The sequence below is a fragment of the Petromyzon marinus genome, unplaced genomic scaffold (assembly GCF_048934315.1).
Source record: "Petromyzon marinus isolate PM22_M1 ecotype Great Lakes invasive population unplaced genomic scaffold, UKy_Petmar_22M1.pri1.0 PM_G_Scaffold_70, whole genome shotgun sequence".
Lineage (NCBI taxonomy): Eukaryota > Metazoa > Chordata > Hyperoartia > Petromyzontiformes > Petromyzontidae > Petromyzon > Petromyzon marinus.
This window is the reverse complement of record NW_027423025.1, coordinates 679,125-751,213: the sequence shown is the minus strand read 5'-3', so window position 1 is coordinate 751,213 and position 72,089 is coordinate 679,125. Positions and strand designations below refer to the sequence as shown.

At 47.8% G+C, this 72,089-nt stretch overlaps 3 protein-coding genes across 7 annotated transcripts; 1 reads left to right on the top strand and 2 right to left on the bottom strand.

Annotated features, from left to right (window-relative positions):
- Positions 1-17,245: 17,245 nt before the first annotated feature.
- On the bottom strand, positions 17,246-31,806 carry LOC142920270 (uncharacterized). Its single transcript, XM_076062787.1, has 3 exons — positions 31,685-31,806; positions 22,560-23,777; positions 17,246-17,251 (listed from the first exon to the last, which is right to left on the bottom strand). The coding sequence occupies exons 1-3, from the start codon at positions 31,733-31,735 to the stop codon at positions 17,246-17,248; spliced, it is 1,275 nt and encodes a 424-aa protein (XP_075918902.1). The 5' UTR covers positions 31,736-31,806.
- A 9,212-nt stretch (positions 31,807-41,018) lies between these two features.
- Positions 41,019-49,335, bottom strand: LOC142920263 (putative RNA-binding protein 46). The gene is made up of 2 exons (XM_076062777.1): positions 49,062-49,335; positions 41,019-43,124 (listed from the first exon to the last, which is right to left on the bottom strand). The coding sequence occupies exon 2, from the start codon at positions 42,960-42,962 to the stop codon at positions 41,781-41,783; it is 1,182 nt and encodes a 393-aa protein (XP_075918892.1). The 5' UTR covers positions 42,963-43,124; positions 49,062-49,335; the 3' UTR covers positions 41,019-41,780.
- Positions 49,336-51,475: 2,140 nt separating this feature from the next.
- On the top strand, positions 51,476-64,419 carry LOC142920262 (MAD2L1-binding protein-like). 5 transcript variants are annotated; one of them, XM_076062773.1, is made up of 4 exons: positions 55,640-55,680; positions 57,062-57,155; positions 58,552-58,864; positions 61,559-64,419. In XM_076062773.1, exons 3-4 carry the CDS (start codon positions 58,712-58,714, stop codon positions 62,072-62,074), a joined length of 669 nt encoding a protein of 222 aa, XP_075918888.1. In that variant the 5' UTR covers positions 55,640-55,680; positions 57,062-57,155; positions 58,552-58,711; the 3' UTR covers positions 62,075-64,419. The 5 variants fall into 5 exon arrangements, with proteins under 5 accessions (XP_075918891.1, XP_075918887.1, XP_075918888.1 ...); XM_076062775.1 differs by having other exon boundaries at positions 57,062-57,159; XM_076062774.1 differs by having other exon boundaries at positions 55,644-55,680; positions 57,067-57,155.
- Positions 64,420-72,089: the final 7,670 nt, after the last annotated feature.

Genomic DNA, 72,089 nt, shown 5'->3' with positions numbered 1-72,089 from the left:
CATTGAACCATCATGTCTCCTTTTAATTAAGACATCCAGAAAGGGTAGTTTGCCATCTTTTTCGACCTCCATGGTAAATCTGATGGCTGGGTGTATGGAATTGATGTGGTCGCGGAATTGGTCTAGAGCAGGCTGGCCATGTGGCCAGATGACAAAGGTTTCATCAACGTACCTCTTCCATAAGGTCGGGCGTAGAGTGGCAGTCTGGATGGCGTCAGTTTCAAATTTTTCCATGAATACGTTGGCTACAACCGGAGATAGGGGGGAGCCCATTGGGGTGCCCTCAGTTTGTTTGTAGAAAGTTCCATTCCAGGTGAAGTATGTGTTGGTTAAGCAATGTCTCACCAGGGGGGGTACATCAGTATGCAGTCCTTGATGAACCAGGTCTTCAATGATAGCGATGGTATCAGGTACCGGGACTTTGGTGAACAAGGACACCACATCAAAACTGACAAGCAGGTCATTTGGGGACAGGGAAATGTCTTTGATTGTCGATACCAGGTGAGTAGAATTTAGTACCGCAGAGGTGGTTTTTCCAGTGAAAGGTCGCAGTATATCAGCCAGAAAACGTGCCAGTTTGTAGGTGGGGGAGCTGATAGTAGAGACGATGGTACGAAGGGGTGTATCTTCTTTGTGTATCTTTGGAAGGCCATATAATCTTGGTGGTCTGGCAGCAGAGGGTTTCAACAAGAACTGTTTGTTCTCATCAATTAATGCTGTTGAATCAGAGATAATTTTGTTCGTTTTGGTGACCAGGCTGTTGGTGGGATCTCTTTTTATTTTTGTATAGCTGCCATCGTTGAGTAGTTCTTGAATTTTGTTGTTATATTCTGTTTTGTCCATGATGACAGTGGCATTGCCTTTGTCGGCTGAGAGAACGACAATATCATCCCTCTTTTTTAATTGAGATAATTCAAAACGTTCGTCTTTGCTGATGTTGCTAGGTGGCAACTTAGCGTTTTTGAGGGTTGCAGCGATTTCAGATCTTGCTACGTCTGCAGAGATGTGACTCAAGCCCTTGAGTGCAACGTCGACATGGGCAATGATATCATTAACCGGTAAGTGTCTCGGTGTGACAGCAAAGTTTAGACCTTTAGCTAAAACGGATTTCAGACCATCAGAAATGGAACTGTTACTGCGATTAATTACGACTTTGTTGACGTCTATCTTTTCGGTGTGTGGATCCGATTTTTTGCTGGAGAGGTGATTGAATTTGGAAATCAAATTGTCCCTACATTTGTTCGACATAGTGGCAGCCGAAGAGGTAGTCATATTGTCTACATGTTCCCAATCCGATGTAGACATTGTTGCTGTCAATTTTAAGTGTGATTTGTAGAGTGTCTTGTCTAACTGATCGAGTTCGGTGCGTGTAAGTCTGATTTTTTCCGAGATAAGAGCGAAGCTAGTTCTAGCTAGAATTCGTTTTGCATTGAGAGAAGTTGCAACAGCAGAGGTTAGTGTAAATGCGGTTGGTATTACCTTAGAGTCGCGGCATCTCTTCAGAAAGGTGAGAGACTCGATTAGTTGAGCCTTCTTATCCCGAAGTCTGTTGAATGATCTTAAGGATGTGTGGAATCCCTCCCTGTAGAGGCGGTTAAATTTCGATTTAAAGCTTTCGTGACTGCAATGATTCATCTTCTTTGGTTCTTTCGGTAAAGTCACGTAGAATGAGAATAAAATAATAAATTGATAAAATAAAATAACAATAATATTCTCACGACGTTTCGGCCACAACACAAGCGGCCTTCATCAGGTGAAGGGAGCGAGACTGTCTAGTAGGACAGCGCTGGAGTGAGAGAGCCACGTTCAGATCACGGCTTTTAAGCTGTGTGAGAGGAACAAAGAGCCTTGACGAAGGAATTAGCATAAAATTTAGCATTGAAAAGGCTGAATGATTAGCTTGTGACTGGTCACAGAAATAGCTATGTTAAAAGTTAAAGCATACACCTCCGCAGAGGCACCCATTGTTAAAAGGAATTAGCATAGAATTTAGCATTGAAATAGCTAAATTAAGGCATTCGCTTGTAACTGCTACAGAAATAGTTACGTTGAAGTCAGAGCATACACATTCACCGGGGCACTTAGTACAAATCAAAACAGGAGAATTTAGCATTGAAATAACTAGGCGAATTTAGCATTGAAATAACTGGGTGATTTGCTGGTGACTGGTCACAGAAATGACTACATATCTGAGCTATTCACAGTACTATATAGTGAACCAATAAAAACTAAAATATAAATTACCTTCATGTTATCAATAAACTCTATATTCTCCAATCAGCTAAGCTACCAACCATAAGTCGTTATATATCACAATGCTATATGGCGAAAAAATGGGTGGATTCTTACCCTCAAATTTCCATACCACGGATAGCTACGGGCCCCGTTCAGACGGACGAGTTCGTCCATGGTCGGAACAGAGGAGGGGGAGAGAGACAGCTGCGAAGCCCTAGTATACTCCATGTTGTAAACCATACCATTAACCGTGGTGTGAGATGTATTAAGAGGCAATGCTGGCGAAAGAGCTGCGGTCTGAAGGTCATCGTAAAATTACAATTAATTAAGAACAGAAATGATTTAACACATCTTTCAAGCACAGAGACAATTTCAACCGAGAAGATGGATTCAGGCTTAGTAACCACTGGTTACTAATTTGAGGGTAAGAATCCACCCATTTTTTCGCCATATAGCATTGTGATATATAACGACTTATGGTTGGTAGCTTAGCTGATTGGAGAATATAGAGTTTATTGATAACATGAAGGTAATTTATATTTTAGTTTTTATTGGTTCACTATATAGTACTGTGAATAGCTCAGATATGTAGTCATTTCTGTGACCAGTCACCAGCAAATCACCCAGTTATTTCAATGCTAAATTCGCCTAGTTATTTAAATGCTAAATTCTCCTGTTTTGATTGGTACTAAGTGCCCCGGTGAATGTGTATGCTCTGACTTCAACGTAACTATTTCTGTAGCAGTTACAAGCGAATGCCTTAATTTAGCTATTTCAATGCTAAATTCTATGCTAATTCCTTTTAACAATGGGTGCCTCTGCGGAGGTGTATGCTTTAACTTTTAACATAGCTATTTCTGTGACCAGTTACAAGCTAATCATTCAGCCTTTTCAATGCTAAATTTTATGCTAATTCCTTCGTCAAGGCTCTTTGTTCCTCTCACACAGCTTAAAAGCCATGATCTGAACGTGGCTCTCTCACTCCAGCGCTGTCCTACCAGACAGTCTCGCTCCCTTCACCTGATGAAGGCCGCTTGTGTTGTGGCCGAAACGTCGTGAGAATATTATTGTGTTATTTTATTTTATCAATTTATTATTTTATTCTCATTCTACGTGACCTTTCCAGATAATGTCTGGAATTAACCACAATTTTGACCGTGACACCAACATGCAATGACCTGTGCGTTGTGAATGACACAATACTCTGTTTGACATCCGCCGTGAAGCAGAACAGCGCATATTGTGGTGAATGTTACTGGGGTAGCCAGGTGTGCCTGTCGGATTTGAACTTTGAACCTCTGCAACAAATAGAGAATGCGCTACCATATTCCTGGTTCTTCCGGTAAAGTCACGTAGATAGAAAACAAAATAAACAAAATAAAAGATTAAAAAATAATAATAATACAAATAACAAATAAAAATAATAAATTAAAAAAAAATTGATGGGATGATGCCATGGGTTGACTGACTCAGATGACTGGCCAATGCACCGCCTTTGCCCCCCACTACACACACACAGTGTGTACGTGTGTACACACTGTGTGTATACACACGTACACACACTGTGTGTGTGTGTGTGTACACACACACACACACTGTGTGTGTAAGTACACACACAGTGTGTGTACGTACACACTGTGTGTACGTGTGTACACACTGTGTACGTATACACACGTACACACACTGTGTGTGTGTGTGTACACACACACACACACTGTGTGTGTGTAAGTACACACAGTGTGTGTACGTACACACACACAGTGTACGTACACACACAGTGTGTACACACACACACTGTATACACAATAATGTCCACGTTGTTGTTGCTGAGTTCAAGCACCCAAGGGAGGGGGCAATGGAAAATGAATCTAAATCAACTTAAACTCCATCCCCATGACCTCATCGGCATGAAGTGCCAGCAGGAGGTGTACCTCGCTAGTTACGTCATGTCACCAAAGTATTCACACTCCTCCAACCCCGTCCACAGCGCTCTTGAGCGTGACGTCACCTCCGCTTGGGTCACTGCCGATATCAATCCAATGGGAATCCTTATTTGGGCATAGCTACGCCCAGTGACTGGCGGTTCATTAACATAATGCATTCGTTGAAGCCATCTGATTCAGCAGCCACGCCCCATCCCTCGACATTTGGGCCAGTGTACATTAACATGTTACCTGCTTACACGCGTGACGTCGCGAGGTAACAGGAGGCTGCCGATCCGCGCTTGCACTGAAATCCGAGGTGAGAAATTCTCGTGGTGGTGGTGGTTGTTGTTGTTTACCAAGGTAGAGCCTCTCTCTCGTAGGGATGTCAGTTGAGTAGCAGCGAGCATGGGAATCGCTGTCCAGGTTGGAACTTTACAACGCGGGGCCTAGCCATGCGGGGCCTTGCCTCCTGCCCTCGCCTGATTGCGTTCACTTTAATTATCTCGCTTAAGTTTAATTTGTCTTCACCCGGCTCGCCACTTTGTAACTTTGTTTTATTGTAAATATTCACGTAGTTTTTATTTTCTTTTGTTAGCAGGCCAAGCCCGCTTGAGCTGCTATACCGCTCTTGTTATCAGAAGCGACCTGCCCACAACAACACAAGGTGAGGCTTTGTCAACGTGTGTGAATGTTTTGACTTAAAACTTTGGTGACTGCAGGAATTAAAATTCTTGGTTCTTTCGGTAAAGTCACATAGATAGAAAATTAAATGAAAATATTTTTTTTTTAAATAAAGCAAAAAACCCACGACGTTTCGATCGCAACACAAGTGGTCTTTATCTTATTGAATTTAATCTGTTATTTTTATTTTCTATCTACGTGACTTTACTGAAAGAACCAACAATACGTGCGTCAATGTCTATCGGTCAAAGTCGCTAAGCGCGTGCCGCTGTTGACTCTGAATGTGTGGAGGGGAACACCTTCACCACGGAGAGAGAGAGACAGAGACACGGATAGCCTCGGCTATGTTGATTGATCCTCGATTCATTACTTGATGGAGTGAGGAAGAATTAATGCTGAGCAGATGAAGGTGGCCAGGCATGGTTCTGGTCACACCACCACCTGTTTACCCATGGCAGTGTGTGACAGTGTCAAATTTGTGTTTGCAGTAAAGTCTATTAACTCTGTTGAACACGAGGATATATAAAAACAATAGTTTATTTTTGTTTTCCTCTGGAACTCTTTATACGAATGGAAACATGAAGTTAACACAGCACACACATTCCGCTGAAGTTGGAACTGTTCATCCCCAGCATTCAAGGACATCTGAGCCTGGATTCACACCTGAGTTGCGATTGAACGTTAATTAATGCATTTCTGCATAACAGAAATAGTATTGTTTTCAACACCCTTTGCTATGTCAGTTGAATTTAGCTTTCCTAAATATTCCTTTTATAGTCAGCCGAAATTGTGTGGGTTAATATTAATTTTGAAGATATGAAGGCTTCTAGGCATATTAATGACATTTCCCCTCTCACTGTGTGCCATAGCAGCCCGTGGAGAGAAACCCTTCAGGTGCACTCTGTGCGGGAAGGCGTTAATCAAATCTGATAAATTTGGAAAACTTTTTCACTACATCATGAATATATTAATAAGTTTAGACGTGTAAGTCACGTGTGCATTCCTCTGTGCCTGACGTGTAGATGGTGTGGATATTCTTTTTTTCTGTCTGCAGCTGATGCTTCCTCTGCAGAATTGGTCTGATGGAGCAAAGGCACTCAGCGCAGCTCGGTACGACAAGTCAACAATGCGACCAGCGTGCATACAGCATGGACCGGACTGGAAATTTGACACGGCACCAGAGAAGTCACACAGAAGAGAAACCCTTCAAATGTACTGTGTGTGGGAAGGCGTTTGCACGGTCATCTGCTCTTAAAAAACACCAGAGAACACACACAGGAGAGAAACCCTCCAAGTGTACTCTGTGTGGCAAGGCATTTTCAGATCTATGTCATCTTGTAATACACCAGAGAACACACACAGGAGAGAAACCCTTCAAGTGCAGTGTCTGCGGGAATGCGTTTTCAGATTCATATAATCTTGTAACACACCAGAGAACACACACAGGAGAGAAACCCTTCAGGTGCAGTGTTTGTGGGAAGGCGTTTGCACATTCATCAAATCTTAAAGTACACCAGAGAACACACACGGGAGAGAAACCCTTCAAGTGCACTCTGTGCGGGAAGGCGTTTGCACAGTCACCACATCTTAAAGTACACCAGAGAACACACACAGGAGAGAAACCCTTCAAGTGCAGTGTGTGCGTGAAGGCGTTTGCACATTCATCTGCTCTTGTAACACACCAGAGAACACACACGGGAGAGAAACCCTTCAGGTGCACGATGTGCGGGATGGCGTTTACACAGTCATCAACTTTTCGAAGACACCAGAGAACACAAAAGCATCGGAAGGTCCACAAGGAGCGGAGTCGGAGTCTGAAATCAGCTTGTGAAAGTCAACGTGCCGCAATGATCCCATCCCTCATGAAACAAGAACCGGACGAAAATCTCTGCTTGGACACTTTTAAAGGTATAAAGGTGAAATATGAAGAGGTGATGGTGAAATGTGAAGAAGTGATGAGCGAAGAAGTGAAGGTAAAAAGTGAAGATGAAGATTCAACTCCAAAATGGGACCTTCACATCGTAAAGCAGGAGGAGAATTCTGACTGTGAATCAGAGTGAGGCAACTCCCAGCAGTTTGTGGAAGTGGAGGTGTGGGTGGACTTGCTCCTAGACAATACAAAGTCAAGTGGAGACCCGGTAGATGTGTAAGCCAGAGACGATGTCACTACAATAGATGCACCTTTGTCACAGGCCTTTAATGACAAGAACGTGAATTTGGACACTCAATTCCTATGTTCAACCTGCAGAGTAAGGGCGGCCAGTCTTTGTGGACCCGTGGGTTGGGGAGATCTCTGACCAGGAGCGAGAGCCAAGAAGCCCCCAAGCATTCACTATGTTATAATAATTGCTTTTACACGGCGCTCACTTAATGGCCTCGGCAACTCGGAGTTTCGTGTCTCGTCTGAAACACTCGAAGAGCATCCCCAAGTAGCAGCTGCCCCTGTGTGGCACAGGGTGGTGGCCCTGCACCGGCCTGCATTTATTATTATTTCCGCCTGAGGACGACCGCTTGTGTTACGATCGAAACGTCGTGATCTATTATTATTTTTTCTGCCTATGTGACTTTACTGAAAGAACCAAAGAGTATGTGAACAAGAGGCTGTCAGTAGGGGGCGATGATTGATGTTTCATCTCAGTTTTGTAATTTGTCGCTAATGTTTAGAATTCGCCAGCATGCAATGGCCTACTCGTTTTGAATGACACTACAATAGTATGTTTTACATCCACTTTTAAGCAGACCGTGCGTATTTTTAAAATAGCTTCTTTTTAATACGATGTAACCTGATGCAGGATATTTCACTGCAGTAATTAAATTTTGTTAATATGCCTGTCAATAATTAAGAATGAATACTTGTCTGATTGTGCGTGTACATGTAACATTTTGTCTATGAGGGTCAAACATTGATTAAGTGTTCAAATCTAGATTGATTAAGTGATGTTAGGACAAAGTGTGTGTGTGTTTGGAAGTAACCTGTACAGATAACTCGGGTGAGACACATTCCATGTGATACAGGTCAAAGTGTACTTTTGTGTTTCACGAAGCGTCTGCCTCTGAAGCAACTCATTGTCTTTGAAATAGGGAGCACGCTCGGATCATTCATCAGTTACAAAGCATACCGCTTGAAAGTTACACGTATAGGAGGAGGTACATTCTCTACAACACGAATTGTAGTTTTGTCTTACGTGTTGACTTAGATTTTGTCTAACTAGGACTGGAAATGCACCTTGCTGATTGACGTCTGGATGTTCGTACCTATCGGTTGAAGCAAACCCCACTGCTGTTGTTGAGACGCTGTGCACCAATAAGGGTCCAACACATTGACGGCCTTCAGGCCAGGAAAGTCACAACATTTACGGCACACGAAGGACGCATTCACGCCAGCGCCCGTGCTCCGTTTTGAATTTTTAAAATGAAACATCTTTGAATCGTGTTGTGTTTTGAATTAGATGATTGTTATTTCTTCATTAAAAGCTTAAAAGTTCATTTTACACCCGGAAGGCTTCGTTGAAAAGGATATTTCGCGTGAATTTTCTCTCGTCGTTAAGTAGACGATGGCCTTGCCGGGGGTTCGGTTCGATGCGGACTTTCACCTGTTTGGGATTGCAAGATCAAGATAAGGCGACACGGAGCTGCTGGCCGTCTGCAGATCGATTCCAACGTAATCGAGCGTCTGTCCCTGCGCCTCCGTCGTTGGTACAGGGGGTGCGTTTCTCCGTTGTGGAGTTTCTCGATAATGTTTGGAATTACCCCAATTTTGACCGTGAGACCAACATGCAATGACCTGTGCGTTGTGAATGACACAACGTTATGTTTTACATCTGCCGTTTAGCAGACTGCATATTGTGGTGAATGTTGCTGTGGTAGCCAGGTGTGCCTGTCGGATTTTAACCTTGAACCTCTGCAATAAATAATGTGCTACCACATTATTGGTTCTTTCGGTAAAGTCACGTAAATAGAAAACAAAAATAAAGAAAAAAATTAGTTTATTATTTAAATCGTCATTTTATTTTTTTCTTCAATGTAACATTTTTTTTAATTTACGTGACTTGACAGAAAGAACCAAGAACGTTAATTCCTGCGGTCGCGAACGTTTTGAGTCAAAATAGAATGCGCCACCACTCGGCTCGCCTCAATCTGCGTGGAGGCGTGGGGGTGGGGGTCAGCCTGAGAGAGTTTCTCACCGGCGCAGAACTTCCACGCAGAGGCTCCACGCAGCTTCGTGCGGAGCAACAGGCCAGGCAGCTCCCACACAGCGTGGTGCAGCTCGTTAACATTTATAGTCTTGCTTCTTTCGGTAAAGTCACGTAGATATAAAATAACAAAAACAAGAAAATTGGAAAATAAATTGATGAAAAGATGCCCATTGGTCGACTGAGATGACTGTGCCACACACAATGTACACACACACACAGTGTATACACACAGTGTACATACACACACAGTGCACACGCACAGTGTACACACACACACTGACCCAGGCAGAGGTGTGTGTACACTGTGTGTGTGTGTGTACACTGTGTGTGTGCACTGTGTGTGTACACTGTGTGTGTGTACACTGTGTGTGTACACTGTGTGTGTGTACACAGTGTACACGCACAGTGCACACACACAGTGTACACACACACACACACAGTGTACACACACAGTGCACAACACACAGGGTACACACACAGTGTACACACACACAGTGTACACACACACAATGTACATACGCAGTGTACACACACACAGTGCACACAGTGCACACACACAGTGTACACACACACAGTGTGTACGTGTACACACACAGTGTACACACACTGTACACACACACAGTGTACACACACACAGTGCACACACACACAGTGTACACACACACAGTGTGTACACGTACACACAGTGTGTGTGTACGTGTACACGCACACAGTGTACACACACAGTGTACACACACACAGTGTACACACACAGTGCACACACACAGTGTACACACACACACACGGTGTACACACACAGTGCACAACACACAGGGTACACACACAGTGTACACACACACAGTGTACACACACACAATGTACATACGCAGTGTACACACACACAGTGCACACAGTGCACACACACAGTGTACACACACACAGTGTGTACGTGTACACACACAGTGTACACACACTGTACACACACACAGTGTACACACACACACAGTGCACACACACACAGTGTACACACACACAGTGTGTACACGTACACACAGTGTGTACGTGTACACGCACACAGTGTACACACACAGTGTACACACACACAGTGTACGTGTACACACACACAGTGTACACACACACAGTGTGTTCACACAGTGCACACACACGCAGTGTACACACACACAGTGTGTACGTGTACACACAGTGTACACACACAGAGCGTGACGTCACCTCTGCCTGGGTCAACTTCCGTTATCTGTTCAAGTACAATCCTTATTTGGGCAAAGCTACGCCCGGTGACTGGCGGTTCATTAACATAATGTGTTCGTGAAGGCCGTCGCGAGTTTATTGCGACGAGTTCAGCACCCACGCCCCATCCCTCCACGTATGGGCCGGGCTCATTAACATAATTTATTTAAATTAAGACCCGCTCGTTGCGGGAGGGGAGTGTCTTGTACCACGCAAGTGACGTCACCTGCTGCCGCGTGCTGTCACGAGGTAAAATCTGCCGCTCCACGCGTGAACTGAAATCCGAGGTGAGAAATTATCATCGTTGTGGTGGTTGTGGTGGTGGTTGTTGTGGTGGTTGTTGTTGTTTACAGAGGTAGAGCCTCTCTCTCTCAGGGATGTCAGTTGAGTAGCAGCGAGCATGGGAATCGATGTCCAGGTTGGAACTTTACAACGCGGGGCCTAGCCACGCGTGGCCTTGCCTCCTGCCCTCGCCTGATTGCGTTTGCTTCAATTCTCTCGCTTAGTTGAGCAATCTTTGTAAGAAAGTAATCTACCAGGCTATGCGTTTATTGTGTGTTGACCGACTCTCTGTGTTGCATTGCATTATATTTCAAAAATGTGCTCAGTTTGTTTGATTAAAAGACTTTATATTTTTTACATTGTGTACAGTATGGAACATACCCACATGCCAAATTTCAAGTGTGTGGCACGTTGGGAAGTATGCTAAACATTTCGAACAGACACGTATCCACACATTTCCCTTTCATATTTATAGATAAATCAGCATTTTGCGACCCCCACTGCCACCGTGTGGCTGATTATTACGTGCCAGGGACTCTATGAGAGGACAACAGTCCGAGTCCATAATTGGCAATAAGTAACGGCAAAGCAGTTACAAGCGACTCACAGAATTTTGCGCAGTTGAGTATACAGTACACGACTTCCCTGAAGGCAAACACCTTCAGCGAGCACAATGCCGATCACACGCGTCGAATAAAAAGCAAGGGACAAGTCATTACGTACTAACAACTCCTTACTAACAACTCCTTACTTACTAACAACTCCTTACTAACAACTATCATTTCATTGCTGGAGGGGTTGCCCCCCCCTACCTGAAAATCCTGGCTCCGCCTCTGAGTCTGTGACAGTGTCAAGTTTGTGTTTGCAGTAAAGTCTATTAACTCTATTGAGCACGGAGGTTATATCAAAACAGTAGTTTAGGTTTGTTTTCCTCTGCAACTCTTTATAAGAATGGAGTCAGGAAGTTAACACAGCACACACGTGCAGCTTAAGTCGGATCTGTTCATCCCAGCATTCAAGGACATCTGTGCCTGGCTTCACACCTCTAAGTTGCGATTGAACATTAATTCATGCATTTCTGCGTAACACAAATAGTATTATTTTAAACACCCTTTGCTACGTCAGCTGAATTTAGCTTTCATAAATATTCCTTTTGAAGCCAGACAGCTGAAATTGTGTGCTCGGAGTTTTTGGTGAACATTCATTTTGAAGATACGAGGGCTTCCAGGCATGTTTATGACAATTTGCCCTCTCATTGTGTGCAATAACAGCCCGTGTGATGAATTTGGGACACTTTTGCACTATATCATAAATGTGAATAAGTATAGACGTGTAAGTCACGTGTTACTGTGTATATATGCTTTCCTCTGTGCATCGATACTGACGTGTAGATGGTGTGGAGATTATTTTTTTCTGTCTGCAGCTGACGCTTCCTCTGACGCTTCCTCTGCAGAATTGGTCTGATGGAGCAAATGCGCTCGGCGCAGCTCGGTAGGACAAGGCTCCAATGCGACCAGTGTGCATACAGCACGGATCGGACTGGAGATTTCACACAGCACGAGAGAACTCACACAGGAGAGAAACCCTTCAAGTGCAGTGTGTGTGGGAAGGCGTTTGCACATTCATCTACTCTTGTAATACACCAGAGAACACACACGGGAGATAAACCCTTCAAGTGCAGTGTGTGTGGGAAGACGTTTGCACATTCATCTGCTCTTGTAATACACCAGAGAACACACACGGGAGAGAAACCCTTCAAGTGCAGTGTGTGTGGGAAGGCGTTTGCACATTCATCTGCTCTTGTAATACACCAGAGAACACACACGGGAGACAAACCCTTCAAGTGCACTGTGTGTGGGAAGGCGTTTGCACAGTCATCTAATCTTGTAGAACACCAGAGAACACACACGGGAGAGAAACCCTTCAAGTGCAGTGTGTGTGGAAAGGTGTTTGCATATTCATCTGCACTTATAATACACCAGAGAACACACGCGGGAGAGAAACCCTTCAAGTGCAGTGTGTGCGTGAAGGCGTTTGCACGTTCATCTCTTCTTGTAGAACACCTGAGAACTCACACAGGAGAGAAACCCTTCAAGTGCAGTGTGTGTGGGAAGGCATTTGCAGATTCATCAAATCTTCAAGTACACCAGAGAACACACACGGGAGAGAAACCCTTCAGGTGCACTCCGGGATAACGTTTGCACAGCAACCACATCTTCAAGTACACCAGAGAACACAGCAGCATCAGAAGATCCACAAGGAGTGGAGTCTGAAATCGGCTTGTGAAAGTCAAAGTGCCACCATGAGCCCATCCCTCATGAAACACGAACCGGAAGAAAATCCCAGCTTGGACACTTTTAAAGTTATCGAGGTGAAATATGAAGAGGTGATGGTGAAGAGGGAAGAAGTGATGGTGAAGAGGGAATAAGTGATGGTGAAATGTGAAGATGAAGATTCAACTCCAAAATGGGACCTTCACATTGATGGAGGCAACGTGAAGCAGGAGGAGAATTCTGACTGTGAGGCAGAGCGAGGCAACGCCCAGCAGTTTGTGGAAGTGGAGGTGTGGGTGGACTTCCTCCGAGACAATACAAAGTCAAGTGGAGAACCGGTAGATGTGTAAGCCAGAGACGATGTCGCTACAATAGATGCACCTTTGTCACAGGCCTTTAATGACAAGAATGTGAAGTTGAACACTCATTTCCTAGGTTCAACCTGCAGAGTAAGAGCGGCCAGTCTTTGTGGACCTGTGGGTTGGGTCAATCTCTCACCAGGAGCGAGAGCCAATAAGCTCCCAAGCATTCACGATGTTCTCATGATAATTGCTTTTACGCTTTGCTCGCTTAATCGCCTCGGCAACTCGGATTTTTGTGTCGTACCTCGTCTGAAACACTCAAAGAGCATCCCCAAGTAGCAGCTGCCCCTGTGTGGTACAAGGTGGTGGCCCTGCACTGGTCTGCATGTGGACAAGAGCCTGTCAGTAGGGGACGATGATTGATGTGTCATCTCAGTTGTGTAGTTTGTAGGCAATCTTGATTCGAAGCTTTCGTGACTGCAGGAATCCACACATAACAGATCACGGCGTTTAGATTGCAACACGAACAATCGTCATCAGGTGGGACAACCACAGCAAGAGAAACTGCTGAAGTAGTAGGCGCCTACTCCAACAGTTTCTTCTTCTTGCTGCTGTGCTTGTCCCACCTGATGACGATTGCTTGTGTTGTCATCGAAACGCCGTGATCTATTATTTGTAGGCAATGTTTAGAATTTGTTACATTTTGACCCAGGCGCCAGCATACAACGGCCTACTCGTTTTGAATGACACAACAATAGTACGGTGTACATACACTGTTAAGCAGACGGTACGTGTTTGTAAAATAACTTCTTGTTAATACGATGTAATGTGATGCAGTCAATTTCGCTGCAGTAATTCAATGTTAATATTCCCGTCAATGATTTAGAATGAATACCGTGTCTGATTGTGCGCGTGCATGTAACATTTTGTATGAGGAACAAACATTGAATAAGTGATGTTAGGACAAAATGTGTGTGTGTGTTTGGAAGTAACCTGTAAAGAGAACTCGGGTGAGACCCGTTGTTCTTGTGATACAGGTCAAAGGGTACTTTTGTGTTTCACGAAGCGTCTGCCTCTGGAGCAACTCATTATCTTTGAAATAGGGAGCACGCTCGGATCATTCATCAGTTACAAGGCATACCACTTAAAAGTTACACGTATAGGAGGAGGTACATTCTCTACAACACGAATTGTAGTTTTGTCTTACGTGTTGATGTAGATTTTGTCTAACTGGGACTAGAAATGCTCCTTGCTGATTCACGTCTGGATGTTCGTAACCATCGGTTGAAGCAAACCCCACTGCTGTTGTTGAGACGCTGTGCACCAATAATGGTCCAACACATTGACGGCCTTCAGGCCAGGAAAGTCACAACATTTGCACACGATGGACGCATTCACGCAAGCACCCCATGCTCCATTTTGAAGTTTTAAAATGAAACATCTTTGAATTGTGTTGTGTTTTGACTTCGATGATTTTATTTCCTCATTAAAAGATTATTTCATATTACATCCGGAAGGCTTCGTTGAGAAGGACATTTCGTGTGAATTTTCTCTCATTAAGTAGATGGCCTTGCCGGGGGTTCGGTTCAATGCGGACACAAACAGTGTACACACAGAGTGTACACACACAGTGTACACACACATTGTGTACACACACACACAGTGTACATACACACATTGTGTACACACACACAGTGTACACACAGTGTACATACACATTGTGTACACACACACAGTGTACACACACACAGTGTACACACACAGTGTATATACAGTATATACACAGTGTACACAAACAGGGTACACACTGTCTATATACACAGTGTACTCACACACAGTGATACAGTGACACAGCGACACACAGTGACACACACAGTGTATACACAGTGTACATACAGTGTACACACACAGTGCACACACACAGTGTACACACAATGTATACACAATAATGTCCACGTTGTTGTAGCTGAGCTCACACACCAAAGGGAGGGAGCAATGGAAAATGAATCTAAATTAACTTAAACTCCAACTCTGTGACGTCACCACTCTGCATTACCTCATCGGCGTGAAACGCCAGGGGGAGGTGTACCTCGCTAGTGACATCATGTCACCAACGTATTCACCGCTCCCCCGTCCACCGCGCTCTTGCACATGATGTCACCTCCGCTTGGGTCACTGCCGATATCGTTCCAGTGCCAATCCTTATTTGGGCAAAGCTACGCCCAGTGACTAGCGGCTCATTAACATAATGTGTATCGTTAAAGCCGTCGCGAGTTTATTGCGACGGGTTCTGCACTCACGACATTTGGGCGCAACATTAACATAATTTATACATTCTCTAATTTATTTATTTACGGAGCCGCTCATTGTGGGAGGAGCGTGCCTCGTATCCCGGAAGTGACGTCACGTCACCTGCTGCTGCGTGACGTCACGAGGTAACAGGCACTGAAATCTGAGGTGAAAAATTCTCATTGCGATTGTGGTTGTTGTGGTGGTGGTTGTGGTTGTTTACCAAGGTAGAGCCTCGCTCTCTCTCGTAGGGATGTCAGTTGAGTAGCAGCGAGCATGGGAATCGATGTCCAGGTTGGAACTTTACAACGCGGGGCCTAGCCACGCGGGGCCTTGCCTCCTGCCCTCGCCTGATTGCATTCACTTTAATTATCTCGCTTAAGTTTAATTTGTCTTCACCCGGCTCGCCACTTTGTAACTTTGTTTTATTGTAAATATTCACGCAGTTTTTATTTTATTTTGTTAGCAGGCCAAGCCCGCTTGAACTGCTATACCGCTCTTGTTATCAGAAGCGACCTGCCCACAACAACACAAGGTGAGGCTTTGTCAACGTGTGTGAATGTTTTGACTTAAAACTTTGGTGACTGCAGGAATTAATATTCTTGGTTCTTTCGGTAAAGTCACGTAGATAGAAAATTAAATGAAAATAACAAAAAAATGTAAATAAAGCAAAAAAACTCACGTCGTTTTGATCGCAACACAAGTAGTCTTTATTTAATGTAATTATTTATCTGTTATTGTTATTTTCTATCTACGTAACTTTACAGAAATCAACAAGAATACGTGTGTCAATGTCTATCGGTCAAAGACGCTAAACGGAGTGACACACAAACTCCAAATATACAGCAGGCGTCAGGGTTGGGATCGAACCCACGACTTCCTGTATATCAGGTGAGGTAGTTAACATCTCACCACGGAGAGAGACACGCAAACTCCAGTTAGCCTCAGCTATGTTCGTTGATCCTCAATTAATTACTTGGTGGAATGAGGAAGCATTCATGCCAAGCAGATGAAGGTGGCCAGGCGTGATTCTAGACACGCCACCGCCTGTTTACTCAGTGACAGTGTCAAGTTTGTGTTTGCAGTAACGTCTATTAACTCTGTTGAACACGGAGTTTATATCATAACAATAGTTTACTTTTGTTTTCCTCTGGAACTCTTTATAAGAATGGAAACAGGAAGTTAACACAGCACACACATGCAGCTGAAGTCGGATCTGTTCATCCCTGCATTCAAGGACATCTGAACCTGGATTCACACAATCTAAGTTGCGTTTGAACATTAATTTATGCATTTCTGCATAACACAAATAGTTTTGTTTTCAAAACCCTTTGCTATGTCAGATGAATTTAGCTCTCATAAATATTCCTTTTGTAGCCAGACATTGTGTGCCATAACAGCCCTGTGATGAATTTGGGAAACGTTTTTTCTACATCCTGAATATATGAATAAGTATAGACGTGTAAGTCACATTTGACTATATATGCATTCCTCTGTGCCTCGATACTGTCGTGTAGATGGTGTGGATATTATTTTTTTCTGTCTGCAGCTGACGCTTCCTCTGACGCTTCCTCCGCAGAATTGGTCTGATGGAGCAAATGCACTCAGCGCAGCTCGGTAGGACAAGGCTCCAATGCGACCGGTGTGCATACAGCACGGATCGTACTGGAGATTTCACACGGCACGAGAGAACTCACACAGGAGAGAAACCCTTCAAGTGCAGTGTGTGCGTGAAGGCGTTTGCACGTTCATCTCTTCTTGTAGAACACCAGAGAACACACACGGGAGAGAAACCCTTCAAGTGCAGTGTGTGTGGGAATGCGTTTGCAGATGCATTATATCTTCAAGTACACCAGAGAACACACACGGGAGAGAAACCCTTCAGGTGCACTCCGTGCCTTCAGGTGCACTCCGTGCGGGATAGCGTTTGCACAGCAACAACATCTTCAAGTACACCAGAAAACACAAAAGCATCAGAAGATCCACAAGGAGTGCAGTCTGAAATCAGCTTGTGAAAGTCAAAGTGCCGCAATAAGCCCATCCCTCATGAAACACGAACCGGAAGAAAATAACAGCTTGGACACTTTTAAAGGTATAGAGGTGAAATATGAAGAGGTGATGGTGAAGAGGGAAGAAGTGATGGTGAAGAGCGAAGAAGTGAAGGTGAAATGTGAAGAAGTGATGGTGAAGAGCGAAGAAGTGAAGGTGAAATATGAAGAAGTGATGGTGAAGAGGGAAGAAGTGAAGGTGAAATGTGAAGATGAAGATTCAACTCCAAAATGGGACCTTCACATCGATGGAGGCAACGTGAAGCAGGAGGAGAATTCTGACTGTGAGGCAGAGCGAGGCAACTCCCAGCAGTTTGTGGAAGTGGAGGTGTGGGTGGACTTCCTCCGAGACAATCCAAAGTCAAGTGGAGACCCGGTAGATGTGTAAGCCAGAGACGATGTCGCTCCAATAGATGCACCTTTGTCACAGGCCTTTGATGACAAGAATGTGAAGTTGAACACTCAGCTCCTAGGTTCAACCTGCAGAGTAAGAGCAGCCAGTTTTTGTGGACCTGTGGGTTGGGTCAATCTCTCACCAGGTGCGAGAGCCAATAAGCTCCCAAGCATTCACGATGTTATAATAATTGGATTTACACGGTACTTGCTTAACCGCCTCAGCAACTCGGAGTTTAGTGTCTCGTCTGAAACACTCGAAGAGCATCCCCAAGTAGCAGCTGCCCCTGTGTGGCACAAGGTGGTGGCCCTGCACCGGCCTGCATGTGGACAAGAGCCTGTCAGTAGGGGGCGATGATTGATGCGTCATCTCAGTTGTGTAGTTTGTAGGCAATCTTGATTCGAAGCTTTTGTGACTGCAGGAATCCACACTCGTTATTTCGGTAAAGTCATCACGTGGGTAGAAACATATCAGATCACGGCGTTTAGATCACAACACAAGCAATCATCATCAGGTGGGACAACCACAACAAGAAGACGCTGAAGTAGGCGCCTACTTCAGCAGTTTTGTCTTCTTGCTGCTGTGGTTGTCCCACCTGATGACGATTGCTTGTGTTGCGATCTAAACTCCGTGATCTATTATTTGTAGGTAATGTTTATAATTTGCTACATTTTGACCCAGACGCCAGCATGCAACGGCCTACTCGTTTTGAATGACACTACAATAGTACGTTGTACATACACTATTAAGCAGGCGGTGCGTATTTTTAAAATAGCTTGTTAATACGATGTAACCTGATGCAGTATATTTCACTGCAGTAATTCAATTTTGTTCATATGCCTGTCAATAATTACGAATGAATACTTGTCTGTGCATATTTTAAATGTTATTCTTTTATAAGGTGATGTTGACACATAACCGGCATGCCATAAATAGGAAATTAACTCTGCTTATTCGAATCAATGTATTCATATATGTTGATGAACCGTTTCAAGCAGATTTTGTCTCTAACGGCGACTACAGGGACCACGTGATTGTTTAAAAATGTCTTTGATTATAACTATAATTGCCTACAATTCGTCATGTGTAGCTTATTTAGTCTATAATTTATTCACTACCCAAAATGGATTTACTTGAAAACATAGAGCTGAGATTTGTAAGCAATGTCTTTTTTATTTATACGTTTGAAAAAAAATATTTTCACAAATTGAACTTGTTCAGATACAAGGTGAATTCACAAGGTTTTGTAAAAAATCCAATATTTCAGAATTTTGCCTTATGGGAGAATATTTTTTAAAATGTTGGTAAAAATAAAGATTCAGAAATATATATTGTGCCGTGTCTACAATGTTACTGTAAAGTGGAATGGGTTAAAAAAATTGATGGTTCAAGGAGCCACTCCGTCTATGGGAAAGCTACCCATACGGATGCTTACCTGAAACCGGATTCCCACCACCATCCATCCCAGAAGAATTCCCTCATCAAGACTCTGCACCATAGAGCCCAATGCATATCCGACCAGGAACACATAGCCAGTGAACTCAAGCACGTACACCACGCTCTTAAGGCTAATGGTTACTCCGACTACAATCCGCAAAGCTATCACTCCAACCGTGAAGAAGGACCCTCTTGAGGAGCCTTTCAAAACCATCACTTTGCCCTACATTGCGGGGATCACAAAAAAGATCTCCAAAATCTTGAATAAACACAAGATCCAGGTCCGATTCAACACATTACATAAAATCCGTGATCTGGTTCCGTCTGTAAAAGATGTGATTCCGGACATACAGTACCCTGGTGTCTATAAACTAAGTTGCCTCTGTGGTAGTAGTTACATTGGAGAAACCAAACGACGTCTCGGACCTCATTCGTGAACACAAAGCAGACCCGAAACACGGTAGGACCAACACCTCAGCCGTGGCAGATCACTGTTATAATTCAGTAGGCTCACATGACATTGACTTTTCCAAGACAGAGGTTCTTTGTAAGCCATCTGGCTACCATGAGAGATTCGTTCATGAGGCTATCCACATATACAAACACAGAGACAATTTCAACCGGGAAGATGGATTCTGGCTTAGCAATCATTGGAAAGATTTGATAAACCATTTCGGGTCTTAATTGATTGTTCACGCTTACGGTGGCTTTCAGACAGCATACATTATTTTGGTCTCCCCCCTCCTCTATTCCGAACATAGATGGACTCGTCCTTCTGAACAAACTACCAAATCGCTCTCCGTGGTGCTAACGTTAAAAAAACCCACTTTTTTCTAAATTTCTTGTTGTGGATTTCACACCTGACGACGATTGCTCGCGTTGCAGTTGAAACGTCATGATAATTTTATTGTTTTATATTTTTATTCTTTTATTGTTTCCCTTCTACGTGGTGGTGACTTTACCGAAAGAACCAAGAACATGAATTCCTCGCAGTCACGAAAGCTTTAAATCAACATTTATTTTTACTTCGTTAACATCTTTCACTTTCGCACGCCGCTAATTTTTCGCGACAAGAGGTTTCATTACCACAGGTGACACGTGCAGTGGGTCCAAGACGAGGCGAGACGGTTCGCTGGAGGCAACACGTTTATTCAACAAGGGAACCACAGCACAGAGGGGTGACGACCCCTCACAGCCGATAACCTCAGAAGGCAGTCCCTCCACACTACGGTGCCCTTACTCTGGTTCTAGCGCTAACCCTACACTGGTTATGTCTGAACCCGACCCTAGCCAGGGTCACTGGGCTCTTCGCTTCAGGGTCTTCAGGGTCTTCAGGGTAGCGCTCAGAGACTTCTTCAGAGCTTCAGGTGGACGAGGACCGCCAAACCCGTTCAGGGGTCCGGCTTTTATCCCCGTTCCAGGGTCTCTCTGCTCCTGGCCAAGCCTTCTGGAACTCTCTAGGGGGCCCTGGAACATCCCCCAGCCCCCCCCCCCCCCTGGGGTCTGGGGGCCCTGTTCGTCACACCTGGTCTGTACACCACCCCCTGTTGACGCATGTCCACTATTTCAGGTCAGGTCCCGTGGTAATACGCATACAGCCCAACAATGGCGCTACATCATCCCCCCCCCCCCCCCCCCCCGTAGCATCCAGCCGTCTGCTACGTTCACAGGAAGCCCTAGACGCATGCACGAATATGCTCAAGGTGCCATGTCATACGTTCGAGCATATGGATGTCCCCGACTTATTTATTACCTTTACATGTAATCCAACTTGGCCTGAGATAAAACAAAAATAATAATAACTTTCATTCGGCCAGACACCCAGCCGTCGATACGACTTCACAGCCAGGGTGTTCAGACAAAAGCAAGTCAAATTCATCGAGAGCATTCACTGAGAGTCGTGTTTTTTGGAGAAACAAGATGCTGGATGTACTCAACTGAGTGGCAGAAACGATGACTTCCACATCATAGGGGTTTCCCCTTTTTTTGTGGCAACAAAACTGAAACCTTTTGGCGTCCTCTGGTCGAGCACCAATTGGGTCGAGGCTCTCAAGAAAGCCGTCCCTTGGTGTGGAACAAGCGGTTTCAAGGACAATGCCACATATATATTATCATAGTGCGTGTTTTTTGTTTGCATTTTGACTGCAGGTATTGTGGTTAATGCTGTAATATGAATCCTTGTAAAAAGGTTTCAGTTTTGTTGCCAGAAAAAAGGGGAAAAACCCCTATTATTATATTTTGATACTGCCAAAGGAGGTCTAATGATGTAGATGACTTCCCCACGCTCATATTTTAATCTGGCTGAAAGAAAAAAAATCATCCAATCCAAATCGATGTTATATCTGTCGAGTTTCCAAATCCAGAGGAAGACCCACCACCCAGCCCCACCTCACCACCCTACACCTCACCACCCAGCCCCTCCTCACCACCCTACACCTCATCTGCTCTTCCTCACCACCCTACACCTCACCACCCAGCCCCTCCTCACCACCCTACACCTCACCACCCAGTCCCTCCTCACCACCCTACACCTCATCTGCTCCTCCTCACCCTGCATCTCCCCTCCAGCTGGTGTATCTCAGCCATGATGTCGTCTATCTGCTTGAGAATCCGGCACTCCTCCACCCTCTTGAGACTCGCCACCCTCTCCTCCTCCTCCTCCTCCTCGTCGCCCGACTTGCAGTCGCCATCATCGGTTGCACTGCGTGATCTCCGTAGTCCCCTCCTCTTCTTCTTCTTCCTCCTCCTCGTCTTCCTCTCCTCCTCCTCGTTCTCCTCCTCCTCGTTGTCCGCCGCCTCCTCCTCGTCTCGTGCTCTGTCGACGCTCGGCTGCAGGCGGCTGGCGCGAAACTTCAGCAGCAGCCTGCGGACGCCCCCCGTAGACTCCACCACCTCCTCCTCCTCGTTCCTCCGCTCCTTCACCTCGTCACCCTCCACCACCACCTCCCCCTCCTCCTCGTCGTCCGTCCGCTCCTTCACCTCGTCACCCTCCACCACCACCTCCCCCTCCTCCTCCTCCTCGTCCCTCCGCTCCTTCGCCTCGTCACCCTCCACCACCACCTCCTCCTCCTCCTCCTCGTCCCTCCGCTCCTTCACCTTGTTACCCTCCACCACCTCCCCCTCCTCCTCCTCGTCGTCCCTCCGCTCCTTCACCTCGTCATCCACCACCACCTCCTCCTCCTCGTCCCTCCGCTCCTTCGCCTCGTCACCCTCCACCACCACCTTCTCCTCATCCCTCCGCTCCTTCACCTCGCCATCCTCCACCACCACCTCCCCCTCCTCCTCCTCATCGTCCCTCCGCTCCTTCACCTCGTCACCCTCCACCACCACCTCCTCCTCCTCGTCGTCCCTCCGCTCCTTCGCCTCGTCCCCCTCCACCACCTCCTCCGGCGATGACGATGATGAAGACGACGACAACGACGATGCGTGCGAGAACGACCAACAGCTGGACGACGACGGCGACGCTCTCTGCTGCCGGTATTGTTGCTGAATTTGTTTCCGTCGCTGCCGCTGCTTCTCCAGGGCGCGACCCCGGCGCCTCTCGGTGGGCGGCGGCGGCTCAGCCAGCGGCCGCGTCATCAGCGAGGAGAAGTGGAACGTCGCCCCACGCGGGGCCGAGCGCCGCTTGCCCGCGACCGCCGGCGCCGGTGGCGGCGGCAGAAGAGGAGCCGGCGGCGACGGAGGAGGCGGAGGAGGCGGAGGAGGCGGAGGAGCGCGGCAGGTAGAGGAGCCCGGGCAGGGATCGGGATTCGGTCCCGCCGGGCAATCCGCCGCCGCCGCCTCCCGCCGCTTGCTTAGCGGCAACCGCCCGGCCAAAACCTCCTCCTCCTCCTCTTCCTCCTCCGCCTTCATCGCCGCCTCGGCCTCCTCTTCCCCTCCTTCTCCTCTCGCTCCACCTCCTCCTCCTCCGCCCCTCCTGCTGCTCGCCCTCCTGCCCACGCCCTGCCACCAAAAGTCGAAGTGTCTCTTCCACGCCGCACGCGGTCCAAACGCGGCCTCCCTGCGTCTCTCCGCCTCCTCCTCCTCCGCCTCCTCCTCGCCCGCTGCCTCGTCAGCGCCAAGCGCCGGCCCCGACTCTCCGCCGCCGTCTCCGCGCTCCGGGGCGACCCTCGGGCCGATTCCCGGCGTCGGCGTCGTCCGGGCGCCGCCGCTGCCGCCGCCGCCGCCGCGGGAGCTCTCCCGGGGGGGCGCCGCCGCCGGAGTCTCCCGGCGGCGGCGCCCCCCCTCGAGAGCCCGGAACGTCACGGGGCGACAAAGACGACGGCCGCGGCGGGGAGGCCCCGGCGCGGGCCCCGGCCCCCCGGCGTCGTCGCCGAGCGGGCGAGCGACCTTGGAGGGCGCCGCGTGGGACTCGGCTCCTCCTCCGGCGTCGTCCGCGGAGCGCTTGGGCACCCGGATGGGCCAGGAGGAGCGAGCCCTCGCGGAGGGGGCGGCCGTGGCCGTGGCCGGGGCCGGGGCCCGGGCCGGGGGAGGCCGTCTGGGAGGCCGCTGGTGAGGGGGGAGGGCCGGAGGAGAGGGAGGAGACGCGGGATCAGATTCCAGCATTCAGCACGCAAACGTCCTGGTAGTGGTGGTGGTATTGGTGGTAGCGGTGGTGGTCAGTGATTGTAGTGATGTTGGTAATGGTGGTGGTGATGGTAGTGATGGTAGTGTACGGTAGTAGTGGTGGTGGTGGTATTGGTGGTGGTAGTGATGGTAGTGTATGGTAGTAGTGGTGGTGGTAATGGTGGAAGTGGCGGTAGAAGTGGTGGTGGTGATGGTGCTAGTGGTGGTGGTAGTAGTGGTGGTGTAATGGTGGTGGTAGCGTTGCTGGTAGTAGTGGTGGTAATGGTGGTGGTGGTAGTGATGGTAGTGTATGGTAGTAGTGGTGGTAATGGTGGAAGTGGTGGAAGTGGTAGTGCTGGTGATGGTGCTAGTGGTGGTGGTAGTAGTGGTGGTGTAATGGTGGTGGTAGTGTTGGTGGTAGTAGTGGTGATAATGGTGGTGGTGTCCGGCAAAACAACCCCCTACCTCCTTGTGGTGCCGGACGGGCAACGCTGCTGTGGGCAGTGCCGGGGGGGAGGGCCAATTCGGATTGGCCTTTCCCCTCATGGCGTTTGTAACCACCACAGTGGCTAAGTGGGGGCTCTGGACAGGTGTGAGGGGCTGGTAACCCCTCCACCTCCAATTAATTACCACTAAACCACGACCACAACATTTTATAAATAAGCTTGTGCCGGAGGCCCCGGGGGGACAGGCGTCTATGACGTCTCCTGGCCAAACCCCATTTGGCAGAGCCAGGAGACTGAATCCTTCCCCTCGGGGCTCCTCCAAAAACAACAAAAAATCACTACGTGTGGCCACGTGGAATGTTCGAATGCTCACTGCGGAGGAGAGGCTGCCACTCCTCTGTCAAGAGCTGGACCGGTACCGCCTGGATCTCTGTGGTAATAAGGAGGTCCTGTGGACCGGCTCTGGCTCCTGCCACCATGAGGGGTGGACAGTCCTCTATACGGGGCAGGAGACTGCCAAACAACAGGGTGTGGCTCTTTTTCTGAATAAAAGAATGAAGGGCTGTGGGAGCGTGGTGATGAGGTGTGGGAAGCTGTAAGCTCCAGGCTACTTTGGGCTCGCCTTCCCATCAACCACAGGCGAGGAGTGGTGGTCATGGTAACTTATGCCCCCACCAAAGACGAACATCCGTGGAGGGATGCAAGCAAGGCCAATGAGTCAAATGCCTTCTATGACCTCCTGTCACAGGTGCTGGCTAAAGTGGCCCCTCGGGATAGAGTCATCTTGTTGGGTGACTTCAATGCCCGAGTTGGTCATGATGCTGGCACCTGGTCTGGAGTAATTGGAAGGCATCGGGCAGATCAGCTCAATAACAACGGCAGGAGGCTGCTAAATTTTTGTGCAGCCCATGGGCTTGTAATTACCAACACACTGTTCCGGCATCGGCGCATCCACACCACATCATGGATGCATGCCGGGTCCAAGCAAGAACATCTGCTGGACTACATAGTGACGGAACAGCGAATGCGATCCCATGTCCTTGACACCAGGACCGACCGTGGAGCTGATCTGCCCACTGACCATCGACTTGTCATCTGTAAGATGCACCTGCAATTCTTCCACTCCGGTGGTGGGTGTACACCCAGGACCCCATTCAAACCCTTAGTGGCATGGTCTCAGCTAGCTGATGAAAGTTACAAACGAGAATTTCATCATCGCTTGCGGCTGGAATTGGCATTGTCTCCCACTCCTCTTGATGTCGAGGGGAAATGGGCGAGGTTTAGGACTGTAGCTCATGTAGTTGCAATGGCTGCTTTGGGTACACGGTCCAGACCTCCCCAAAGACCCTGGCTGACAAGAGGAGGTGTTCAAGCTGGCTGAGAAAAATCGACAGGCCCACTCTCATCGGCTACAGCGTCCCACGTCGGAGAAAGAGGAGGCTTACCGCAGCCTTCGCTCGGAGGTTCGGGGAGCAGTGAGGCGCTGCAAGGATGGGTGGTGGTCGCGGGTTGCTGAGGAGATGGAGTCTGCCTCAGTGGCCTGCGATCACAAATCTCTATTTAACTCCATCAAAAAAGTAACCTGCAGCGCCACACCTATTACCGTCATTAGGGGAAAGAACTGTGATCCAATATCCGACCCCCAGGAACAGGTTTGCAGATTTTCTGAGCATTCCTGAGGTCCTGGGAAAGGGGAAATCCCTCAGCCAGGAAAACGTGGGACAAAGTGGGGATGACCCTGCTGAGGCTGCGGTGCCTCAAATATTGGAGGAAGTCACCCGCTTTGATTGGCTCGCTGAGGTGCCATCCGTTGAGGACAGCAAGTTGGCACAGTAGGGGGCACAGGTGGTGCATCAGCCAGTCGTCTCAGTCAGTCGACCCGTGGCACCTGGGTCTGCCCCGTGACCTCCTGCCAGCGGACGTTCGACATTTCACGTGGCCTCAAGGTGCACATGGCCTGGCACAAGCGTCGTGGTGACGTCACCGCCACTTGGTGGCGAACTGCGGTTGTTGTTGACAGTGGAGCTGCTGGTAGTATATTTGGAGTGTGAGTGTCTCTCGCCTCGTGGTCACGTGGATTTGTTTCCGGTTCCTCCGGTTTCCCCCCCTCCAGATTTAGAATTAACATCACGCATTTAAAATATTTAACTGCAATACATTTCCACACGATGAAGTCACTTTGTGTTGAGCTTTCATTTGTGATGGGCAGGTCGCTTGTGAAAAAAAGCTACATAGCTCAGTGGGCCTTACCTTGTACAATAAAATAGAAAAACTAGTTTATAGTTTAAGAAGAGAGATGAGTTGGATCTGTCACGTGGGTTATTTAAATAAAAAAAGGTTATTCGTTTCATCAGGTCATGTGCACAGATTACAAAAACATTTGGAGGGAAAAAAAACATGCTGGCCGTTATGTGACTTCACCGAAAAAGCCAAAGAGTACGTTATGGTCAAGTTTTATAAAACATTTTTTTTAGGATATTTGCTCTTAATGTGCTTACTTTCCCCCAGCACATTCACTGCATTGTCTTGGTGAATGCGAGGCATCGCGTGGTCATAACCCACCAGGATATTTCCCCCTTACGCGTCAAGAGATTGACATTCTCAATGGAAATCATTTCAGGTATTCACTGAAAGTGTCAGAGATGAATGTTCAGGATAAAACTGAACATTCGTGCTAAAGATTGGTGCCATATTGTACGATTATAATTGTGCAAAATGCAACCAGAACACAATTAGCACGGTTAGCTACGTACCGCTACAGTCTACACTATAGACTGTCAGTACACTCACTCAGCTTAATAACCATTGCTACAGTCAACATTAATGACTGTCAGTACACTCACCATACTTAATAACCAGGCTACAGTCTACATTATAGACTGTCAGTACACTCACCATACTTAATAACCAGGCTACAGTCTACATTATAGACTGTCAGTACACTCACCCAGCTGAATAACCAGGCTACAGTCTACATTATAGACTGTCAGTAAACTCACCATACTTAATAACCGTTACTACAGTCTACATTATAGACTGTCAGTACACTCACCATACTTAATAACCATTACTACAGTCTACATTATAGACTGTCAGTACACTCACCATACTTAATAACCAGGCTACAGTCTACATTATAGACTGTCAGTACACTCACCCAGCTGAATAACCAGGCTACAGTCTACATTATAGACTGTCAGTAAACTCACCATACTTAATAACCATTACTACAGTCTACATTATAGACTGTCAGTACACTCACCATACTTAATAACCGTTACTACAGTCTACATTATAGACTGTCAGTACACTCACCCAGCTGAATAACCAGGCTACAGTCTACATTATAGACTGTCAGTAAACTCACCATACTTAATAACCAATGCTACAGTCTACATTATAGACTGTCAGTACACTCACCATACTTAATAACCGTTACTACAGTCTACATTATAGACTGTCAGTACACTCACCATACTTAATAACCAGGCTACAGTCTACATTATAGACTGTCAGTACACTCACCCAGCTGAATAACCAGGCTACAGTCTACATTATAGACTGTCAGTAAACTCACCATACTTAATAACCAATGCTACAGTCTACATTAAAGACTGTCAGTACACTCACCATACTTAATAACCGTTACTACAGTCTACATTATAGACTGTCAGTACACTCACCATACTTAATAACCATTACTACAGTCTACATTATAAATTGTCAGTACACTCACCATACTTAATCACCATTACTACAGTCTACATTATAGACTGCCAGTACACTCACCATACTTAATAACCATTACTACAGTCTACATTATAGACTGTCAGTACACTCACCATACTTAATAACCAGGCTACAGTCTACATTATAGACTGTCAGTACACTCACCCAGCTGAATAACCAGGCTACAGTCTACATTATAGACTGTCAGTAAACTCACCATACTTAATAACCAATGCTACAGTCTACATTATAGACTGTCAGTACACTCACCATACTTAATAACCGTTACTACAGTCTACATTATAGACTGTCAGTACACTCACCATACTTAATAACCATTACTACAGTCTACATTATAGACTGTCAGTACACTCACCATACTTAATAACCGTTACTACAGTCTACATTATAGACTGTCAGTACACTCACCCAGCTGAATAACCAGGCTACAGTCTACATTATAGACTGTCAGTAAACTCACCATACTTAATAACCAATGCTACAGTCTACATTAAAGACTGTCAATACACTCACCATACTTAATAACCGTTACTACAGTCTACATTATAGACTGTCAGTACACTCACCATACTTAATAACCATTACTACAGTCTACATTATAAACTGTCAGTACACTCACCATACTTAATAACCATTACTACAGTCTACATTATAGACTGCCAGTACACTCACCATACTTAATAACCATTACTACAGTCTACATTATAGACTGTCAGTACACTCACCATACTTAATAACCAGGCTACAGTCTACATTATAGACTGTCAGTACACTCACCCAGCTGAATAACCAGGCTACAGTCTACATTATAGACTGTCAGTAAACTCACCATACTTAATAACCAATGCTACAGTCTACATTATAGACTGTCAGTACACTCACCATACTTAATAACCGTTACTACAGTCTACATTATAAACTGCCAGTACACTCACCATACTTAATAACCATTACTACAGTCTACATTATAGACTGTCAGTACACTCACCATACTTAATAACCATTACTACAGTCTACATTATAGACTGTCAGTACACTCACCATACTTAATAACCATTACTACAGTCTACATTATAGACTGTCAGTACACTCACCATACTTAATAACCATTACTACAGTCTACATTATAGACTGCCAGTACACTCACCATACTTAATAACCATTACTACAGTCTACATTATAGACTGTCAGTACACTCACCATACTTAATAACCAGGCTACAGTCTACATTATAGACTGTCAGTACACTCACCCAGCTGAATAACCAGGCTACAGTCTACATTATAGACTGTCAGTAAACTCACCATACTTAATAACCAATGCTACAGTCTACATTATAGACTGTCAGTACACTCACCATACTTAATAACCGTTACTACAGTCTACATTATAGACTGCCAGTACACTCACCATACTTAATAACCATTACTACAGTCTACATTATAGACTGTCAGTACACTCACCATACTTAATAACCAGGCTACAGTCTACATTATAGACTGTCAGTACACTCACCCAGCTGAATAACCAGGCTACAGTCTACATTATAGACTGTCAGTAAACTCACCATACTTAATAACCAATGCTACAGTCTACATTATAGACTGTCAGTACACTCACCATACTTAATAACCGTTACTACAGTCTACATTATAGACTGTCAGTACACTCACCATACTTAATAACCATTACTACAGTCTACATTATAGACTGTCAGTACACTCACCATACTTAATAACCATTACTACAGTCTACATTATAGACTGCCAGTACACTCACCATACTTAATAACCATTACTACAGTCTACATTATAGACTGTCAGTACACTCACCATACTTAATAACCAGGCTACAGTCTACATTATAGACTGTCAGTACACTCACCCAGCTGAATAACCATTACTACAGTCGACATTATAGACTGTCAGTACACTCACCATACTTAATAACCAGGCTACAGTCTACATTATAGACTGTCAGTACACTCACCCAGCTGAATAACCAGGCTACAGTCTACATTATAGACTGTCAGTAAACTCACCATACTTAATAACCAATGCTACAGTCTACATTATAGACTGTCAGTACACTCACCATACTTAATAACCGTTACTACAGTCTACATTATAGACTGTCAGTACACTCACCATACTTAATAACCAGGCTACAGTCTACATTATAGACTGTCAGTACACTCACCATACTTAATAACCAGGCTACAGTCTACATTATAGACTGTCAGTACACTCACCATACCTAATAACCATTACTACAGTCTACACTATAGACTGTCAGTACACTCACCCAGCTGAATAACCAGGCTACAGTCTACATTATAGACTGTCAGGACACTCACCATACTTAATAACCAATGCTACAGTCTACATTATAGACTGTCAGTACACTCACCATACTTAATAACCGTTACTACAGTCTACATTATAGACTGTCAGTACACTCACCATACTTAATAACCATTACTACAGTCTACATTATAGACTGTCAGTACACTCACCATACTTAATAACCATTACTACAGTCTACATTATAGACTGTCAGTACACTCACCCAGCTGAATAACCATTACTACAGTCGACATTATAGACTGTCAGTACACTCACCATACTTAATAACCATTACTACAGTCTACATTATAGACTGTCAGTACACTCACCATACTTAATAACCGTTACTACAGTCTACATTATAGACTGTCAGTACACTCACCATACTTAATAACCGTTACTACAGTCTACATTATAGACTGTCAGTACACTCACCATACTTAATAACCATTACTACAGTCTACATTATAAACTGTCAGTACACTCACCATACTTAATAACCATTACTACAGTCTACATTATAGACTGCCAGTACACTCACCATACTTAATAACCATTACTACAGTCTACATTATAGACTGTCAGTACACTCACCATACTTAATAACCATTACTACAGTCTACATTATAGACTGTCAGTACACTCACCATACTTAATAACCATTACTACAGTCTACATTATAGACTGCCAGTACACTCACCATACTTAATAACCATTACTACAGTCTACATTATAGACTGTCAGTACACTCACCATACTTAATAACCAGGCTACAGTCTACATTATAGACTGTCAGTACACTCACCATACTTAATAACCATTACTACAGTCTACATTATAGACTGCCAGTACACTCACCATACTTAATAACCATTACTACAGTCTACATTATAGACTGTCAGTACACTCACCATACTTAATAACCAGGCTACAGTCTACATTATAGACTGTCAGTACACTCACCATACTTAATAACCATTACTACAGTCTACATTATAGACTGCCAGTAAACTCACCATACTTAATAACCAGGCTACAGTCTACATTATAGACTGTCAGTACACTCACCATACTTAATAACCATTGCTACAGTCTACATTATAGACTGTCAGTACACTCACCATACTTAATAACCAGGCTACATTATTATTCACAAATTAAATCGTTTGTATTTTGTCAATGGCCATAGCCTCAGCACTGCCCCATAGACTCAGCACTGTCCCATAGACTCAGCACTGCCCATAAATTCAACAGTGCATATTTAAACTATCTGCGAATCACGGGCTGGACATTTGAGGCCACTTTTTACCTCACGTTTTCCCTCACGAGAGGCGATCTCGCACCCCTGGGGGGTCGTCATCGTCGTCTATTTCTGCTCCAAAATAAATAAAAATTCAAAACCGCACCTCACGACTCTCAAAACGTCGCCTGGCCGAGGGAAAGGAGTCACAAAACATTTGGCGGGAAAAAAATTATCGCGTCACGTGGGTAGGGAGGACTCAAACCTGATTGGCTCCAAGGCGTAGCGAGGAGGGCGAGACGCCAAAATAATTTAGCGGGAAATTTTTTATCGTGTCACGTGGGTAGGAGGGAACCAAACCTGATTGGCTCCAAGGCGGGGGTGGGGAGGAGCCAAAACAAATTTGGCGGGAAAAAAACTCCAGCGTCACGTGGGTAAGTTTAGTTACTTGTAGGAACAACCACAAAGCACACAGATGTAGTTTTATATCACTCCCATTGTTTCCCTCCACGATGTCTCCTTTAAGCAATAAATGACTCGCAGGGTGAAAAGAAAACAGTCATCTCGACGAATACTGGCACATCTTATGCCCCTCACGAGGCAAACTATTCACAAATTAAATCGTTTTTATTTTGTCAATGACCATAGCCTCAGCACTGCCCCATAGACTCAGCAGTGTCCCATAGACTCAGCACTGTCCCATAGACTCAGCACTGTCCCATAGACTCAGCACTGCCCCATAGACTCAACACTGCCCCATAGACTCAGCACTGTCCCATAGACTCAGCACTGCCCCATAGACTCAGCACTGCCCATAGATTCAACACTGTCCCATAAACCCAACACTGCACATAGATTCAACAGTGCATATTTAAACTATCTGCGAATCACGGGCTGGACATTTGAGGCCACTTTTTACCTCACGTTTTCCCTCACGAGAGGCGATCTCGCACCCCTGGGGGGTCGTCATCGTCGTTAATTTCTGCTACGAAATAAAAACAAATTCAAATCCGCACCTCACGACTCTCAAAATGGCGCCTGGCCGACGAGGAGTCTCAAAAATTTGGCGGGAAAAAAAAATCCCGGGTCACGTGGCTAGGGAGGAATCAAATCTGATTGGCTCCAAGTCGCCGCTTGGACCAATCAGAGAGCTCCAAGCGCCTCGCCTCACAGCAGCTCCGCTCCTGCACTGATAGATCACTGCAGAAGGTCTCTCGTCTATAGTTGAATAGTGTAATAGTGTGTGTGTGTATCTGTGTGTATGTGTGAGTCCGGCAAAACAACCCCCTACCTCCTCGCGGTGCCGGACGGGCAACTCTGTCGTGGACAGTGCTGTGGGGGGAGTTCCAATTTTGATTGGCTCCTCCCCTCATGGCATATGTGTCCACCACAGGGGCTAAACGGGGGCTCTGGACGGGTGCGAGGGGCTGGTAACCCCTCCACCTTCAATTAATTACCACAAAACCACGAATTAAAGTGAAATATGTAACAACTAAGCTTGTGCCGGAGGCCCCGGGGGGCCAGGCGTCTATGACGTCTCCTGGCCAAACCCCAATTGGCGGAGCCAGGAGATTGAATACCTACCCTCGGGGCTACTCCAGAAACAACGAAAAGCCACTACGGGTGGCCACGTGGAATGTTCGAACGCTCACTGCAGAGGAGAGGCTGCCACTCCTCTGCCGGGAGCTGGACCGGTACCGCCTGGATCTCTGTGGCATTCAGGAGGTCCGGTGGACCGGTTCTGGCTCCTGCCACCATGAGGGGTGGACAGTCCTCTACTCGGGGCAGCAGACTGCCAAACAACAGGGTGTGGGTCTTCTTTTGAATAAAAGAATGAAGGGGGCGTGGGAGCGTGGCGGTGAGGTGTGGGAAGCTGTAAGCCCCAGGCTACTTTGGGCTCGCCTTCCCATCAACCGGAGGCGAGGAATGGTGGTCGTGGTTACTTATGCCCCCACCGAAGATGAACATCCGTGGAGGGATGCAGGCAAAGCCGATGAGTCAGATGCCTTCTATGACCTCCTGTCACAGGTGCTGGCTAAAGTGGCCCCTCGGGATAGAGTCATCATGTTGGGTGACTTCAATGCCCGAGTTGGTCATGATACTGGCACCTGGTCTGGAGTGATTGGAGGGCATGGGCCAGATCAGCTCAATAACAACGGTAGGAGGCTGCTAGATTTTTGTGCAGCCCATGGGCTTGTAATTACCAACACGCTGTTCCGGCATCGGCGCATCCACACAACATCATGGATGCATGCCGGGTCCAAGCAAGAACATCTGCTGGACTACATAGTGACGGACCAGCGAATGCGAGCCCATGTCCTTGACACCAGGACCTACCGTGGAGCTGATCTGCCCTCTGACCATCGACTAGTCATCTGTAAGATGCGCCTGCCATTCTTCCACTCCGGTGGTGGGTGTACACCCAGGACCCCATTCCAACCTAAAGTGGCCTGGTCTCAGTTATCTGATGAAAGTTGCAAGCGAGAATTTCATCATCGCTTGCGGCTGGGATTGGCATCGTCCCCGACTCCTCCTGATGTCGAGGGTAAATGGGCGAGGTTTAGGACTGTGACTCATGCAGCTGCAATGGCTGCTTTGGGTACGCGGTCCAGACCTCCCCAGACACCCTGGATGACAGAGGAGTTGTTCAGGATGGTTGAGAAAAAGCGACAGGCCCACTGTCATCGGCTACAGAATCCCACGTCAGAGAATGAGGAGGCTTACCGCAGCCTTCGCTCGGAGGTTCGGAGAGCCGTGAGGCGCTGCAAGGATGGGTGGTGGTCGCGGGTTGCTGAGGAGATGGAGTCTGCCTCAGTGGCCCGTGATCACAAATCGCTATTTAACTCCATCAAAAAAGTAACCTGCAGCGCCACACCTATTACCATCATTAGGGGAAAAAAACGGTGATCCAATTTCCGACCCCCAGGAACAGGTTCGCAGATTTGCTGAGCATTTCTGTGAGGTCCTGGGGGAGGGAAAATCCCACAGCCAGGAAAACATCGTGGCACAAAGTGAGGATGACCCTGCTGAGGCTGCGGTGCCTCAAATATTGGATGAAGTCACCCCCTGTGAGTGGCTGGCTGAGGTGCCATCTGCTGAGGAAGTATTGAAGGCGATCCGGAGTCTGAGACCAGGAAAGGCAGCGGGCAGAGATGATCTCCCAAGCGAAATGCTGAGGGAGGGTGGCGTTTGTGCACAGACTGCCCTATATGACATCATAACAACAGTCTGGACCACTGGACGGGTTCCGCAGGATTGGAAGGATGCCCTGGTGGTCCCCCTTTTTAAGAAGGGGGACCGCACAGACTGTAACAACTACAGGGGCATCTCACTCCTCAGTGTGCCGGGAAAGGTCCTGGCAAGGATTATTCAGCATCGCCTTGCCAGGCACGCTGAGGAGAGGCTTGCGGAGCCCCAATGCGGTTTCAGGAAAGGGCGGTCCTGCACAGATGCCATATTTTCTGTCCGTCTGCTACAGCAGAGGTGTAGGGAATTCCAACAAGACCTACATCTCTGCTTTATTGACCTGGTCAAGGCCTATGATACCATCAGTAGGCCTGGGCTCTGGGTCGTTCTTCGTGCTTTTGGAGTACCTGACCCTCTGCTCACGATCATTAAGGACCTTCATGATGGTGAGCGGGCCCGGGTAAAACTACGTGGCCGGGAGTCAGAGCCATTCCCTGTACACCTTGGGGTGCGACAGGGATGTCCTCTGGCTCCCACATTATTTAACATCTATTTTGACCACGTAGTTCGTGAAGCCTTCAATAGCTGTACCGGGGGAATCTCCATATGGTACAGATATAATGGGAGGCTAATCGATGCCCGGGTGCGGTCAAGGGATGGCTCCCTATTGCTCAACCACGTTATGTATGCTGATGACTTGGTAATAGCGGCTCAGTCAGAGGAGGAGTTGGAGACGCTGCTGCTGAGACTGGAGCGTGCCACTAAGAGGTGGGGCCTTACCATCAGCCCCACCAAAACTAAGCACCTGCCTGGGTATTTTGTACCATCGGACACTCCACCCCCACAACTCCCAATCGGTGATGGGGCAGTTGTGGAGAGAGTGGAGAGTTTCCCATACCTGGGCAGTGTGCTTATGACTGGCTCCAGTTTAACAGCAGAGGTCTCACTCCGAATCAGTCGAGCGGCAATATCTTTTCATCGGTTGCGTAACGCTGTGTGGAAGCTACCTGGTCTGTCGCTCCGCACTAAGCTTCAGGTCTTCTCGGCCACGGTCATTCCCTCCCTTCTCTACGCTTGCGAAACGTGGACCCCCCTAATGGAACATCTTCGCCGGTTAGAAACATTTAGGCTGACCTGCCTACGATCCATCCTGGGTTTAACCAGACTGGATTGTGTGAGGAGCTCACAAATCCTTGAAAGATCTGGGCAGGGTCCCATCGGTGAGCTCCTCCGGCAGGCAAGGCTGCGATGGCTGGGTCATGTAGCCCGCATGCCCAGCCACCGCATGCCGAAACAGCTTTTGTTTGGCCGGATTGAGGGGGCTAAGCGGGCGCGGCACGGGCTAGAGAAGAGATGGAGTGATGTGGTACAGGAGGACGTGGAGCTGAGTGGACTTGCCGATGACTGGTACCAGCGGTGTCAAGATCGGCCTCTGTGGAGGAGGCTCGTGAAGGATGCTACTGGGCAGTTGGAGGCAGTCGCCCTCCAACAACAACGGAGGGCGGAGGAGCGACGCTCACAACAGCGAGCGGAGCGCCGGGTGGCTAAAGCACAGCAGGTTGGCACAGTAGGGGGCACAGGTGGTGCATCAGCCAGTCATCTCAGTCAGTCGACCCGTGGCACCTGGGTCTGCCCCGTGACCTCCTGCCAGCGGGCGTTCGACACTTCACGTGGCCTCAGGGTGCACATAGCCTGGCACAAGCGTCGTGGTGACGTCACCGCCACTTAGTGGCGAATGGCGGTTGTTGTTGTTGTTGTATGTGTGTGTATGTGTGTGTATGTGTATTTATCTGTGTGTGTGTATCTGTGTGTATGTGTGTATGTATCTGTGTGTGATGTGTGTGTGTATATGTGTGTGTATCTGTATTATGTGGGGAGCGATAGTGTAGCGGTTAGCGCGCTGCGCTATGAACCTGGCGACCCGGGTTCGATTCCCGCTCACGGCCAACACCAGTGACGATTATCTGAACCGGTCCCGGGCCTCCCCTAGGTCGACTCAGCCTCAAATGAGTACCTGGTGCGGTGTGTAAACATTGCCACTAGGGAGACAAAGGCGGTCGGGCGTGGTGCTGGCCACCCACCCCCTCGTGTACCGTTCCGGCCTTCATAGGTGCTCGCTAACAGCACTTGCCCCTACAGTCTGTTAAGGCTATATGGGGGATCTTTGTCTTTGTATCTGTATTGTGTGTATCTGTGTGTATGTGTGTATCTCATGTGTGTCTTGTGTGTGTGTGATGTCTGTGTGTGTCTTGTGTGTGATGTCTGTGTGTGTCTTGTGTGTGATGTCTGTGTGTGTGTCTTGTGTGTGATGTCTGTGTGTGATGTCTGTGTGTGATGTCTGTGTGTGATGTCTGTGTGTGTGTCTTGTGTGTGTGTGTGATGGCTGTGTGTGATGGCTGTGTGTGATGGCTGTGTGTGATGTCTGTGTGTGATGTCTGTGTGTGGTGTCTGTGTGTCTTGTGTGTGTGATGTCTGTGTGTGATGTCTGTGTGTGTCTTGTGTGTGTGTGTGTGATGTCTGTGTGTGATGTCTGTGTGTGATGTCTGTGTGTGTGTGTGATGTCTGTGTGTGTCTTGTGTGTGTGATGTCTGTGTGTGTGATGTCTGTGTGTGATGTCTGTGTGTGTGTGATGTCTGTGTGTGTGATGTCTGTGTGTGATGTCTGTGTGTGTGTCTTGTGTGTGTGTGTCTTGTGTGTGTGTGATGTCTGTGTGTGTGTGATGTCTGTGTGTGTGATGTCTGTGTGAGTGTCTTGTGTGTGTGATGTCTGTGTGTGATGTCTGTGTGTGTCTTGTGTGTGTGTGATGTCTGTGTGTGTGTGATGTCTGTGTGTGTGATGTCTGTGTGTGTGTGTGATGTCTGTGTGATGTCTGTGTGTGTCTTGTGTGTGTGTGATGTCTGTGTGTGTGTCTCTGTGTGTGTGTATCTCTGTTTGATGTGTGTGATGTGTGTGTGTCTGTGTGTCTCGTGTGTGTGTCTGTGTGTGTGTGATGTGTGTGTCTTTGTGTGTGTCTCTGTGTGTGTGTCTCTGGGTGTGTGTCTCTGTTTGGTTGATGTGTGTGTGTCTCTGTGTGTAATGTGTGTGTCTTTGTGTGTCTCTGTGTGTGTCTCTGTGTGTCTCTGTGTGTCTCTGTGTGTGTCTCTGTGTGTGATGTGTGTCTCTGTGTGTGGTGTGTGTGTCTCTGTGTGTGTGTCTCCGTGTGTGTACGTGTGTGCCTCCGTGTGAGTCTCTGTGTGTGCGTCTCTGTGTGTGATGTGTGTGTTGTGTGTGTATGTGGGGAGCGGTAGTGTAGTGGTTAGCGCTACGCCGCGCTACGAACCGGGCGGCCTGAGTTCTATACCCCTTCCACAGCCGGCGACGATTATCTGAATCGGTCCTGGGCCTCCCCTAGGTCGATTCAGCCTCAAATGAGTACCTGGTGTAGTGGTGTGTAGTAAACATCACCACTGGGGGAGACAAAGGCGGTCGGGCGTGGTGTTGGCCACCCACCCCCTCGTGTGCCGTGCCGGCCCTTATAGGTGCTGCTACTCGCTTACAGCACTTGCCCCTACAGTCTGTACGGGGGGTCTTTGTGTGTGTGTGATGTCTGTGTGTGTGTCATGTGTGTGTGTCTTGTGTGTGTGTGTGATGTCTGTGTGTGTGTGATGTCTGTGTGTGATGTCTGTGTGTGTGTCATGTGTGTGTGTGATGTCTGTGTGTGTCATGTGTGTGTGTGTGATGTCTGTGTGTGATGTCTGTGTGTGTGATGTCTGTGTGTGTGTCAAGTGTGTGTGTCTTGTGTGTGTGATGTCTGTGTGTGTGATGTCTGTGTGTGTGTGTGTGTGTCTTGTGTGTGTGATGTCTGTGTGTGTCTTGTGTGTGGTGTCTTGTGTGTGTGTGTGATGTCTGTGTGTGTGTGTGTGATGTGTGTGTGTATGATGTCTGTGTGTGTGTCTTGTGTGTGTGTGATGTCTGTGTGTGTCTTGTGTGTGGTGTCTTGTGTGTGTGTGATGTCTGTGTGTGTGTGTGTGATGTCTGTGTGTCTTCTGTGTGGTGTTTTGTGTGATGTCTGTGTGTATCTTGTGTGTGTGTGATGTCTGTGTGTGTGTCTTGTGTGATTTCTGTGTGTGTCTTGTGTGGTGTGTGTGTGATGTCTGTGTGTGATATCTGTGTGTCTTGTGTGTGTGTGATGTCTCTGTGTATCTTGTGTGTGTGTGTGATGTCTGCGTGTGTCTTGTGTGTGTGTGATGTCTGTGTGTGTGTCTTGTGTGTGATGTGTGTGTGTGTGATGTCTGTGTGTGATGCCTGTGTGTCTTGTGTGTGTGTGATGTCTGTGTGTATCTTGTGTGTGTGTGTGATGTCTGCGTGTGTCTTGTGTGTGTGTGATGTCTGTCTGTGTGTGATGCCTGTGTGTGTCTTGTGTGTGTGTGTGATGTCTGCGTGTGTCTTGTGTGTGTGTGTGTGATGTCTGCGTGTGTCTTGTGTGTGTGATGTCTGTGTGTGTGTTGTGTGTGTGTGTTGTCTGTGTGTGTGTGATGTCTCTGTGTGTCTTGTGTGTGTGTGTCTTGTGTGTGTGTGTGTGTTGTCTGTGTGTGTGTCTTGTGTGTGTGTGTGATGTCTGTGTGTGATGTCTGTGTGTGTAATGTGTGTGTGTGATGTCTGTGTGTGTGTCTTGTGTGTGTGTGATGTCTGTGTGTGTGTCTAGGCCACTACTCAACAACGAGTGGAGCACCGGGTGGCTAAAGCACAGCAGGTTGGCACAGTAGGGGGCACAGGTGGTGCATCAGCCAGTCATCTCAGTCATCTCAGTCAGTCGACCTGTGGCACCTGGGTCTGCCCCGTGACCTCCTGCCAGCGGGCGTTCGACACTTCACGTGGCCTCAGGGTGTACATAGCCTGGCACAAGCGTCGTGGTGACGTCACCGCCACTTAGTGGCGAATGGCGGTTGTTGTCTGTCTCGGCGTGTGTGTGTCTGTATCGGTGTGTCTGTGTCTCTGCATGTGTGTCTGTCTCTGCGTGTGTGTATGTCTCTGCGTGTGTGTCTGTCTCTGCGTGTGTGTCTATGTGTCTCTGTGTGTGTCTGTGTGTCTGTCTCTGCGTGTGTGTCTGTGGTTGCGTGTGTGTCTATGTCTCTACGTGTGTCTATGTGTCTCTGTGTCTATGTGTCTCTGTGTGTGTGTCTATGTGTCTCTGCGTGTGCGTCTGTGTGTCTGTCTCTGCGTGTGTGTCTATGTCTCTGCGTGTGTGTCTGTGTCTCTGCATGTGTGTCTGTCTCTGCATGTGTGTGTCACTGTGTTTGTGTGACTGCCAAGTTGTCCTTATTTTCGTTGCCTTCTGATACGCCCAGCAGAGACACTCGCCGCACACACTCACCGTGCCGCGCACACACAAAGATCCCCCATATAGCCTTAACAGACTGTAGTGGCAAGTGCTGTTAGCGAGCTCCTATAAGGCCAGCACGGTACACGAGGGGGTGGGTGGCCAGCGCCACGCCCGGCCGCCTTTGTCTCCCTAGTGGCGATGTTTACTACACACCGCACCAGGTACTCATTTGAGGCGGAGTCGACCTAGGGGAGGCCCTGGACCGGTACAGAGAATCGTCACCGGTGTTGGATGTGAGTGGGAATCGAACTTGGGTCGCCAGGATCGTGGTGCAGCGTAGCGCTAACCGCTACCCTTCAGCTCTCCACACACGTCGTCGGTCACACACAGAACCGCAGAGGAGGGCAAGAAGGATCCCAAGCGTGCGACACTCAGAACCACAAGTGGCAGAGACTCGGCCGAGAGAGTGGAGAGAGAGAGTGGAGAGAGAGTGGAGAGAGAGTGGAGAGAGAGAGAGAGAGTGGAGAGAGTGAGAGTGGAGAGAGTAGAGAGAGTGGAGAGAGTGGAGAGTGAGAGTGGAGAGAGAGTGGAGAGAGAGTGGAGAGAGAGAGTGGAGAGAGTGGAGAGAGAGAGTGGAGAGAGAGTGGAGAGAGAGAGTGGAGAGAGAGAGTGGAGAGAGAGAGTGGAGAGAGAGAGTGGAGAGAGAGTGGAGAGAGAGTGGAGAGAGAGAGAGTGGAGAGAGAGAGTGGAGAAAGTGAGAGTGGAGAGAGAGAGTAGAGAGAGAGAGTGGAGAGAGAGTGGAGAGAGAGTGGAGAGAGAGTGGAGAGTGAGAGTGGAGAGAGAGAGTGGAGAGTGGAGAGAGAGAGAGTGGAGAGAGAGAGTGGAGAGAGAGAGAGTGGAGAGAGAGTGGAGAGAGACTTTTCGGGACTTTATTTCCACTAAAACATTAACAACAGAAACATTACCGGAAAAAAACACCTAAACTGAAAATCAATAAAACATCAAACTCTTAACAGCTGTATGTGTACTCTTTGGTTCTATTCGGTAAAGTCACCACGTAGGTAAAAAAATAAAACAACAAAAATCACGACGTTTCGGCCACAACACAAGTAGCCTTCTTCAGGTGAAGGAACAGAACTAAAATACAAATGGCACCGGGATAGAGGCCGTGGAAACGAGGCGGTGCACGGACATCTCCGTGTGCAGCAAAGTTGTTCAAGGGTTTTTCTATTTGATAAACAATCAAATGTTCTGACATCAGAATGCGACGTGAACAAAATATATTTTTCTCCCGTGCATTTTCATAAACGAAATGGCGTCGACATGTCAAAAAACCTGAATTAGTTTTTTTTCTTCAAGGATTCTGTTGTCGGTTTTCATTGAAGTGTAATGACAGGGTGACACCTGCTGACATGACAGGGTGACACCTGCTGACATCACAGGGTGACACCTGCTGACATCACACGGTGACACCTGCTGACATCACAGGGTGACACCTGCTGACTTGACAGGGTGACACCTGCTGGCTTGGCAAGGGCTTCAGGGGTACGGCCACAGAGGTAACAACCAATCAGGGAAGGAGGCACATCTGGGGCAAGGGCAACAGGTGGGGCTAGCCGAGTTACTCCGGTAACCTGCTCGAAGGGTTCCACGAGAGGGCGTGGCTGGAGGCGGGGCCTAGCCACGCCTCTGGCCACGCCCTCTCGTGAAACCTGCTCCAAGGTTCCACGAGAGGGCGTGGCCGGAGGCGGGGCCTAGCCACGCCTCTGGCCACGCCCTCTCAGGTAACCTGCTCGAAGGTTCCACGAGAGGTGGGGAATTCGCATTGCTGAGGATGTTGTAGGCGAGCTGACACGCCACCTCCCGTGCTCCCTCCTCGCTGGAGCTCAGAAATTCGGGGAAGATGCCGGCGCCTTCTCCCACCCCGGGAATCGACATCTTATAGAGGAGGCCCACGGGTATCCCGGGCTCCGAGTAAGCGTGCAGCTCGAAGATTGGGTAGCTGACGCCGGCGGTCCGGCACAGCATCCGCAGCCGCACCTCCCACGACAGCATGGCCGCCTCCGGCAGCGCCTCGAGAGCAATGGGCATGGGCCGCAGGTGGAGAGGTACCCACCACAGCTGCATGCGTGCCCCCCAGCCCCCAAATTGGCTTTGTGCGGCTTTGCCGGTGCCCGTGCACTCCGGCTGCAGCAGGTCTGGCACCGCCGCCTCCATCTCCACCGCCGCGGCCGCAGCCACCCGTTCCGGGATGGCCCAGTCCACCTTGATGGTCCGGCCCCATAGCTGCAAGTTGATTCGAAGGAGCTTCCGCCGGGCCATGGCGGCCGCGCGATGGCTCCCGTACTCGATGAACGCGTAGCCTCGGTTGAGGGTTTTGTCCCAGCGACAGACGCTCATCTTGACGTCCACCACGCCCTCCGTGGCACCGCTCATCGCCATCATCACCTCCGCTCGCTTCTTGTCCTTTGGCAGCCCCCCAATTAAGAGGCAGCGATTGTCCACGCTGAAGTGGACTCCAATGCGGCATCCTGGACGGATCTCGAATTTATCGAGTTTCTTGACGGCATCCGTGGCTTGGGCGCGCGTGGCGTAGGTAGCGAACGCGTAGCCGCGGTTCTCTCCGCTAAACTCCATCATGAGGCAGAGCTGGTAGAGATTCCCCACCATCTCCAGCACGGGCACCAGCTCATCCTCGTAGAGGTCGCGCGGGATCCTCCCCAGAAACACCTCACAGCCACGGGCGGGATGGGGCCCCTGCCAGTCGGGCGGTGGTCCGATCTTCCTCTGTCCGTTCTCCTGGACGATGTTGTAACCTGTGCGCAACATGAGGTCCGGCAGGACCTTCATACAGGCCATGCCGAGCACCGGTGGTTTGGCTGCTACGGTGGTGCTGGGGCAGCAGCTTGGGGCCCGGTGGAGCCCTTGACACTCCGCGCGGTCGCCTCGTGCCGACAAAGCCACGGGGGGAATCAGCTCCTGAAGAGCCAAATCCCCGGCAGGAACTCGCTCGGCCCAAACCTACAGGCCAGCAGTGAAGAGAGGAAGAGAGAGAGTGGAGACGGATGGAGAAAGAGAGACGCGTTTGTTCGGTCCATGGGCCTAAATGTGACGTTAGCGTAGCCTGTGCAGTATGCATACAGCGCTTTTGTCAATCCACTGCTGGATGAAGCCCTCCCCCACATTGCGCAGAGGAAACAAGAAACACAAACTCACACGGTTCCCGGCATGCGTTTGTTTGTCCTCGGAAATGTTCACCGAGCGATGATTTTGCGTTTCGAGCGGCGCTCATGAGGCGGCGTTTGACTTCGCGCGGTGAACTTCGCCCGTGATGACGTCACTGGGCACGACAGGAGAGGTCGCCACTGACTTTTAGCGCCAGTTTTTTCCCCCCCATCCAATAGTCCATGAGATGCTTCAAAATGAGACCGTTTTGCCGGTATCAAAGTATGACAAAATAAGAATAGATTTGATCCTTTTTTGGCAATAAAACGGGTGTTTAGATGTTCAAACACCAAACAGAAACCTTCTTCAATGAATCCTAAGATCTGTTTTATTGCCAGAAAGGATACAACCTATTCTTATTTTTTCATAGCCCATGAGATGTCTCCTTTGTCGGTACCACGTGAGGTGGCCTAAATTGAGCAGTTTCAATTTCTCTACGTGGCCAGTGATAAACAAATGCAATGAGTGAGACTATCAAGTAATTTACTTTCATTTTCCATCCAAATAAATGGGTACGACTGAAGTCTTGCTACCTTAGGTGATACCGAGTTCTGCTCTGGACCATGCGTGGGCCGTGTAATCAATTGTGGCCAGTTTTCAAAATTGTTAGGTCCCTAACAGCAACAGAGCTGTTGTGCTACAATTGTGTTCATATTGGATCATCTTTACAACACAGCAGACATGCAGACAGATCTAATGCTTAATGCTTTCAACCCTCATTGTTGAAATGTGAGTTTACTTGCAAATGGAATCACAGTCCCAAATCATGACCGCAGAATGGTTGGAGTGAGTTGTTGGGGAGGGTGGTGGGTCGGGGGTTGAATTGCCATCATCAAAGCAGCACACGCCCCTCACCTTATGAACCACACAGAGTAATCATGCGAGCCAGACGTTGTATAGAAATGAGTATTGTTGTTAGTGTAGCGTTCACCAAAACGATCCGGCATATGTTTTATTTGGTCACGCCATTCATATCTAGATATTCATTTTGCATGTGTTTCAGAGTGGGCCGATTCATCTTTGATCGGTAGCTTTGCAACTGTTGTGACATTGCCTACACAATTAACTCTGCGGTGGCGAATAGCGCGAGTGGTGTGTGTGTGATTATTATACATGACGACAGTGGTGTAGCTTGTACAGAATAAGTTAACACGATTTTTAATTTAGAGAGCATCTGCATGCAACCAAATCTCACGACGCTATACCACAACAGACGCGTGCACCTAACCGGTAACAACGAGGCGTGATATTTGTCCGGTATTTTAAGAGAGAGACGGCCATAGGCAGAGAAGAGGAGGAAATGTATTTAGCTTGGACTTGGACAGATGGTTGAGGGAAGTAAGTTCCAGATCTTGGAGGCAGCAAGAGGAGAAGGCGAGGCAAATGACGAATCGAGGGTTGACCTCTACACAAGGAGAAGGTCAACTCGCCGCTTCGATCAGAAAGCTTCGGCTCCTGCAGCGCAGAGCGCACGGAGGCGGTGCCTGGTGTAAGAGGGGAGATGAGGCTTGCACGTTGGAACCGGCGACAGTTGAATCCACATTCAGAGACATTCAATTTGTGTACAGGATGCATTACGCGAGAGCCCGGAGTGCAGCGGAGGGGGGCGAGGCTGATTCATTCGGCCTCAGAGGAACGCCGTGAGCCTCAACCGGTCCGTCATCAGCCTCAGCCGTGGTCTATCCGCTGCGGGGTGAAGGGCACCCCCCTCGTGAGTCGCTCACGGTACTGCAAGGGCCACGTTACACTTCGCTCCTGCGTCATGAAGCGATCCCGTAGCTCCGTCTCTACACGAGTTGGGCCAGACGTGGGCAAAGGACGGCCCGTTGGGCTTCTTAATTTGGCCTGCCGAACTTGTCCATATATTATTATTGTTGTTGTTGTTAAATTAAATTTGACCTTTCTCCTGTAATGCCCCCGTTTCCCAGATTAGATGGCGCACTTTGACCGGGAGTGCGGTAATTGTTTTGGGCGCAGGCCTCAGACGTTTTCGTGATGTCTGATCAGTCACGTTATGACACGTTTTTGAATGGTTCATGTTCGTGCAATTTGTTAAAATTGCCTTGCAAATAAACGCTTTGCTACCTTTTAAAGGCCAATTCCTTTCAAGTAAAGATTTTTGACACCGTCATTTATATTAGTTCACACAAACGCTCCATCCACCACCATCACCACCAACATCACCACCACCACCACCACCAGCATCACCACCACCATCACCACCACCAGCATCACCACCACCACCACCATCACCACCACCAACAGCACCATCACCACCACCAACATCACCACCACCACCACCAACATCACCACCACAAACATCACCATCACCAACATCACTACCACCACCAACAGCACCATCACCACCACCAACATCACCATCACCACCACCAACATCACCACCACCAACATCACCACCACCAACATCACCACCACCAACATCACCACCACCACCAACATCACCACCACTAACATCCCCACCACCAACATCACCACCACCACCAACATCACCACCAACATCACCACCACCAATATCACCACCAACATCCCCACCACCACCAACATCACCACCACCATCACCACCACCAATATCACCACCACCAACATCACCACCAACATCCCCACCACCACCAACATCACCACCAACATCACCACCACCAACATCACCACCACCAACACCACCACCACCAACATCCCCACCACCACCAACATCACCACCAACATCACCACCACCATCACCACCACCAACATCACCACCAACATCCCCACCACCACCAACATCACCACCAACATCACCACCACCAACATCACCACCAACATCACCACCACCACCAACATCACCACCACCACCAACACCACCACCACCAACATCACCACCACCATCACCACCACCAACATCACCGCCAACATCCCCACCACCACCAACATCACCACCACCAACATCACCACCAACATCACCACCACCACCACCACCAACATCACCACCACCACCAACACCACCACCAACATCACCACCACCATCACCACCACCAACATCACCACCAACATCACCATCACCACCAACATCACCACCACCAACATCACCACCAACATCACCACCACCACCAACATCACCACCACCAACAGCACCATCACCACCACCAACATCACCACCACTAACATCCCCACCACCACCAACATCACCACCACCACCACCAACATCACCACCAACATCACCACCACCATCACCACCACCAACATCACCACCACCATCACCAATATCACCACCACCAACATCACCACCAACATCCCCACCACCACCAACATCACCACCAACATCACCACCACCAACATCACCACCGTCACCACCACCACCAACATCACCACCACCACCAACACCACCACCACCAACATCACCACAAACATCACCATCACCAACATCACCACCACCACCACCAACAGCGCCATCACCACCACCAACATCACCATCACCACCACCAACATCACCACCACCAACAGCACCATCACCACCACCAACATCACCACCAACATCACCACCACCAACATCACCACCACCACCAACATCACCACCACAAACATCACCATCACCAACATCACCACCACCACCAACAGCACCATCACCACCACCAACATCACCATCACCACCACCAACATCACCACCACCACCAACATCACCACCACTAACATCCCCACCACCACCATCACCACCAACATCACCACCACCACCAACATCACCACCACAAACATCACCATCACCAACATCACCACCACCACCAACAGCACCATCACCACCACCAACATCCCCACCACCACCAACATCACCACCAACATCACCACCACCAACATCACCACCACCACCAACATCACCACCACCAACACCACCACCACCAACATCACCACCACCATCACCACCACCAACATCACCGCCAACATCCCCACCACCACCAACATCACCACCACCAACATCACCACCAACATCACCACCACCACCACCAACATCACCACCACCACCAACACCACCACCAACATCACCACCACCATCACCACCACCAACATCACCACCAACATCACCATCACCACCAACATCACCACCACCAACATCACCACCAACATCACCACCACCACCAACATCACCACCACCAACAGCACCATCACCACCACCAACATCACCACCACTAACATCCCCACCACCACCAACATCACCACCACCACCAACATCACCACCAACATCACCACCACCATCACCACCACCAACATCCCCACCACCACCAACATCACCACCACCATCACCAATATCACCACCACCAACATCACCACCAACATCCCCACCACCACCAACATCACCACCAACATCACCACCACCAACATCACCACCGTCACCACCACCACCAACATCACCACCACCACCAACACCACCACCACCAACATCACCACAAACATCACCATCACCAACATCACCACCACCACCACCAACAGCGCCATCACCACCACCAACATCACCATCACCACCACCAACATCACCACCACCAACAGCACCATCACCACCACCAACATCACCACCACCAACATCACCACCACCACCAACATCACCACCACAAACATCACCATCACCAACATCACCACCACCACCAACAGCACCATCACCACCACCAACAGCACCATCACCACCACCAACATCACCACCACCAACATCACCACCACCACCACCACCAACATCACCACCAACATCCCCACCACCACCAACATTACCATCACCACCACCAACATCACCACCAACATCCCCACCACCACCAACATCACCACCACCATCACCACCACCAACATCACCCCCACCAACATCACCACCAACATCCCCACCACCACCAACATCACCACCAACATCACCACCAACATCACCACCACCACCACCAACATCACCACCACCACCACCAACATCACCACCAACATCACCACCAACATCACCACCACCATCACCACCACCAACATCACCACCAACATCATCACCATCACCACCACCAACATCACCACCAACATCACCACCATCACCACCACCATCATCACCACCACCAACATCACCACCATCACCACCACCACCAACATCACCACCACCACCACCACCAACATCACCACCACAAACATCACCACCACCATCACCACCACCAACATCACCACCATCACCACCACCAACATCACCACCACCACCACCATCATCACCACAAACATCACCACCACCATCACCACCACCAACATCACCACCACCACCACCATCATCACCACCAACATCATCACCACCACCATCACCACCACCAACATCACCACCAACACCACCAACATCACCACCACCAACATCATCACCACCACCAACATCACCACCACCATCACCACCAACATCACCACCATCACCACCACCACCATCACCACCACCACCATCATCACCACCAACATCATCACCACCACCATCACCACCATCAAAGACAAACTAGAGAGATGCCCCCCCCCCCCCACCGTACGAGCCCTGGAACGAGACCCTTGGGGGGCGAGCCGCTGTTCAGTCTCCAGCAGCAGCAGCAGCCGCCGCGTGGCGCACGATGGGGTGACCAAGCGCCTGAGCGCGCGGCCGCCTTTGTCTCCCCAGCGAGCCCCAGGCGGCCAACATCGCCACCCTGGGCCGGGTGAGCAATCTAGCCGAGACCGGCGACACTCCCGGGGACCAGGCCTCACTACGGCACTTACCGGCGCAAAGCTCCGTAGGTGTCTGGGGGAGGGGTCTTGATGAGGTTACACATGAAACTATTTCCTAGTGCGGTGGTGGAAGAGGAGGTCGCTTATGTCTGACGTTCCGTGTCGCTGCCACGGACGGGTGACTTGCGCGCGTGCCTGTGATCACGTCAGAGGCCTTATCTTGACGCTTTCAGAAAACGTAGCGCGGATAGGCGATCACGTGGGGGCGAGCGAGGCTCAGATTCCGTAGATCTGATAAGCACTGCCCGTAGACTCAGCACTGCCCATCGACTCATCACTGCCCATTCACTAGGAGAAAACCCCAATAAGCTGAAATAGAAACAGAATAAACTTAGAGAGAAACCCGCGAAACGTAAAAAGCTATTGAATGCATGGCTGTGTGTGCTGCTTTGCATTGTCGTAGCTACGTATGCAGTCTGCAAGTTTTTTTAATGTGGGCACGTGCAAATATTGTCTGGGTACATGAAAATATTTCTTTGAAAATGTGTCCTAGACAATAAATGTGTCCTAGACACTATATTTGTAAGTGTGTGAGTTAATAAAAGTAGAATTGAAACATAAGCACAATGTAGATTTGTATATTGTAGGGTAGAAATGTATTTATGATCTAATATAGGTTTAATACAATGTATATTCATCATAAAGGTTTTTGGGTTAGATCGCGTTATTTATAAATGTGTCGTAACCCTCCACCACCCGACACGGCCAATCAGCAAAAAAAAGTGTCACTATGACAAAAGACAAATAGTTCACTATTTTAGCCCACCGGTGTGTTGAAGAGTGAATCCACAACATTTACAGTTTGAGTACGACGTTTCGCTGGTAATTACATCCGCATCAACGGGCAATTCGCCAGAATGGTAAAGCCCTCACTTGCTCCCGGTTTTATATAGAGCAGCAGGGTGACGTCATCACTTAACTCATATCAGGGGCAGTGATTAGAGGCGGAGGGGGGGGGTATTGTAATTATATAATCGATTGGTAATCAGTCAATGGTTTTGATTAGTAATGAGTTGTAGATTAGTAATTAGTTGTAATGTGTGATATTGTGATTATATGCTACGTTAGTAATCCGTTAATTAGTATGTGTTTCCCCAATAAGGAATTGTAATATGTATGATTTAATAATACGCTTCCAAGCCGCACTAAGCCTGTAGCTGTCAGAGCGATTAAAATTATTTCTATTCCTCTCAATTTCAATGGATTTTCTAATTAGTCTTTGCCAGTAATAATTCGTTTTACACAACACTTCAACGTTATCAAAATCAATTGAGTGTCCTTGTTGACAAGCATGTTCTGCCACTGCCGACAGTTGTGTTTGAGATAATTTAATATTTCTTTGATGTTCTTTTAGTCTTATGCTGATGTTACGTCCCGTCTGTCTAATATAGCATCTGCCACATAAACAATTAATCCGATATACACCTTCTGTTGATAATTTAGGTAATGCGTCTTTAGTGCAAGATACTAGTTTTTGAATTTTGTGTACTGTACCAAATCTTACTGTAATGTTTTGCTTTTGCAAAACACGGGCTAATTTGTCAGCTACTCCTAAGATATATGGAATTTTTTATTGTTTTAACAATCTGGTCGCTTTCAGCAGTATTGCTTTGCGATCGTGATTTGGCATTCAGTGCTGTTAATTTGAGCATTATTGTAGTCATTCTGTCGTAGTGCGTCTTTAACGTGTTTAATCTCTCTCACTAGACTCTCACCATCAGACACTGTTTTAGCCCGATGTATGAGCGTCTTGATAAGAGAGGATTTCTGAGCTGGATGATGATGATGATGCGATTCTGCATTCAGATAGGCATCAGTGTGCGTTTGCTTTCTGTAAACGCTGTGTTATTTTACCGTTTAGGCCATGTCCAAGCGTCTTACCACGAGATCAAACCGGTCCGAGATTACGCCAACCTTGCTAATCGAAGGTGCGATATCTCAACACGTGTATGTGTGTGCATACATCAAGGCCGTAGCCATGGAGAAAAAAAATAATCTAAATTTTAAAACGAATTTCCTGCTTAAAAATATTTTTTTAAAATTCACTAACACGAGTGTGGATCTAAACGCGATTCCGTAGTGTCGATTCATTCCCCGACTCGTTCCATCAGAATCGATATTCACCTTCACCGTAAAAAAATTAGATTCTCTCCAATCTAAGAACGCATTGACAAACGATTCATAGAATCGATCATCGATGCCTACCGCCCTCTTTGTTGAACAGCGGCTAAATCGTATTGAGCTATAATTAGGAATCGAATCGGCTATGATGCGATCTGCGCGGCTTAGCCAATAGGAGCGCACGTTGCTCAGAGGCACCGTCCAATCGGAGGAGGCGATGGTTTGGGGTGGCTGGGTGCCACTTGGACCAATCAGGAGGGCTTCAGGTTGTTCCTTCCACCCGCAACACGACGTGCACCTAGCCTGGCACCGGCTTCACTGCTACACGGATACATCACTACAGCAGGTGTACCTAGCCTGGCACCGGCTTCACTGCTTCACTGCTACATCACTAAAGCAGGTGCACCTAGCCTGGCACCGGCTTCACTGCTACACGGATACATCACTACAGCAGGTGCACCTAGCCTGGCACCGGCTTCACTGCTACACGTATACATCACTAGTGTATAGTAATGTGTAGTGTATAGTAATGTATAGTGTGTAGTGTATAGTAATGCGTAGTGTAGTGTGTAGTGTATAGTAATGTGTAGTGTAGTGTGTAGTGTATAGTAATGGATAGTGCATAGTAATGTATAGTGTAGTGTGTAGTGTATAGTAATGTATAGTGTAGTGTATGGTAATGTGTAGTGTATAGTAATGTATAGTGTGTAGTGTATAGTAATGTATAGTGTAGTGTATAGTGTATGGTAATGTGTAGTGTATAGTAATGTATAGTGTAGTGTGTAGTGTATAGTCATGTATAGTGTATAGTAAGGTATAGTGTAGTGTGTAGTATATGGTAATGTATAGTGTAGTGTATATTAATGTATAGTGTAGTGTATAGTGTAGTGTGTAGTGTATAGTAATGTATAGTAATGGATAGTGTATAGTAATTTATAGTGTATAGTAATGCATAGTGTAGTGTGTAGTGTATATTAATGTATAGTGTAGTGTATAGTAATGTATAGTGTAGTGTGTAGTGTATAGTAATGTATAGTGTAGTGTATAGTGTATAGTAATGTGTAGTGTATAGTAATGTATAGTGTAGTGTGTTGCGTAGTGTATAGTAATGTATAGTGTGTAGTGTATATTAATGTATAGTGTAGTGTGTAGTGTATAGTAATGTGTAGTGTATAGTAATGTATAGTAATGGATAGTGTATAGTAATGTATAGTGTGTAGTGTATATTAATGTATAGTGTAGTGTGTAGTGTACAGTAATGTGTAGTGTATAGTAATGTATAGTGTACTGTGTAGTGTATAGTAATGTATAGTGTAGTGTGTAGTGTATAGTAATGTATAGTGTAGTGTGTAGTGTATAGTAATGTGTAGTGTATAGTAATGTATAGTGTAGTGTGTAATGTATGGTAATGTGTAGTGTATAGTAATGTATAGTGTAGTGTGTAGTGTATATTAATGTATAGTGTAGTGTGTAGTGTATAGTAATGTGTAGTGTATAGTAATGTATAGTAATGGATAGTGTATAGTAATGTATAGTGTGTAGTGTATATTAATGTATAGTGTAGTGTGTAGTGTACAGTAATGTGTAGTGTATAGTAATGTATAGTGTACTGTGTAGTGTATAGTAATGTATAGTGTAGTGTGTAGTGTATAGTAATGTGTAGTGTATAGTAATGTATAGTGTAGTGTATATTAATGTATAGTGTAGTGTGTAGTGTATAGTAATGTATAGTGTAGTGTGTAGGGTATAGTAATGTATAGTGTAGTGTATAGTGTAGTGTGCCTGCCACTGTATATTTGGAGTTTGCGTGTCTCTCTCATCACCATGGTGGCTAGGAGATGTTGACTACCTCGCCTGGTCTACAGGACGTCGTGGGTTCGACCCCGACGCCTGCTGCTGCTGTATATTTGTGTCTCTCTCCCCATGGTCGGGTGGATTTTTCTAATCCACATTTAGAATCAACATCGATGACCCGTTTAGAGTATTTGACTGCCGCTATAAATGTCCACGTGATGATGATGATGACGACGCTTCGCCACTCAGTTGAGCTGTCGTCTGTGATGGTCGGGTCGCTTCTGAAAAAGTGGTACACAGCAGCTCAGTTGGCTGTACACAGGCGGCACCCTGGTACCACCCGGTGTGCCACCCGGTGTGCCACCAGTGTGCCACCAGTGTGCCACCCGGGTGCCATCAGTGTGCCACCCGGGTGCCACCAGTGTGCCACCAGTGTGCCACACTGGTACCACCCAGTGTGCCACCAGTGTGCCACCAGTGTGCCACCAGTGTACCACACTGGTACCACCCTGTGTGCCACCAGTGTGCCACCCGGGTGCTGCCCAGTGTGCCACCCGGGTGCTGCCCAGTGTGCCACCCGGGTACTGCTGCAGCACTGGACGGTGCGCTCCGCGATTGGTTTGTTATTTTCGCTGTTCAATGGTGGTGGGTTTTTTACATTTTATTTTTAACAACCTTGGACCTTATTGCTTTTTTTATATATTTGTAGTCACCAAATCATGGGGGTTTTGATAACAAAAAGGGATATGCACCGGGGGGCGTCCCATGCCTATCCCCAGAGTCACACGAGGATACGCTGCACAGCAATAACAAACAACCCCTCTAATGCCCGATGATGCTGGATGTAATTTCCAGTGAAACGTCGTATTAAAAAAAATGTGTAAATGTTGTGGATTCACTCTTCAACACACCGGTGGGCTAAAGTAGTGAGCTATATTGTCTTTTGTCAACGTGACACTTTTTTTGCTGATTGGCCGTGTCGGGTGGTGGAGGGTTATGACACCCACCCATCATCCACTCACCCACTCACCCACTTACACACCCACTCACTCACTCACCCACTCACTCAGCCACTCACCCACTCACTCACTCACCCACTCACTCAGCCACCCATCCACCCATTCACTCAGCCACCCCACCCACTCACTCACCCACCCACCCACTCACTCACTTACCCACTCACTCACTCACCCACTCACTCAACCACTCACTCACTCAACCACTCACTCACTCAACCACCCACTCACTCACTCAACCACTCACTCAACCACTCACTCAACCACCCACTCACTTACTCATTCACCCATCATCCACTCACCCACCCACCCACTCACTCACCCACTCAACTACCCACCCACTCAATCATCCACTCATCCACGCAGCCACCCACTCACTCACCCACCCACTCACCCACCCACCCATTCACTCACCCACCCACTCAGTCACTCACCCACCCACCCACTCGCCCACCCATCCACCCACTCACCCACCCACCCAGTCACTCACCCACCTAGTCACTCACCCACCCACTCAGTCACTCACTCACCCACTCACTGACACCCACTCACCCACTCACTCACCCACTCACTCAATCACTCACCCACTCAATCACCCACTCACTCATTCACCCACTCACTCACCCACTCATTCACCCACTCACTCACTCACGCTCACTCACCCACTCACTCACCCGTTCACTCACTCACCCACTCACGCTCACTCACCCACTCACTCATCCGTTCACTCACTCACCCACTCACTCACCCACTCATTCATTCACCCACTCACTCACGCTCACTCGCTCACTCACTCACGCTCACTCACTCACTCACCCACTCACTCGCCCACTCACCGACCTCCACTCAGGAGCAGGCCGCGTGTGTCGGGGTAGAGTGTGGACACTCACAACCTCTCCCAAGGCACCTGGCCCGTGTGGAGAAGTAGGCTAAGTTTACCCACTAAGAGGGCCTCTCTTAAGAGTTCCTTCTGCTTGAGCAAATAACGTGGTGATGCTGCGCTGTCAGTGGTGCACAAATAGCAAAACGACTCACCACCGCACGAGTCAATAATAGTGATTTCTCATGGTAAAAACAATGCACGTGACAGGTGGTTACGCCAATGGTCTCTCTTCATAGCACTTCGTTGTGATTGAAGCTTCCGGTCAAAGTCTCCTCCGCCAGCCATGAGTGGTCTGAGCAAGCAATTGCAGGGGCTGCGCCTCTACACACACACACAGATCCCCCGTGTAGCCCTGACAGACTACCGGGGGTATTGTTAGCGAGCGCCTATTAAGGCCGACACGGCACACCGTGGCCAACGCCACGCGCCCGTCCGCCTTTGTCTCCCCAATCGCGACGTTTACTACGCACAGGCACCCAGGGTGCTCATTTGAGGCCGAGTCGACCTAGGGGAGTCCCAGGACCGGTTCAGAATAATCGTCACTGACGGTGTTGTCCGTGAGCGGGAATCGAACTCGGGTGGACCGGGGTCGTGGGGTGACTCGCTGACCACCGCTCCTCCCCCCCACCCACCCACTCACGCGCACGCGCGCGCATTCTGCACGAGGCGGCCACTGATTGGTCCCCCCAAGAGGGGGCCGTCCTCAAGGCCACTCCCCCACCCCCCCACGTGGTCCTGTAGACCACGTGACACGCCTTGAGGGCCTTCACTCCGTCAGTAGCACTCGGCAACGCTGGTAAGCGCCGCAACACTTTTATACATTTATTATTAACTTATATTTATTATTAACTTTTATTTATTAACTTATATTTATCATTAACTTATATTTATTAACTTATATACATTTATTATTAACTTGTATACATTTAAAATGAACTCTACATCACTGACATCGATTAAACAACACTCGGTGATTGGTGACTGCGGCTGCCTTAGAGAGCCCGAGGTGTTATCGTCGATTGTTTAATGATATAAACAAAAACTTTGTAATAATTAAGGTCTAAAATGTTAAAAGTTACAAGTGTAGGGGACTGTGTCCAATGAACGTCTTGCGAGCTTTTAGACGTTAACTTTGCCGTTGGGGGTTTTCCCGCCTTTTTTTGCGCGGGAAAATCAAATGGGCGTAACAAGATGTGGTTATTAACAATAATTATTACAGTACTACTAATACTGTATTCATCGCTTCTTTTATCGATCCAAATCGGAATGACATCGACGCGACCGAGTTGGAAGGTGGCTTTAGAGCGTTTTGGTGAGAAAAGTGCGATGTTGTTATGTAATAGTCGATAACGCCTTGTTAATAATAACAACAACAACAACGTACAGTGGTACCTCGGTACGCGTCGTTAAATCGTTCCAGAAGGTAGGAGGACTTATACCCAAAATGACGAACACCAAACGCAATTTTTCCCCATAAGAAATAAAGTGAAAGGAAATAATCCGTTCCAGAGTGTAAGAAATTATATTTTATATGGCATATTATACATTAGTGGAGTTGTATAATATAATGTAGACTCTACTTTTGATTTAAAGCTTTCGTGACTGCAGTAATTCATATTCTTAGCTCTTTCGGTAAAGTCACGTTGAAGGGAAACAATATATATAAAACAATATAGTTTTATATATTTTATTGTTTCCCTTCAACGTGACTTTACCGAAAGAGCTAAGAATATAGACTCTACTTATTACTAAAATGCATACATACATTAAAATAAATGCATAAATTGAAATAAAATTTAACGTCACTTTACCTCGCTGAGAGGAGTTGATAGCCTACGAGGATGGTGGTGAGGGGGAGGAGCAGGAGGAGATGTTATTCTTTGGAAGGAGATTCCCCTTCCATTAAAACTTCAGCAAGCTGAAATTCTGAGGGTTTTTTTCTCTTTTCTGTCTTTTTTCTTGACTTGGACCTGGTTGAAGCTCACCAGGTTTGAGTTGTACTAAAAACCTGTCCATTGACGTTTGTTTTTGCCTTCTTCTAAGAACGTTCCTGAAGTGTGACATTGTCTGGTCATTCCACACAATACTCTTACGGCCTTGTTAGAGCTTTATTGGGGTGGTATTTTTCTTGCAAAACTTTGGACTGCCATGCATTTTGCACACATTTGTTTAATAAGTGAAGTAGGGGCTTCCTCTATCTCCTCCTCGCCTGAAGAGAGTGCATCCATCTTCACCTGGTGTTCCTCCCTCTCAAGCTGCCGCAGCTCCTCAGTGGGTACAGCTCTTCCTTGTGCCCCTCCACTAACTCCTCCACATCATCATCACCATTCACCTCCAGGCCCATGGACCTGCCCAGAGAGACAATATCCTCCACAATAGGCACAGCCTCAAAGCCCTCAAAGTCCCTTTCAGTTACGGCTTCTGGCCACAAATTCCTCCAGGCAGAGTTTTTTTACTTGCTTCCTGCCAGGTTTTTGTATATAAGAGTTATATATATTCTTAGCTCTTTCAGTAAAGTCACGTTGAAGGGAAACAATAAAATATATATAAAACAATAAAATTCTCACGACGTTTCGACCATAACACAAACGGTCGTTATCAGGTGCGTCGGTTTGCATTAATGTATTTATTTTTAACGGTGTATTTATTTATATAAAACGTCAGCGCCACGCGCAGCGATTTGGCAGTTTATTTAGTGGAGCCACAGCTTGGCTCTGTTCTGAAAAGAGGAGGGGGGAGACGAAAAATTAATGTATGCTGTCTGAAAACCACTGTAAGCGTGAACAATCAATTAAGACCTGAAATGGCTTAGCAATCATTGGAAAGATTTGATTAACTATTTCAGGTCTTAATTGATTGTTCACGCTTACAGTGGCTTTCAGACAGCATACATTAATTTTTCGTTTCCCCCCTCCTCTTTTCAGAACATAGATGGACTAGTCCTTCTAAATAAACTGCCAAATCACTGCGCGTGGCGCTGACGGTTTTTTATAAGTAAATAAATACACCGTTTAAAATAAATAAATTAATGCAAACCGACGCACCTGATGACGACCGTTTGTATTATGGTCGAAACGTCGTGAGAATTTTTATTGTTTTATATATTTTTTATTATTTTATTGTTTCCCTTCAACGTGACTTTACCGAAAGAGCTAAGAATATGAATTACTGCAGTCACGAAAGCTTTAAATAAAAATTCCCCCTTACCTCTCCACGCAACGCCTCTCACCACCCCCCTCAAACCCCCCCAACCAACCCCTCCCCTCACCACCCCCCTAAAACCCCCCCAACCAACCCCTCCCCTCACCAAACCCCTCACCAAACCCCTCCCCTCACCAAACCCCCCTAACCAACCCCTCCCCTCACCAAACCCCTCCCCTCACCAAACCCCTCCCCTCACCAAACCCCTCCCCTCACCAAACCCCTCAAACCCCCATAACCAACCCCTCCCCTCACCAAACCCCTCCCCTCACCAAACCCCTCCCTCACCAAACCCCTCCCCTCACCAAACCCCCCTAACCAACCCCTCCCCTCACCAAACCCCTCCCTCACCAAAACCCTCCCCTCACCAAACCCCTCACCAAACCCCTCCCTCACCAAACCCCTCACCAAACCCCTCACCTAAGCCGCGCCCCTTCTTCCCGTCGTGCCCTTTTCCGGTGGGTAGGCCACGTGACGCCGTTTTGAACTGTTCAGTTTATTAACTGGGAGACGACTAACGGGCCAGCGGAGCCGGGCGAGCGAGGGGAGTGAGAAGAAGAGGAAGAAGAGGAGGAGGAAGGAGAGGAGGAGAGAGGAGGAGGAAGGAGAGGAGAGTGGCGGCGGCGATGTCGGCGCGGCGCTGCGAGGTGACGGTGCGCGGCGCCGTGAGCCAGCGGAGCCTTGGCGCCCTGGTCTGGGAGATCTTCGCTCACGCCCTGTACCAGCGCGGCCAGCTGCCGCTTCCCTACCCGCAGCTGCTGCACTTCCACAGCCACCTGGTGAGGGGAGTGGTGAGGTGGGGGTGGAGTGTTCAGGGGTGGAGTGTTCAGGGGCGGAGTGTGCAGGGTGGAGTGTGCAGGGTGGAGTGTTCAGGGGTGGAGTGTTCAGGGGTGGAGTGTTCAGGGGTGGAGTGTGCAGGGTGGAGTGTTCAGGGGTGGAGTCTGCAGGGGTGGAGTGTTCAGGGGTGGAGTGTTCAGGGGTGGAGTCTGCAGGGGTGGAGTCTGCAGGTGGAGTGTGCAGGGTGGAGTGTTCAGGGGTGGAGTGTGCAGGGGTGGGGTGTTCAGGGGTGGAGTGTTCAGGGGTGGAGTGTTCAGGGGTGGAGTGTGCAGGGTGGAGTGTTCAGGGGTGGAGTCTGCAGGGTGGAGTGTTCAGGGGTGGAGTCTGCAGGGTGGAGTGTTCAGGGGTGGAGTCTGCAGGGGTGGAGTCTGCAGGGGTGGAGTGTTCAGGGGTGGAGTGTGCAGGGTGGAGTGTTCAGGGGTGGAGTCTGCAGGGTGGAGTGTTCAGGGGTGGAGTCTGCAGGGGTGGCGTGTTCAGAGGTGGAGTGTTCAGGGGTGGAGTGTGCAGGGGTGGAGTGTGCAGGGGTGGAGTGTTCAGGGGTGGAGTCTGCAGGGGTGGAGTGTGCTGGGTGGAGTGTTCAGGGGTGGAGAGTGCAGGGGTGGAGTGTTCAGGGGTGGAGTGTGCAGGTTGGAGTGTTCAGGGGTGGAGTGTGCAGGGTGGAGTGTTCAGGGGTGGAGTCTGCAGGGTTGGCGTGTTCAGGGGTGGAGTGTGCAGGGTGGAGTGTTCAGGGGTGGAGTCTGCAGGGGTGGAGTCTGCAGGGGTGGAGTGTTCAGGGGTGGAGTGTTCAGGGGTGGAGTGTGCAGGGTGGAGTGTTCAGGGGTGGAGTCTGCAGGGTGGAGTGTTCAGGGGTGGAGTCTGCAGGGGTGGCGTGTTCAGAGGTGGAGTGTTCAGGGGTGGAGTGTGCAGGGGTGGAGTGTGCAGGGGTGGAGTGTTCAGGGGTGGAGTCTGCAGGGGTGGAGTGTGCTGGGTGGAGTGTTCAGGGGTGGAGAGTGCAGGGGTGGAGTGTTCAGGGGTGGAGTGTGCAGGTTGGAGTGTTCAGGGGTGGAGTGTGCAGGGTGGAGTGTTCAGGGGTGGAGTCTGCAGGGTTGGCGTGTTCAGGGGTGGAGTGTTCAGGGGTGGAGTGTTCAGGGGTGGAGTGTTCAGGGTTGGAGTGTTCAGGGGTGGAGTGTGCAGGGGTGGAGTGTGCAGGGGTGGCGTGTTCAGGGGTGGAGTGTGCAGGGGTGGAGTGTTCAGGGGTGGAGTGTGCAGGGGTGGAGTGTTCAGGGGTGGAGTGTGCAGGGGTGGCATGTTCAGGGGTGGAGTGTGCAGTGGTGGAGTGTTCAGGGGTGGAGTGTGCAGGGGTGGCGTGTTCAGGGGCGGAGTGTGCAGGGGTGGAGTGTGCAGGGGTGGAGTGTGCAGGGGTGTAGGCTTTGAGGGTTCAGCAATTTGGGTTTCGGTGTGTGGGCGCAAGGTCACCGATTGGTTTAGACCTGACCCCGGGTCGTGTGTGGAGGCGGAGCGGCTGTGGACGCGAAGGGTGGACACGAGCGGGCGACATTCGACATGAAATTAAGGTTTTAATAATTTCGGTGATGTTCAAACAGTAATAGAAATCTCCATATATATAAAAGGCAAAGTTGTGATTGTGTGTCTGTTCGAAATGTTTAGCGTACTTCCCGACATGCAACAAACTGGAAATTTGCCATGTGGGTACTTTCCAGACTGTACACTATGCAAAAATTATAAAAATACACTTTCTTATTTTTGGGAGGGGGGTTGGGGAGCTCAATGCATTTATTTTTTGCACGGCAAGTGAGCTGTGATTTCAGTTCTGTCACGTGACCCGCGCATGTGGAAGCGTAACGCATTGTAGTGTAGTGGTTAGCGCGCCGCGCTACAAACCCGGCGACCCGAGTTCGATTCCCGCTCACGGCCACCACGATTATTTGAACCGGTCCTGGGCCTCCCCTAGGTCGACTCAAACGAGTAACTGGTGTGGTGTGTGAACATCGCCACTGGGGAGACAAAGACGGCCGGGCGTCCCGGGCGAAGCCAGGTAGTCAAGCTAGTGAGATTATAAAAAGTAAAGATACATTTTATCATTATGGCCGGTGTCCTTCACGTGTTAGATGACGCTGTACCCATGGAGTACAGTCGCTGAACTACAGCATCTCTTAAGGACTCGTAAATGGGGCGATGGTGGCGAGGTGGCAGTTAAATGTTGGATGTGGTGATAGTCGATGTTGCTGCTGATGTTAAATGTGATGGTGGAGGTGAATGTGATGATGGATAATATGTGCCGGATATAGTGGTGGTGATAGTATGGTGTGACAGGTGACTGTTGCGATGTTTGTGGTAGAGGCCGACCGAAAACGAAACCAGACCGAAAGTAAAAAATTTACTTTCGGCCGAAACCAAAACTATGCCGAAAGAGGCCATTTGCCAACTTTCGGCGCCCAAACCGAATTTCGGTCGGCCTCTAGTTTGTGGTGACGGTGATGGTAGAGGTGGATATATTGACGTGGGACACAACGTAATAATGCTGGACGTGATGTTTATAATATCTGCAATTGCATCTCAGGGCAGCAGTTCTGTTGGTGGCTGAAGACCGTGGCTTTCGTCCTGGTGTGAACGCCTCCCTCCCCTCTTCCCTGCAGGCAGAGGTGCCCCCCAGGTTAAGGCAAGAAGCACGCATGCTGACGGCCCTGCACGAGCTGAGCGGCCACCTGGAGACGCTCTTCTCCCTGTCGCACGTGCCCCGGGTCCTCATCCTGCTAGGGCCGAGCCCCATGTCGCCGCTTGAGCTCTACGAGCTGGACTTCCACGAGCTGGCGCTGGGAGGCAGCGGTGATTCACTGTGCCACGCTCGCTACAGCCGCCACGTGTTTCACTCACTCTTCGTGCAGAATGTGTTTGGCGAGCCGCGCGCTCTGCCTGTCACCTCGGCCACACTGCTGCTGTGGGCGCACAGGGACTGCGGCGTCGACTGGTTCAAGCCCAAGCTCAACTACAAGCCGCCCAACCGCGGGAGGAGGGTCGTCGTCGCGTTTAGCAACAGCCTGGAGGAGCCGCTGGGCACGGCCCTCGACCAGCCATGCGAGGACGACTGCGTGTGGTTCCAGGCCCCTGTGGCCATCAAGGGCGTCCTGGACAGTGGGTCAGGCCAGGGTTAGAGGGGCTGATGGATGGGACCAGCTAGGCCAAAATTCTAGGGATGCTGCAAATTTTAATATTACTTATTTCAATATTATATCTGAATCTCCTTCCTTATGGTCAATCAAGGCCAACTATTAAAAATTCTGCCGTAAACGTATTCATCCATTAAATTGCCTAGTCTCACGTTTATATTTGGGGCAGTGCGAATTCACGCGCTACGTGGTTTTAATTTCGGAGCCGCAGTTGCACACAGGAGAGTCTCTGATTCGCAACTTGTGCAACTCGCGTGCTTCGTGTGGGTCCGGGTATGTGCTGCCCCGTTGTTCCCATGGCAGTTGGAAGCCAGGGAAGTCGAGCTGGAATATAGTGCTTGCAAGGGTGTCCAGGGTATGGGGACACTTTAGTACATTGTACGATTCAAGGTCTGCAATAACACAATTTTTTTTGTTCCTGGGTAGTGAGTGTTATTTCCTAATTGCTTATGCCCAAAAAGTACAGAAAATGGCTCTTATTCCCCACAAACTTTGCTTTTGTGACCAGGAGAATGATATTTAGAAATTATCCTATTTTCCAGAACATTCCAGATAGATTCAGTGCTGAGTAAACTTGTAGTAACTTCTAGAACATTCTGGAACTTTCCAGTAATATAAATAGTAGTATAAATACAGGGGCCTTAAGCCCACCAGTTCAGTTTAGTTCCAGCTGCCTAAGTGGATACATATCTGCATTTTTCTGAGATGGCATCAAGAGGCTGCAAGCATCCGGCAGACGCATTTTGCCATATCTGCGGCCAATTTATCAAGACAAGAGCGAAAAAGTACTCTGTGGAAGCATTACATATACATACACAGATACTCAGCTATTGTGAAAGCCTGGTGGGCCGTTTGCCCATTTCTCCACTAACAAAATTATAAGAGGCTTGCAGAAGTCTAAAGAGTTAAGAAATTGGGGAGTAAATATTTGATATAAAAGGTTCCCGAAAATTGTCGACCCCCCCCCTCAAAAGCAAAGTATGTGCTTTGGTAACAAAGTTTGTGTGGAATAATAGCCATTTTCTCTACTTTATAGGCATAAGCAATTACGAAATAACACTATCCATTTCCAAAATAACATCACATTGTGATAATCTATACTGATTATGGTTTTTAAAATGTTATTTCCTGATTATTTTGTGAGATAAACTTTGTCATAAAAGTTGTCAATTTGTAGCCGTTACCCACAACATTGGTGCTTTGCAAAATGTCATGCAGAGTAATTGAACAGTGCTGGTTTTCATGATAATGTTAATAGTTCATTTATTTAATAGTTTTTGTTTTCATTTTACCGAAAGCATATACATGGTGAATGTTATATGTTGAAAAGTTTTAATGTTTGCAAGACTCATAGGCTAATGCTGGATGAACTGCAGTGGAAAGAGTTTACCGGTCTTTATTGGCACTGGAAGCCATCAAGGGTATAAAGACTGTCAAGGCAGCAGGCATTCGGACATCTGCACTGAACAGTTAAAGAATGTTGCACTAAAAACAAGGGATTGGCTCTTGAGAATGTTAAATTTCTGTGCTCATACCCAAGACACGGAAGACTTGTCACGTTTCCAAAGCCAGGAAAAGACCCATCTGACCCTAAGAGCGTCTGACCAATGGCCTTGTTCTGCTACCTCTTCAAACTTTTTGAGAGACTTATCTTGAAGCAGCAATCACCTATACTGGAGGAACAACTCTTTCCAGAACAATCTGATTTCCAGCCGCGCAAGTCCTGCACTGGCCAAGTGCTAAACCTCACCCAGTACATAAGAGACGGTTTCAAGAACAACCAAATTACTGGTGTCGCCTTGGTCAACCTATCAGCAGCATATGCCACTTGTTAACCAGATAATTCTCCTTTCAAAGATCTACAGCCTGACAAAGTACCACCACCGAGTCGGAATAATTCTGTCACTGATTGAATTATTGGAGCAAAATGCAGTGGAATGGACTACCACAAGGAAGTGTTCTGATACCCCTCAAGATCTACACAAAGATCACACTTTCTACCCACATACAGCTTCATCTATGCCGATAACCTGATAATTGCAACGCAAGCAGGAGACTTCGCCAAAATTGAGCACACCCTGACACCAACCAGCTCCGGCAAAACCCAAGCAAGACAGGTCGGTCATAACGGTGATGTAAAAAAAACGTGAAAGGTCACCGAGAATGACATTCCCCTGACTCGCAGCACCAACTTCATCTACCTTGGAGTGACCCTGGACCGCACACACTCCTTCAAGACCCACGTGTTGTACATGATAGTATACCGTGTGAGGCTATGCAAGGGATAGGTGCCAAATTTGTGGAAGGTGAATAAATGTTTTGACACTGAATCATCTAGAATCCCCCTACAAATCAAACGCATTGTTGAGGAAATGCTGTTAGCAAGCACCTATTACGGGGTTCGCGGCGAAACCAGGGGGTGGTGGAGCCAGCACCATGCTCGGCCACCTTTGTCTCCCCAGTGCTGATGTGTTCGCATCGTGCGGGGTGCTCATTAACTTTTGCAGTGAATGAGTATTTTACTGAATACTTTCAAGTAAGCTCTTATACAGTACGAATTGGAAACGGCAATAACGAATCTCGACGTTTCAGCTACTTTGCCTGCAAGAAATTACGAGAGAACATAAAACATGCAAAATCAACGTATGTTAAATCCACAGACCATGCTCAATCCCTGGTGTGTGTTAAATCCACAGACCATGCCCAACCCATAGCGTGTGTTAAATCCACAGACCATGCCCAACCCATAGCGTGTGTTAAATCCACAGACCATACTCAATCCCTGGTGTGTGTTAAATCCACAGACCTGTGTTAAATCCACAGACCATGCCCAACCCATAGCATGTGTTAAATTCACAGACCATGCCCAACCCATAGCGTGTGTTAAATCCACAGACCATGCCCAACCCATAGCGTGTGTTAAATCCACAGACCATACTCAATCCCTGGTGTGTGTTAAATTTTAGTATTTGGGTGCTACAAATTTCCACATACACCGCTTCGTTGAGCTATCAGTTATGTCCAGATGGCTTTTGAAAAAGAGCTATATAACTCAGCAGGCCTTACCTGGTAGAATAAAACATAGTTTTAAATCGTGTTTTTACAGTCGCTGCTAAACCCAAAGCATATTACATCTACAGACCATACCCACCCTACAGCCTGTGTTCAATCCACAGACCATGCACAACCCTTAGCGTGTGTTAAATCCACAGACCATGCCCAACCCATAGCGTGTGTTAAATCCACAGACCATGTCCAATCCATTGCGTGTGTTAAAACCACAGACCTGTGTTCAATCCACCGACCATGATCAACCCATAGCGTGTGTTAAATCCACAGACCATGTCCAATCCATAGCGTGTGTTAAATCTACAGACCTGTGTTCAATCCACAGACCATGCCCAACCCATAGCGTGTGTTAAATCCACAGACCATGTCCAATCCATAGCGTGTGTTAAATCTACAGACCTGTGTTAAATCCACAGACCATACCCAACCCATAGCATGTGTTAAATCCACAGACCATACCCAAACCATAGCGTTTGTTAAATCCACAGACCATGCCCAACCCATAGCGTGTGTTAAATCCACAGACCATACCCAAACCATAGCGTTTGTTAAATCCACAGACCATGCCCAACCCATAGCGTGTGTTAAATCCACAGACCATGTCCAATCCATAGCGTGTGTTAAAATCCACCGACCTGTGTTCAATCCGCCGACCATGCCCAACCCATAGCGTGTGTTAAATCCACAGACCATATCCAACCCATAGCGTGTGTTAAATCCACAGACCATACCCAACCCACAGCGTGTGTTAAATCCACAGACCATACCCAACCCATAGCGTGTGTAAAAATCCACAGACCATACCCAACCCATAGCGTGTGTTAAATCTACAGACCTGTGTTAAATCCACAGACCATACCCAACCCATAGCATGTGTTAAATCCACAGACCATACCCAAACCATAGCGTTTGTTAAATCCACAGACCATGCCCAACCCATAGCGTGTGTTAAATCCACAGACCATGTCCAATCCATAGCGTGTGTTAAATCCACCGACCTGTGTTCAATCCGCCGACCATGCCCAACCCATAGCGTGTGTTAAATCCACAGACCATATCCAACCCATAGCGTGTGTTAAATCCACAGACCATACCCAACCCACAGCGTGTGTTAAATCCACAGACCATACCCAACCCATAGCGTGTGTAAAAATCCACAGACCATACCCAACCCATAGCGTGTGTTAAATCCACAGACCATGCCCAACCCATAACGTGTGTTAAATTCACAGACCATGCCCAGCCCATAGTGTGTGTGAAATCCACAGACCATGCCCAACCCATAGCGTGTGTTAAATCCACAGACCATACTCAATCCCTGGTGTGTGTTAAATTTTAGTATTTGGGTGCTATAAATTTCCACATACACCGCTTCGTTGAGCTATCAGTTATGTCCAGATGGCTTTTGAAAAAGAGCTATATAACTCAGCAGGCCTTACCTGGTAGAATAAAACAGTTTTAAATCGTGTTTTTACAGTCGCTGCTAAACCCAAAGCATATTACATCTACAGACCATACCCACCCTACAGCCTGTGTTCAAACCACAGACCATGCTCAACCCATGAAGTGTGTTCAATCCACAGACCATGGTTAACCCATGCAGTGTGTTCAATCCACAGACCATGCACAACCCTTAGCGTGTGTTAAATCCACAGACCATGCCCAACCCATAGCGTGTGTTAAATCCACAGACCATGTCCAATCCATTGTGTGTGTTAAATCCACAGACCTGTGTTCAATCCACCGACCATGATCAACCCATAGCGTGTGTTAAATCCACAGACCATGTCCAATCCATAGCGTGTGTTAAATCTACAGACCTGTGTTCAATCCACGGACCATGCCCAACCCATAGCGTGTGTTAAATCCACGGACCATGTCCAATCCATAGCATGTGTTAAATCTACAGACCTGTGTTAAATCCACAGACCATACCCAAACCATAGCGTGTGTTAAATTTATAGACCATGTCCAATCCATAGCGTGTTAAATCTACAGACCTGTGTTCAATCCACAGACCATGCCCAACCCATAGCATGTGTTAAATCCACAGACCATACCCAAACCATAGCGTTTGTTAAATCCACAGACCATGCCCAACCCATAGCGTGTGTTAAATCCACAGACCATACCCAAACCATAGCGTTTGTTAAATGCACAGACCATGCCCAACCCATAGCGTGTGTTAAATCAACAGACCATACCCAAACCATAGCGTGTGTTAAATCCACAGACCATGCCCAACCCATAGCGTGTGTTAAATCCACAGACCATACCCAACCCATAACGTGTGTTAAATCCACAGACCATACCCAACCCACAGCGTGTGTTAAATCCACAGACCATACCCAACCCATAGCGTGTGTAAAAATCCACAGACCATACCCAACCCATAGCGTGTGTTAAATCCACAGACCATGCCCAACCCATAACGTGTGTTAAATTCACAGACCATGCCCAACCCATAGCGTGTGTGAAATCCACCGACCATGCCCAACCCATAGCGTGTGTTAAATCTACAGACCATACTCAATCCCTGGTGTGTGTTAAATTTTAGTATTTGGGTGCTATAAATTTCCACATACACCGCTTCGTTGAGCTATCAGTTATGTCCAGATAGCTTTTGAAAAAGAGCTATATAACTCAGCAGGCCTTACCTGGTAGAATAAAACATAGTTTTAAATCGTGTTTTTACAGTCGCTGCTAAACCCAAACATATTACATCTACAGACCATACCCACCCTACAGCCTGTGTTCAAACCACAGACCATGCTCAACCCATGAAGTGTGTTCAATCCACAGACCATGGTTAACCCATGCAGTGTGTTCAATCCACAGACCATGCACAACCCTTAGCGTGTGTTAAATCCACAGACCATGCCCAACCCATAGCGTGTGTTAAATCCACAGACCATACCCAAACCATAGCGTGTGTTAAATCCACAGACCATGCCCAACCCATAGCGTGTGTTAAATCCACAGACCATACCCAACCCATAGCGTGTGTTAAATCTACAGACCTGTGTTCAATCCACAGACCATGCCCAACCCATAGCGTGTGTTAAATCCACAGACCATGTCCAATCCATAACGTGTGTTAAATCTACAGACCTGTGTTAAATTCACAGACCATACCCAACCCATAGCATGTGTTAAATCCACAGACCATACCCAAACCATAGCGTTTGTTAAATCCACAGACCATGCCCAACCCATAGCGTGTGTTAAATCCACAGACCATACCCAAACCATAGCGTTTGTTAAATCCACAGACCATGCCCAACCCATAGCGTGTGTTAAATCCACAGACCATGTCCAATCCATAGCGTGTGTTAAAATCCACCGACCTGTGTTCAATCCGCCGACCATGCCCAACCCATAGCGTGTGTTAAATCCACAGACCATATCCAACCCATAGCGTGTGTTAAATCCACAGACCATACCAAACCCACAGCGTGTGTTAAATCCACAGACCATACCCAACCCATAGCGTGTGTAAAAATCCACAGACCATACCCAACCCATAGCGTGTGTTAAATCTACAGACCTGTGTTAAATCCACAGACCATACCCAACCCATAGCATGTGTTAAATCCACAGACCATACCCAAACCATAGCGTTTGTTAAATCCACCGACCTGTGTTCAATCCGCCGACCATGCCCAACCCATAGCGTCTGTTAAATCCAGAGACCATATCCAACCCATAGCGTGTGTTAAAATCCACCGACCTGTGTTCAATCCGCCGACCATGCCCAACCCATAGCGTGTGTTAAATCCACAGACCATATCCAACCCATAGCGTGTGTTAAATCCACAGACCATACCCAACCCACAGCGTGTGTTAAATCCACAGACCATACCCAACCCATAGCGTGTGTAAAAATCCACAGACCATACCCAACCCATAGCGTGTGTTAAATCTACAGACCTGTGTTAAATCCACAGACCATGCCCAACCCATAGCGTGTGTTAAATCCACAGACCATGTCCAATCCATAGCGTGTGTTAAATCCACCGACCTGTGTTCAATCCGCCGACCATGCCCAACCCATAGCGTGTGTTAAATCCACAGACCATATCCAACCCATAGCGTGTGTTAAATCCACAGACCATACCCAACCCACAGCGTGTGTTAAATCCACAGACCATACCCAACCCATAGCGTGTGTTAAATCCACAGACCATACCCAACCCATAGCGTGTGTAAAAATCCACAGACCATACCCAACCCATAGCGTGTGTTAAATCCACAGACCATGCCCAACCCATAACGTGTGTTAAATTCACAGACCATGCCCAACCCATAGTGTGTGTGAAATCCACAGACCATGCCCAACCCATAGCGTGTGTTAAATCCACAGACCATACTCAATCCCTGGTGTGTGTTAAATTTTAGTATTTGGGTGCTATAAATTTCCACATACACCGCTTCGTTGAGCTATCAGTTATGTCCAGATGGCTTTTGAAAAAGAGCTATATAACTCAGCAGGCCTTACCTGGTAGAATAAAACAGTTTTAAATCGTGTTTTTACAGTCGCTGCTAAACCCAAAGCATATTACATCTACAGACCATACCCACCCTACAGCCTGTGTTCAAACCACAGACCATGCTCAACCCATGAAGTGTGTTCAATCCACAGACCATGGTTAACCCATGCAGTGTGTTCAATCCACAGACCATGCACAACCCTTAGCGTGTGTTAAATCCACAGACCATGCCCAACCCATAGCGTGTGTTAAATCCACAGACCATGTCCAATCCATTGTGTGTGTTAAATCCACAGACCTGTGTTCAATCCACCGACCATGATCAACCCATAGCGTGTGTTAAATCCACAGACCATGTCCAATCCATAGCGTGTGTTAAATCTACAGACCTGTGTTAAATCCACAGACCATACCCAAACCATAGCGTGTGTTAAATTTATAGACCATGTCCAATCCATAGCGTGTTAAATCTACAGACCTGTGTTCAATCCACAGACCATGCCCAACCCATAGCATGTGTTAAATCCACAGACCATACCCAAACCATAGCGTTTGTTAAATCCACAGACCATGCCCAACCCATAGCGTGTGTTAAATCCACAGACCATACCCAAACCATAGCGTTTGTTAAATGCACAGACCATGCCCAACCCATAGCGTGTGTTAAATCAACAGACCATACCCAAACCATAGCGTGTGTTAAATCCACAGACCATGCCCAACCCATAGCGTGTGTTAAATCCACAGACCATACCCAACCCATAGCGTGTGTTAAATCCACAGACCATACCCAACCCACAGCGTGTGTTAAATCCACAGACCATACCCAACCCATAGCGTGTGTAAAAATCCACAGACCATACCCAACCCATAGCGTGTGTTAAATCCACAGACCATGCCCAACCCATAACGTGTGTTAAATTCACAGACCATGCCCAACCCATAGCGTGTGTGAAATCCACCGACCATGCCCAACCCATAGCGTGTGTTAAATCTACAGACCATACTCAATCCCTGGTGTGTGTTAAATTTTAGTATTTGGGTGCTATAAATTTCCACATACACCGCTTCGTTGAGCTATCAGTTATGTCCAGATAGCTTTTGAAAAAGAGCTATATAACTCAGCAGGCCTTACCTGGTAGAATAAAACATAGTTTTAAATCGTGTTTTTACAGTCGCTGCTAAACCCAAACATATTACATCTACAGACCATACCCACCCTACAGCCTGTGTTCAAACCACAGACCATGCTCAACCCATAAAGTGTGTTCAATCCACAGACCATGGTTAACCCATGCAGTGTGTTCAATCCACAGACCATGCACAACCCTTAGCGTGTGTTAAATCCACAGACCATGCCCAACCCATAGCGTGTGTTAAATCCACAGACCATACCCAAACCATAGCGTGTGTTAAATCCACAGACCATGCCCAACCCATAGCGTGTGTTAAATCCACAGACCATACCCAACCCATAGCGTGTGTTAAATCTACAGACCTGTGTTCAATCCACAGACCATACCCAACCCATAGCGTGTGTTAAATCCACAGACCATACCCAACCCACAGCGTGTGTTAAATCCACAGACCATACCCAACCCATAGCGTGTGTAAAAATCCACAGACCATACCCAACCCATAGCGTGTGTTAAATCCACAGACCATGCCCAACCCATAACGTGTGTTAAATTCACAGACCATGCCCAACCCATAGCGTGTGTGAAATCCACCGACCATGCCCAACCCATAGCGTGTGTTAAATCTACAGACCATACTCAATCCCTGGTGTGTGTTAAATTTTAGTATTTGGGTGCTATAAATTTCCACATACACCGCTTCGTTGAGCTATCAGTTATGTCCAGATAGCTTTTGAAAAAGAGCTATATAACTCAGCAGGCCTTACCTGGTAGAATAAAACATAGTTTTAAATCGTGTTTTTACAGTCGCTGCTAAACCCAAACATATTACATCTACAGACCATACCCACCCTACAGCCTGTGTTCAAACCACAGACCATGCTCAACCCATGAAGTGTGTTCAATCCACAGACCATGGTTAACCCATGCAGTGTGTTCAATCCACAGACCATGCACAACCCTTAGCGTGTGTTAAATCCACAGACCATGCCCAACCCATAGCGTGTGTTAAATCCACAGACCATACCCAAACCATAGCGTGTGTTAAATCCACAGACCATGCCCAACCCATAGCGTGTGTTAAATCCACAGACCATACCCAACCCATAGCGTGTGTTAAATCTACAGACCTGTGTTCAATCCACAGACCATGCCCAACCCATAGCGTGTGTTAAATCCACGGACCATGTCCAATCCATAGCATGTGTTAAATCTACAGACCTGTGTTAAATCCACAGACCATACCCAAACCATAGCGTGTGTTAAATTTATAGACCATGTCCAATCCATAGCGTGTTAAATCTA

Excerpts from the sequence above, each read along its gene's own strand:
- LOC142920270 (XM_076062787.1), bottom strand. The coding sequence starts at position 31,735 with ATGACGACCCCCCAGGGGTGCGAGATCGCCTCTCGTGAGGGAAAACGT. Across the intron at positions 23,778-31,684 it reads CTCGTGAGGGAAAACGTGAG|CGGCCTCCCAGACGGCCTCC; the intron begins GTAAAAAGTGGC and ends CCCCCTCACCAG.
- LOC142920263 (XM_076062777.1), bottom strand. The coding sequence starts at position 42,962 with ATGGCCTGTATGAAGGTCCTGCCGGACCTCATGTTGCGCACAGGTTAC.
- LOC142920262 (XM_076062776.1), top strand. The coding sequence starts at position 58,712 with ATGTCGGCGCGGCGCTGCGAGGTGACGGTGCGCGGCGCCGTGAGCCAG. Across the intron at positions 58,865-61,558 it reads TGCACTTCCACAGCCACCTG|GCAGAGGTGCCCCCCAGGTT; the intron begins GTGAGGGGAGTG and ends TCTTCCCTGCAG.